Here is a 70,871-nt window from a genome sequence, read left to right as displayed (position 1 = left end):
GCGGCCCCGCCCCCCGCCTTTACCTGGACCATTTTCATACTGGCGCTCCATGACCCCCACCCACTTGGTTCTGAAACCTTGGCTGTGCCGTGGACCATTGCGTGGGGCACCTGACCCTGGGGAGAAACCTGCCATTGGAGAGTCTGGGTGCAGGTGGGCCCAGGGGACCACCTCCCCTCCCCCCCCCCCCCCCCGAAGAGCTGGGGGCAGTGCTATTTCTGAGAGTAAAGACGGATCCTTTCTTGGTACTGAGACATGGTGGTACATGCCCACCTGAGAGGAGGGAGGAGAGAGCATGGCAGCAAATTATCAGGGGTGGGTCCTGGGGTTCCTGTGAGCTCCGGGCGGTGGCACTGGTGGGTGGTGGCTAGGGGCTGCACTGCTGCTAGCAGGTGGACAGGAGCTGGGCTCTGCTTCTGCTGGGGAACCCTAGGGCTAGGTCAGCGCACTCTTGAAAAGCCGTGCTCCATCCCTCCCATCGGTGACGGTAACACTGGGCCCCCCGCCCCCCCCCCCCAAGGGGTGGCCTTATGTCTGGTTACCTGGTTATATTCTTGGCAGACCCTTTCCTATCAGGGTTCTTTCTGGGGAGAGCTTAGAGGGGTTGCTGAGACCCCCCTCTGGTCCCTGCAGTCCGTTTTTGCTGAGTCTGCCCCCGGACCAGGTGAGGGGGACCCTGGACCTCTGACTGCACCCATCAGTAACCATGTGTCTTTCCAGGAGAACAAGGGTTCTGTGGAGATCATGCGGAAAGACCTGAATGACGCCCGGGACCTGCACGGCCAGGCTGAGTCTGCTGCTGCCGTTTGGAAGGCAAGTGTCCTCCAGCCTGGGGTCTGCCCAGGGAGAGGGTGTGGGTGTGAGCCCTGACCCCATTTGGCAGGGATGCAGCGGAGTGATGCTGGCTGTGCAGCCAACCCTTCTCCCCAGGTGGGCAGAGGTGAGGCGGGAGGCCCCAGGGTCAGCCCTGGGACACAGGTGTCCCTCCGTGCCGTCCACCTGCCTGCCCTGCAGGGACACGTGATGGACCGCAGGAAGAAGGCCCTGACCGACTACAAGAAGCTTCGGGCCTTCTTTGCCGAGGAGGAGGAGCGTTTCCTGCAGGAGGCGGATAAAGAGGAGGGGTCCGCAGAGGACGAGGACACAGACCCTGCCGAGCGCTTTGGGTCACTGCTGCAGGCTGTCTCGGAGCTGGAGAGGAGGCACCGCAACCTGGGGCTCAGCATGCTGCTTCAGGTGGGCCCCCTGTTGTGTCCGGGCCCCAGAGGAGGGTGCCAAGGCCCTGCGGGGTTGGGGGCAGGCATCAGCAGGTGGCTGGGGCGCCTTTGGCCTGGGTGTTCTCACAGCAGCTTCCTCTCCCTCCACACCCTCCTGCAGTGATGTCCTGCCCTCTACTGGCTCCAGACGGTAACAGCTCCATCCACCCTGGCCTGTCGCCCAGCAGCTCCTCCATCACCTCCTCCTGGACCCGCAATGACCTTCACCCATGAGGGTCTGCACCGAGGTGCACACGCAGGACGCATACCACGGGTGGCCACCTTGGGTGGGCCAAGACTGCCCCTAGCAGTGTCCCTGTTCCCTTTCCCTGTGGGTATTCGTGGTCCCCAGGCTGTAACCGTTTTACCGTAGAGACCTGTAGCTACTGGTGGGTACTGTTGACCCCAATGTATCACGACTCTTCATAAAGTTCTTGTCGCTGTCACTGAGTCTCATTTGCCTGGGGTCTCCGTGGCCCACGGCGGTTGCCAGGCAGCCCAGATTGTGCAGGCCTGGCACCCACCCCATTTAAATTCCACCCACGATGGGGCCGCTCTGTTGGACATGCATACCAGACCCCTGCACATGTGTGGGGCATCCAGTTAGGGTGCAGGGAAGAGAAGGCTCACGGCACCTGGAGGGGAGGGTGGGCGGGCAGGCAGGTCGACTGTTTGTGGCTAGAGCTCCCTACAGCATGTGTCCTGGGGCAGAGGACCAGTGCGGGTGCAGGTCACCCCCAGGCCTGCACGTGGATGCCACGTTCCCTCTCGCTCTGCCTCTGGCTCCCTTTGCTTCAGGTTTTCTCCAACAGACGAATGTGGCAGAGTTGTGACTTAGTGGTAGCATCATCATGTACATTAGGGCAGGCAATAGTGCCGCAGCACAGAGATGGGGATGTGGGGTCCTAGAATGTTGACATGGGGCCATTAAGGATGGCTGAGGCTGGGAGTCTTCCCAGATGGTGCAGACTTAAGGCCTGTAGGTGCATTCGCACATTCCCAGATGAGGACTCAGCACTATTGCCCCTCTGTTTCTGAGAGTTTGGGTGTGGCTGGTGTTCATGGAGCCCAGTAGAGAGGGCTTGCTCCAGCCGGTTTGCCTGGCATGCCTCCTCCCATCTGCCTCCTCCCCTGCCCAGAGGGTCTCCAGGGACGTGCTGTATCCACACTGCTGCAGGAAGAGGACTCCCGCAGGGGTCCCGCAGAGATGGGACTTCTCTCTGATGGGCTCTCTGCCTCCGCTGAGTGACCCTGGCCAGCTGCCTGCCTGCCTTCTCTGTGGAGATGTGCTGGACAAACCGTGGGACAATGGCCAAGTAACAATAATCCTGACTCCTCAGACCCAGGGACGGTGCTAGAAGCGTCCCACTCTAGATGTGGGGTGGACATAGGGAGGGCACTGTAGGGAGCCTGTGTCCAGCAAGCCAGGAACATTCTAGTGTGGATGGCCTGCAGTTGCAGCCAGGCCCACTGCCCACTTGGTAGTTTCTCGAAGTGCCCCGCTGGCCTCCAGGGCCTCGTGACCCACCCCAACTGCCTGCTCCCTGCTGGCACCTCCCCCCCCACCCTCGTGCCCCTATTCAGCCCTGTGGAATAGTGTTGCTCCTCCAGATTTGTGCGGCCGGCCAGTCCCCTGCCTTCGAGTCCGCGCTCAAATGACATCTTACAGAAACTGTACAATATCTTCACAAGCTCCTGCGTGTGAGGACAAGCAAAGCAAGGTCTCGTGTGGGCTCTCAGCGGTCCTCGTGTGTGCCCCTCCGTGTGATCCAGGTCCGTGCAGGGGCAGGAGCCCGAGGAGAGCAGGCAGGGCTCTGCACAGAGGCCCTGAAGTGGAGGTTTGTCTGCTAGAAGACCGGGGGCACTTTGAGGAAACTGGTTCCTTTGTGCAGGGCCCAAATGCCTTTCCCTCCGATCCCCCTTATCTATCCCAGGCGGACCTGCTTGTTTCCAGTTTCAGGGATGTTGAGTCTGGCGATCCCCCTTATCTATCCCAGGCGGACCTGCTTGTTTCCAGTTTCAGGGATGTTGAATCTGACGGGCAGAGACACACTGGGGGGCCCTTTGCACTCTGCGGAGTGCTGATCAGGTGCAGGACAGCAGCACGGCAGGAGAGGCCCACACCATTGGTCAGACAGGCTCCGGGAAGGGCCGGGGAGGTGGCACCCCAGTTCTCTGTTAGGGCTGGAAACAAGGAACCCAGATGATGTGGGTCAGGACGCCCTGAGGGGGTGTGAGCCAGCACCGCTGCTTTGAACAGCCGCCTGAGAGAGTAAGCTCCATAAACAGGAGAGGCAGCTGGCTGGGAGGTCGGGGGGGGGGGGGGGGGGGGAGGGGGCATGCCCGGGACCCGCCCCCAGCCCCCCAGACTTGGTGATTTGCCAGAAAAGCTCCCAGAGCTCATTGAAGGCTGTGGTGCTCACAGTGACCGTTTGTCACAGGGTGAGGAGACAGGTAAAGGTCTGCTGAAGGGAGAAGTGGGGAGCAGCAGAGTCCAGTAAAAGTGCCCAACACAGGTGCCATGAAGTCCAGCTGCAGACCAGAGACCCTGCCCCGTGTCACGTGGTCAGGCCACCTGGAGTGGCCCAGGGCCCCTGGGCACACACACATTCCTAGCAGGGTGCCCTGGGGGTTAGGTTCAGAGATTGCCTCCCAGCCAACTACACCCTGGGCCGGGTACTACCCTGTACCCTGTCACCGCACTCCAGCGTGCCTTGGATGACAGCATCTTCTGGCCCCGGTGCACCTCGGACAGTCACGGAACCTTGTTTGTAGTGTTGAGAGGTTGGGCGTGATCTGGGTCCCCGTTACAGTGTGGGGGCTGTGTGGTGGAGCTGGTCCTGCAGAGATGTGCACACAGGGTGCCCTGACCGGATGTGCTTGCCTAAGACCAGCAGAGGTGTCCGGGGATAGGCTGGTCTGCCGATGGTGTCCTGGATGCAGGTGCAGCTCCTCCCAAGGGGCAGAGCTCTGTAGACCTGGGCACTGACACCCACCCTCTCACCGTGGGCGGTGGGGGTCCTGCGGTGGGGTGGGGTCACAGCAAGAGAATACTGTCAATCCTTGCCTGCCAGTGGGGCCACCCAGTGCTTGGAACTGTCCCCTCAGGTAAGATACAAAGGCTTGTACAAAATGCCTGTTTTGCTCAGCCGGGCGGCCTGCGGCCAGAGTTAACGCAGGCTGGCATGTCACAACTGACGTGGGTCATACTAAGACCATGCAGGAAACTCCTGCAGATCAGGAAGAGCCCAGAGCAATGGGGTTCAAGACCCACAGCCAAGGCTGGTGCAGAAGAGGAGCCAGAAGGCTCAGAAGCCCAGGGAGAAATGCTCAAAGTTAGTAGTGCCTGGAAGTCACAATGTCCGGATGGAGATGGGGCAGTGGACAGCAACCCCCCCTTCCCCTGCACCCTTACCCCAAGCCCCTGCTCTCCTGCTGCGTTCTGGAGTTCAAGCTGCCAGATGTCCTGGCATTTAGGGTGTAGTGACCCTGGACCCAGCAACCCTGCTTACAAATGTCCTATTGCAAAGACGTCCTCCCCAGGCCCACAGGGTGATGCACATGCCAGCATTCAAGGCTCTGTTGTCATGGGGGAGGGGGTGGGCAGGGCAGACTCCAGTGCCCCACAAGGGGGAGGTGGGAAGTCAAATGGGGGATGGAGGCCACAGAGTAGGCCGCAGCCCTGGGGACACAGGAACTAGACACAGGGGAACTTGGACTGTCTAAGGGCACCATGCTGAGTCACAAAAATAAAGAAGTATAAGATGGCACTATTTGGGGCACTTGGGTGGCTCAGTCCATTCCAACAATGGCTCAGGTCATGGTCTCACTGCTCAGGAGTTCGAGCACAGCATTGGGCTCTGTGCTGACAGCTTGGAGCCTGGAGCCTACTTCAGATTCTGCCTCTGTCTCTCTGCCCTTCCCCTGCTTGCACTCAGTCTCTCAAATATAAGATATTAAAAAAATTAAACTAAAAAAAAACACAAAACAACAGGACGGACTTTTTACTGAAACTTAAAATGTGTGCACGCCGAACAATTCAAGGTTGCAGGACACTCCAAAAACTGGTGAGTGGTACCTGTCTGAGTAGGTGCCTTTGGGGAGGGCAATGAAGATAAAGGAAGTGACAGCAAAGCAGAAGAAAAGGCACCAAGGTGACCCAGCAGACACTGGGGGTCCCTACCTAACACAGGACTTCACGCCTGGGAAGGAAGTCAGTTCCAGGGTGGCGTAAGTCACTCGGATTTCTGTAACTGGCTCTTCATCAAGTGTGTGGGTGCCTGTGCGTGTTTGGGGGGGAAAATCCTGAGAAGCTTTTGGGATATGACAGCAGTGCACATCCTGGAAGGTGTTGGGGGCTGCAATAAATGAACAGAGAACATCGACTCTAATGTGCATGTATACTGGTCCAGACCTACAGACTCCACGGGTCTCTGGCCCACCACACACCATGCAGATTTCTGGGGACCTTCCTCTGCCCATCCTCTTTGGAATGTCTTCTTTTTCCTTCTTTTCTGTCTTGAAGACTCCAAGCCAGGCAGGGGTCCCCAGCGGCAGCTGCTTCCAGAAGCCCCCTGCCCTGGGCCTCCCTGGGCTATCAGAGCCGCTGTCTCCAGAGCATCCAAAGACCTGGCACAGTGCGTGCCCAGCATCTTCTCAGGGAAGGCTAGTTCCTGGAAGGGCACAAAAGACCACAAACTGGGTAACAGCTGGAACTCGTCAGAAAATGACATTTGTTTGGGCAGAAGAAAGCAGTAAAGGGATGCCTGAGTGGCTTAGTCGGTTAAGCATCTGACTCCTGATTTCAGCTCAGGTCACCATCTTGAGGTTTGTGAGCTCGATCCCTGCCTCTGGCTCTTCCAGGACAGTAGTGAGCCTGCTTGGGATTCTCTCTGCTTTTCTCTCTGCCCCTCCCCGGCTCTGGAGCATGCTCTCAAAATAAATACGTTGAAATAAAAAAGCAGTAAAGTAGCTGCCAGGCGCTCGGGAGTCCCCTCAGTCAGATGGCTTATCAAAGTTGAGGTGTTTCATTCATTTCCTAACAGGAATCTTACTCTGGAGTCATGATTTATTAAATATTTTTTAAAAATTTATTTTGAGAGCGAGAGTGTGAGTGGGCAAGGTGCAGAGGTATGCATTGGGCTGTGCAGTAATAGCAGAGCCTGATGTGGGGCTCACACCCATGAACTGTGAGTTGGTGACCTGAGCTGAAGAGGACTGAGCCACCCGGGCGTCCCTGAAGACCTAATTTAAATGAGACAAATACACTGAAATCCACCCCGACCCCCCTTTTGAAGATAATCTTTTGGACTCTGAGCTTTTATTAAACATTCCTCCGCGAAGCGATGTGCTAGTGAGCCAAGTAAGTATGAAACCACTTAGAAAGGAAAAAATGTCAGTTAAAACATCATCAGCACAACAAATGGTCAAGTAGGTCAACCAGTCAGAATGAAACTTTCAAAGGACACGACAACCATCTCCACAGTCTTGTTTCTTCAGGTCGGTTTTGCGCCAACGAGTGGGCAAATTTACATAAAAAGCAACAGAAAACGCAACACGTGGGCCATGGATACAAACTCATGTCTCCTTCTGGGCAGAACAATCATCTTGTAAACGGTCTCAATCCCACAGCAAAACCACCACTGACCTCGTTCGGTGACCAAGGATGGGGTCTCCTTTTGCACAGGCAACCTCTCCCGGTCGCTCTTGCGCGCAGCCTCCTTTCTTTCCTTACCTTGAGGAATTTTATTCTGACTGCGAGGGTCCGAAGCGCCACCTCTTCGCCTCCTGTGACCGAGCGGGCCCTCGTACCCCGGTGGAGGGGAGCGCACAGCTGGGGCGCAGCGCCTGGCCGGTGCCATGGCGACCAGGATGTAGGCGACACTCTGGGAAGTCCAGCCCAGCCGCTCTAGTGCTCCTTGTTTCTGTGCTCGCTGCAGGCCTCCTCTTGCCGCGGGCTTGCGGGGTCACCGCGCACCCCGCCTGCCAGCCGGGGTCAGCAACTTCGGAGGAAACCGGAGCGTGAACGGGGGCCTGAGGAGTGTGCCCGAGCCCAAAGGCCCATTCCTATGCCAGACAAGCCCGCAGGGGAGACCGGGAGGCCGGAGAGCCGCAGGCGTCTCCAAAGCACGCGCCTTCAGAGCGCGCGAGCCCAGCCGGGAGCTCAGCTAGTACCGCACTCCCGGGCTGTATGCAAATGAAGCGACTTTCCAGATCTCGTCTGATTGGACAAAGCGCAGGACATGGCGTCGCACAGCAGCCAATGAGGATCCAGGGCCGCAAGTTTCCACACCCCATTGATGAATACAGCATCCAGTGGCGGCGCTCCCGGAATATAAAGCTCTCTGGCCGGCGACTGACTGGGAGGCATGTAACCAAGACTTGCAGGGCTGCAAGGTGCACGCAGGCAAGAGGGCGCGCATCATCCAGTCAGCCTGCAACTGGCCACCCGCTACGACCCCCAGCTGCACAAGCTGCTGGGCGGCGCGACCATTGTCCAGGCCGTGCTGCTGCAACACCGAATACAGCCAGAAGACCTACTGCTGTCTCTTCCCGTCTCGTCTGTCCTGGTCCTTCCTTGTCTTTGTGCGGCTGAAGTCCTACAGCCAAGGTTGGCACACAGGCTGGTAATGGCCCAGGCCCTTAACGCCTTATCTCCGAATACGGGGAACCCCAAGGCAGGCCTTGCTGAGCTCCTCGCCTGGGTGCAACGCTAACCCCAGGCTCTTAATCCTGTTCCTCCAGGGCTGCGCACTCTTCTTGAGCCTAGCCTTCAATACTCCGGCCTGTCTCCTAGGAAGGTTGTCTGTCTCCCTTAAAGCTTCTATTGAATGAGGTCGTAGGCTTTTCTCCTGTGACACTGCCTCTGTCGGTTTCATTTTCAGACGCGGCCAGGGACTCCTAAGAGGGTTGAGGAAAACTTCCCCCTTCCCCCACCCCTCCCCCGCCGCTCACCCCCTTTTTCCCATCTAGTGTTGTACTCTCGGCTTCTCCGCAGCTAAGACCCTACTTAGGTTCTTCCAAGTGCCCATGGCCTGAAACAGTCTGGCGCAGAGGACTCCAGAGGTGAGCCTTAATCTAGCCTCCCGGAGTCTGGCCCAGCTGGCCCTGGATGGGGGGAGGCAGAGAAAGGTAAGGACGTAAAATGTGTGAGCTTCCAAGATAGTGGTTTTTTTTTTTTTTTTAATTTTTTTAACTAACTTTTTTAATGTTTATTTTTGAGACAGAGAGAGAGAGAGAGAGAGAGAGAGAGAGAGAGAGAGAGAGAGAATGAGTGGGGGAAGGGCAGGGAGAGAGGGAGACAGAGTCTCAAGCAGGCTCCAGGCTCTGAGCTGTCATCACAGAGACCAATGCGGGGCTGGAAGCCACCATCCTCGAGATCATGACCTGAGCCCAAGTTGGAGGTCCAACTGAGGGGGCCACCCAGGCGCCCCTGCAGCATGGTTTTCAGTCCCCAAAGGCCACAACTGATTTTAGCAGGAAGCAGAAACTGCAGGTGCCTTCCTCTGTACTGCTGACTTCTGGTCCCCCCGCGCCCCCACCCCCCCCAGACAGGGTCTGAGCTCTTCCAGAATCTCCCAGTCACGTGGGTCCCGTATTGGCCCATTCTGAACCAGGACAAAAGTGGAGAAGTCTAGAGGTGCCTGTTAGCTGGGTTAGCAAAGAAACCTAGGTCAACAGGTCAACCTGGCAGCCTGCAAGAAAAGCAGGTTTGGAAAAAAAAAACAAACCCAAATAGTTCTGGGGCCTTGTTACACTGCCTCCTCCCTCTGGCCTCCTGGGCTTCTTATGTCCTGGCTGCTCTTACCCCTTCTGCACCCTGCAGGCAGGTACCTGGACCCCAAGCTTTCTGAAAAGTTTGTGCTGACCTGTGTGTGTTTCACTTGCAGGCAGTGGACTGCCCTGAGCAGATTGGTTTTGACTGACTTTTTTTTTTCCTTGTGAAAGTTGCTTAATTTTTTATCTGTGTGTTGTTTGTTTTGTTTTGTTTTGTTTTGTTTTTTTCACCTGGCTGCCACTGGTCCTGGTTTGGCAATCTGCTTATGTTCCTCCTGACAGTGTAATGATACTGCCTTCCCTGTGAATTGTAGTTCACTGCTCCCAGAACAGTTGCAAATAGTTATGCTTTCCAGTGGCACCGTGGAGTGACACTTCCAAGCATTTCAGAAGAGGCTATTGGAGCTTAGAGATGTTATATGACCCGTCAAAGCAGCAGAGCGTGGTGGGCGACATGTATCAACTGAACCTGCTTGTCCCTGGGAAGTGTATCACTGAGTTTTGGGCAGCACTGTGGATTTCTTATCATCAGTGATCCCACTGGATCCTCCAACCACCTTACACTCTAGGGTCATGGGACCACAGACTCTTGTCTACCAGAAATGGAGTTGAGTACCCATGGGAGATTTTGACAGAGACCAGAATCTCTGGGAAGGTACGTGGTCTGGATGCAGGATATCAGAAGCCCCTGCCACATATGTGCACAGAATCCCAGAGGATGGTGGCTTCTTACATGCCCTAGTGAGTCTGGGGAGGAATGCTCTGTAGACAGGCAGAGGCGGTGGGACCATTGGAGCATCTCCAGTCCCTCTACTTGGTGGGCAGGGATCCCAAGAGGAGGGGTTGGTTGGAAAGGCTCAGGGCAGCAGACACAGTCCAGAACATTGCTGAGTGTGAGAGGTCCTGCCAGTGCAAAATGAAGAAAAGTGCCACATGGGGGACACAGACACCCAGTCACAGCATGTGGAAAACCTGGATGTGTCTGAACTTGAAGCCTGGAGGCATCTACATGGATGGAAGGACTTATGGCCAATTGGCCATCCTGTAAATGTTCCCAAGTTGAACTCTGGAGTAAGGGATTGCCATAGTGTGTGTGTGTGTGTGTGTGTGTGTGTGTGTGTGCAAGTGTGCACGTGTGCATGTGTGCGTATGTGTGTGTTTTAATTGGAGTGAAATTCACATAACAAAGTTCATCACTTCACTACTGAACTCTTATGTGGCTACTGAGAAACTTAACAGAAGACCATAGGGGAGGGGAAGGAAAAAAAAATTAGGGATGGAGCCAAACCATAAGAGACTCTTAAAAAACTGAGAATACACTGAAAGTTGATGGGGGGTGTGAGGGAGGGGAAGGTTGGTGATGGCATTGAGGAGGCCACCTGTTGGGATGAGCACTGGGTGTTGTATGGAAACCAATTTGACACTAAATTTCATATAAAAAAAAAGAATAGAAGGAGAGATAAAGGTTTTCCCAAATAAAAACTGAAGGAATTCATCATCACTAAAGCATCCCTACAAAGGATTTTAAGGGGGACTCTGTAAGTGAAATGTTGCAAGGAACATAAAGTACCAGAGACACCACTACAAGCATGAAACCTACAGATATCACAATGACTCTAAACCCATATCTTTCAATAATAACACTGAATGTAAATGGACTAAATGCTCCAACCAAAAGACACAGGGTATCACAATGGATAAAATACAAGACCCATCTATTTGCTGTCTACAAGAGACTCATTTTAGACATGAGGACACCTTCAGATCGAAAGTGAGGGCATGGAGAACTATGTATCATGCCACTAGAAGTCAAAAGAAACCTGGAGTAGCCATACTTATATCAGACAAACTAGACTTTAATTAAAGGCTGTAACAAGAGATGAAGAAGGGCATTACATAACAATTACAGGGTCTATCCATCAGGAAGAGCTAACATAAATGTCTATGTACCAAATACGGTAGCTCCCCAAAATATAAAACAATCACAAACATAAGAAACCTTATTGATAAGAATGTGGTAATTGCAGGGGACTTTAATACTCCACTTACAACAATGGACAGATCATCTAGACACAGGATCAATAAAGAAACAAAGGCCCTGCATGATACATTGGACCAGATGGACTTGACAGATATATTTAGAACTCTGCATCCCAAAGCGACAGAATATACTTTCTTCTCAAGTACACGTGGAACATTCATCAAGATAGATCACATACTGGGTCACAAAACAGCCCTTCATAAGTAAAAAAGAGTTGAGATCATACCATGCACACTTTCAGACAACAATGCTATGAAACTTGAAATCAACCACAGGAAAAAGTCTGGAAAACCTCCAAAAGCATGGAGGTTAAAGAACACCCTACTAAAGAATTAATGGGTCAACCAGGCAATTAGAGAAGAAATTAAAAACTATATGGAAACAAATGAAAATGAAAATACAACAATCCAAATGCTTTGGGAAGCAGCGAAGGCAGTCCTGAGAGGAGAATACATTGCAATGCAGGCCTATCTCAAGAAAGAAGAAAAATCCCAAATACAAAATCTAACAGACACCTAAAGGAAATAGAAGCAGAGCAGCAAAGACACACCAAACCCAGTAGGAGTAGAGAAATAAAGATCAGAGCAAAAATAAACAATATAGAATCTAAAAAAAAAACTGTAGAGGAGATCAATGAAACCAAGAGTTGGTTTTTTGAAAAAATAAACAAAATTGATAAACCTCTAGCCAGGCTTCTCAAAAAGAAAAGGAGATGACCCAAATAGATAAAATCACGAATGAAAATGGAATTATTACAACCAATCCCTCAGAGATACAAGCAATTATCAGGGAATACTATGAAGAATTATATGGCAACAAACTGGACAACCTGGAAGAAATGGACAAATTCCTAAGCACCCACACACTTCCAAAACTCAAACAGGAAGAAATAGAAAATTTGAACAGACCCATAATCAGCAAAAAAATTGAATCAGTTATCAAAAATCTCCCAACAAATAAGAGTCTGGGACTAGAGGGCTTCCATGGGGGAATTCTACCAGACATTTAAAGCAGAGATAATACCTATCCTTCTCAAGCTATTCCAAAAAATAGAAAGGGAAGGAAATCTTCCAGACTCATTCTATGAAGCCAGCATTACTTTGATTCCCAAACCAGACAGAGATCCAGCAAAAAAACAGAACTACAGGCCAATATCCCTGATGAATATGGATGCAAAAATTCTCAACAAGATACTAGCAAATCGAGTTTAACAGTATGTAAAAAGAATTATTCATCATGATTAAGTTGGATTCATTCCTGGGCTGCAGGGCTGGTTCAACATTCGCAAATCAATCAATGTGATACATCATATTAATAAAACAAAAGAAAAGAACCATATAATCCTGTCAATCAATGCAGAAAAAGCATTTGACAAAATTCAGCATCATTTCTTAATAAAAACCCTCAAGAAAGTTGGGATAGAAGGAACATACTTAAACATCATAAAAGCCATTTATGAAAAGCCCACAGCTAATATCATCCTCAATGGGGAAAAACTGAGAGGTTTCTCCCTGAGATCAGGAACATGACAGGGATATCCACTCTCACTGCTGTTGTTTAACATAGTGTTGGAAGTTCAAGCATCAGCAATCAGACAACAAAAGGAAATCAAAGGCATCCACATTGGCAAAGATGAAGTTAAGCTTTCACTTTTTGCAGATGACATGATATTATACATGGAAAATCCGATAGACTCCACCAAAAGTCTGCTAGAACTGATACATGAATTCAGCAAAGTCGCAGGATACAAAATGAATGTACAGAAATCAGCTGCATGTTTATACACCAATAATGAAGCAACAGAAAGACAAACAAAGAAACTGATCCCGTTCACAATTGCTCCAAGAATCATAAAATATGGGCAGAAATGGGCAGAAAACATGAATAGACACTTCTCCCTTCTATTCTGAATGACAGACTTGCTGGGTAAAGGATTCTTGGCTGCATATTTTTCCTGTTCATCACATTGAAGATTTCCTGCCATTCCTTTCTGGCCTGCCAAGTAGATAGGTCTGCTACCACCCTTATGTGTCTACCTTTGTATGTTAAGGCCCGTTTATCCCTAGCTGCTTTCAGAATTTTCTCTTTATCCTTGTATTTTTCCAGTTTCCCTATGATATATCATGCAGAGGATTGATTCAAGTTACATCTGAAGGGAGTTCTCTATGCCTCTTGGATTTCAATGCCTGTTTCCTTCCCCAGATCTGGGAAGTACTCAGCTATGATATGTTCAAGTACACCTTCAGCCCCTTTCTCTCTCTTTTCTTCTGGAATTCCTATGATAGGGATATTGTTCTGCTTGATTGCATCACTTAGTTCTCTAATTCTCCCCCTCATAATCCTGGATTTTTTTTATCTCTCTTTTTCTCAGCTTCCTCTTTTTCCATAATTTTATATTCTACTTCACCTATTCTCTCCTCTGCCTCATCCATCCATGCTGTGGCTACCTCTGTTTTATTTTGCACCTCATTTATAGCATTTTTTAATTTATCATGACTATTTTTTAGTCCCTTAATCTCTGTAGCAATTGATTCTCTGCTGTCCTCTATGCTTTTTTCAAGCCAAGCAATTAATTTTATGACTATTACTCTGATTTCTTGTTCGGTTATATTGCTTAAAAGGTTTTGATCAATATATTAGCTGTCACTACTTCCTGGAATTTCTTTTGAGGAACATTCTTCCATTTCATCATTTTGTCTCGTTTTCTGTCCCTTATACATTTTAAAAGCTTTTTGTCTGCTCTGCACCTGCAAGCACTTCTATATTAAAGGAGGGTCATACACTGTCCAGGTCCTGGCCCTTCAGGAGGTGTTTTTTTGGAGATTGTTACATGCTGTCTATTGTTGTGACTTTGATTATTTTATTACCCTACTCATAGTGATATTTTGGACCCTCCACCAGGTGTGCTTTGATTTGTTCCTTGGAGTAGTCATATCTTTTTTCCAGCTTTCCCATTTTCTTCCTAGTAGATTCTGTCTTTTTTCCTCCCAGGCTCTGGTTTTCAAAGTCCTTTGGCTTCTGAACTTCTCTGTTTGACAGATGTGGGAAGTATGGATCCCCCTACTTCTCCACCACGTTGACCCCTTGCTAACAGATGCACAATATAAATCAAGATAAAGCACAGATGCTCATAGATAGTTCAAATTTCTGGCGACTGGATGCTGAGATGCTAAGTGTGGTTCCTGGGGAAGGAGCTGGGTGGCGCCACTCTCACTGGTCTGCTGTGTGCTGCCTCTGGACAGATTGCTGCAATCAAATGCTGAATCCTATCTTTGCTTTTCACCTTTTTAGTAAAAGCAAAAGTCCTCTTCAGATTTCTTTCAGTTAGTAAAAGCCTCTGTATATCTTATAGACACTGTTACATTCACTCTTTCAGGACAAAATTGCTAATTTTCTCTATTACTGGAGGTGTGGTTTTGAGTCATATCACAGCTGGAATAAGACTTGTATGCTTCTTGGAGATGAGATGGGGCATGCCACCCTAAAATATGGGACTGCGGCATAATTATTTTCAGTTTAAGGCCTTTGAGATCCTGAAATCCTACATCAGCCTAAGGCAGGGCCGCCTGAAAAAAGGAAACTTCAGGGGTCCTAAATATGCCCCAAGAACAATCCTAATCTCTTCTTGAAGGGGGGAAGCCAGCCTCAATCCCAGATGAACTTGGTCCCAAATGGGCACATCTCTGGTCTATTTCCTGAGGGCTCATTCATCTTTCCAAAAAGACATTTGCTTTTCCATAAGCTCCCTACCTACTCCCACTTTCTTGTCTTAAGTGAGTTTTTAGACCCAAGTTCCAAGCAGTCCTGCAAGTCCCCCACATGTATGCATCATGCACATGCTAATCAGTTTCTGTTTGTTTTTCTCCTGTTGTGTCTCTGGTTAGTCAAATTTACAGGGAAAACAGTCTTCCTCCTCTCCCAGTGTTACCTTCCTTGCTGCATTTCTGGGGTCATCCTTGAAACAAACATTTTCAGGCTCTGGGCCTGGCTTTGACCTTATGATGCAAATCTGTGTCAAGCCTAAAAAACACTCTTTCCATAAGTAGGAGAATAAACGTGGCCCAAGGAACTGACTGCCTCACCTTGCTTCCTGTTGACAGGTAAAATGTGGCATGGGAAGGTGTGTCTTCCCGGGAAGCAGTGTGGGACAAGGAGGCAGGGTACACATCTTGGCTCTAACTGCATGTGTATGCAGAGCTCACATCCAACCCTTCCACATGCAGGGCCTCCTCTATCCCACATGGAGGTGGACCCGACCTTCCAGGAGGAACCCACTGTGCTGGGGAGGTGGACCCGACCTTCCAGGAGGAGCCCACTGGGTCGGGAAGTGGACACGACCTTCCAGGAGGAGCCCACTGGGTTGGAGAATGGACACTACCTTCCAGGAGGAGCCCACTGGGTTGGAGAGGTGGACACGATCTTCCAGGAGGAGCCCACTGGGTCGGGAAGTGGACACGAACTTCTAGGAGGAGCCCACTGGGTTATGGAAGTGGACATGACCTTCCACGAGGAGCCCACTGGGCTGGGCAGGGGCTGGCTGCATGGAGCACTGGGCCTTCCTCCCTCTGACAAATGCTCTCTCCTGGACCAGACTCTGGTCAGGCTTCTCTGAACCCCCTTCTCGACTTGGCCTCGACTTTTTATTTATTATTTATTATTATTTGTATTTATATGTTTATAGAAATATACACATTTTATACCATTTCTTATTTACTTATATTTTTTATAGCTACAAAATATTTATAAATAGTCCATTTTATTCATATATATAAATATAAGCATTTCAGTAATTGTTTTGCATTTATATATTTACAGAAGTATGCATATCTTGTAGCATTTCTTATTATACTTACATAGATATAAAACTTTTATAAATACTGTATATATATTCCATATTTATATTTATAAAATTAACATTTAAAAAATAATGTAAATATTTATTTATATTTATATATATATAGAAATATACACATTGTATAACATCTTATTTATTTATATAGATACAAAATATTTTAAAATACTTCATGAATATTCCATATTTATATTTATAAATCTAAACATTTTAATAAATTTTAACATAAATATTTATATATGTGTAGAAATATACACATTTTATAACACTTCTTATTTAGATAGATGAAACATTTTATAAATATTTGTAAAAATTCCTTAAGCATTTTGTTTTTTTAAAAGCAGGCTCCATTCCCCGTGGAGAGCCCAACACAAAGCTCTAACTCACATCCCTGAGATCAAAAGTTGGATGCTAACAGACTGAGCCACCCAGGCGCTCCCAAAATTCCTTATACATTTTTAAAGAATGGTGCACATGATTATGGAAGCTGGAAAATCCCAAGGTTTACAGGGTGTCTGCTGGCTGGAGACCCAGAAGAGTGGATCTGTCGTGTGTCTGTTCATATCCAAGGGGAGGAAGGAAGCTGATGTCCTCTTCAGAACGCCCTCTTTGGGTGGTCAGCCTGATTGGATCAGGCCCACCCACATTAGGGAGTGCCATCTTCTTCCCTCAGTCTGCAGATTTGCTGTGAATGTCAGGCAGAACCACCTCATGGACACACCCAGAATCATGCTCACTCCAGGGCCCTATCTAGTGGACATAGGAGAAACCACCACAATGACTTTATTTGGAAAGGGAGCAGCTTCAAAAAACCTTCTCAGGCTAGCAGGAACCTGGGTTCCACTCTGTGTGTCCTGTGGTCAAAGGACAGTCCCTGCTGTGGACAGGTCCCATTCCTCCTGCATAATTTGGGCTCAAAGATATAAGTATTAGCCTCTCTGGCTGCCCTGAGACTACCTTAAACCAGTGGTTTACAATGACAGAGATGCGTTTTCTCAGGGCTGTGGAGGCCAGGAGTCTGAAGTCAAGATGTCACAGGGCTGTGCTCCCTCTGAAGGCTCAGGAGGGTCCCTTCTGCCTCTCCCAGCTGCCGAACTCCCAGGCGTTGTGGGTTTGTGGCCTCCATCACCACATGGCTGTCTCAAACCCCCTCCCTTGTCTCATAAAGATCCTCCCTGATCCAGGATGCTCTCACCTCAAGATCCACCCCCGACCTTATCACCTTTGCAAAGACCCCATTTTCACATGAGGCCACATTCTGAGGTCCTGGGTGGGCAAATCCTCTGGGGGCTACAACTGAACTCACTGCAGTTTCTCAGGAGCTGCAAGTGTTTGCCTGGACATCTGCTCTGCAGACATCTGCTCCAAGTTTCCCCAAGTTTTCTTCCTTCCTTCTTCTTTTCCAACACAAGTGCATCCTTCATCATGACCCATGTTGTCCCTACCTTATGATGTTGACCTGTGACTGCCTGATGCCCTTTGAACCCAGGAGGAGCTGGAGGCCCACGTGGACCCCCACAGCTGCCTCTCCACTTTGTGACCCCTCTGTAGGGCACCCTTCTGCCCCCATGAGCCCTGCAGTTGGGCACTGGGAGGCCTGTGCCCCATGGCAGAAGGGCATCCTGGGACCACGGGTAGGCTTGGGAGAAATCGGAGGGCATTCCCAGTACAGCAGTGGATGCAGGTGCATCATGGCCACCGTGGGGCCCTTACTGTGCACATCCTGGGTCCCCATCTCTAGGGAGCAGCAACACAGCCCTCTGGGGTGGAGGGCATTGGGATGAAATGAGACATTCCCATGTTATGTGCAAATGCACACAACTTGCTTAAGGTAGAATCTCTCTTTCATGTCTGGGTGTGAGCACACACACTAACCAACAGAATGTGCACAGAGTGAGTGTTGAGTTACCCTCAAGGTCACATGGGGTCACAGCCCAGGGACCCTCCTTGGGAGAAAGACCCCTTCCATGTCTGGGGGGCAAGCCTTCACTCTACATCAGATCTGGCAGCTGCAGCCAGGGGAGGCACATGATGGACCATCCCAATCCTGCTCATGCCCCTATTGGCCTCTCCTAGCACTCAGGGGACCAGCCTCACTGGGGAGCCCTGAGCACTCTCCCCAGGAGCTCCCGGGCTCCTTCCAGCTTCCCTCCATCATCATACCCGTAAGTAGGGTGGAAGCAGCTTCTGGCAGTGGTTTGAGTCTCATCTTCCCTCCATGCTCATGCCTTGTTTGATTCCACATCCACACTTGTGTCTAGGCTACTCTCTCTGCCCACATGCCCTGATTCAACCCTGACCAACCTCAGGGAGCCCTGGAATCTTTGGCTTGGCCTCAACGTAGCTCTGTCTGCACCAACCTGCCATGGTGAGGTGGGAAGACAGAGGCATCCAAGGTAGACCAGATGACTAGGACTTTGTGAGTGTCAGAGAGTGGAGGAGAAGGGGAAGTGGGTAGGTAGGAGAGGGGTGTGAACAGGAAGAAGGTGGGAGAGGAGGGAATGAGCAAGGCTAGCATTTACGGAGCAACTGCTTCATGTCTGGCACTAGGCTCAACATTAAACATATGCCCCAAATTCATTTCAGAAAATCACCCCACAGCATGTAATGATATGGTGTAACAGTCAGCTTGGTCTCTGTAAAAAATACCACAGACTGGGAGGTTTAAACAACACATTTATTTTTTCCCAGTCCTGGGAACTGGAAGCATGAGATCCAGGTGTGGCAGGGCTGGTTCCTCCTGAGGCCTCTCTCCCTGGCGTCCACACACCATCTCTTCCCCGTGTCCTTACACGGTTGTCCCCTATGTATGTCTATGCCCTGATCCCCTCTTCTATTAAGGACCCCAGTCACATGGGATCAGATGGGATCAGGGCCTACCCTAGTGACTTCCTTTTACCTGAACCACCTCTGTAAAGACCCCATCTCCAAATATAGCCCCATTCTGAGGCCCTGGGGGTTGGAGCTTCAACATGTGAACTGGAGGGGACATGATTCAGCCCATAATGTTTTGTCAGTATTTTAGAGGGAAGGAAAGTGGAGATAACACAGGATCATCCAGAAAGGTTCACCCTTGTATGTGATCTAGCTGGGACTTAGAATGGATACATCTCCCCCAAATTGGTGACAGGCTGGAGCAGAGAGATCATGGGTCTTGCTGGAGGAGGGTTCCCACCTGTCCTGTCCCTCACCCTGAGGAGGCCCCAAGGCCTCTGGGGGCTGCCGTTCTGAGCAGATGGTCAGGGGGCTGGGGTCATGTGTCCAGAGGCAGAAGAATGGCCTCAGGGGTGCCGAGAAGGACAGTCCAGAGAACGCGTAGATGAGGGATCCATTGCTCACGCTGTAGAAGGAGATTCTGCCTGCATCACAGTCCAGGAAAACGCCCACACGATGCAGGGGCTCCGAAGGGTGCAGGCGAACTCTTGGGAAGGCAAGTGCCCAGAACCCCTTCTTGTACAGCTCCAGGGCCCAGAGTCCGTGCTGAGGGGACTTGGGGATCCTTCCCTTCCGATCCAAGCTCTCCAGACACACGCCCAGGTTCCAGGCCTTCCTGTGCCCCACCTGGACCTCCCAGTAATACCTCCCAGCTGAGAACTGCTCCAGGCCCAGCACACAGGGGTCCCGGTCGAATCTGCTGGGGGCGTTGGGCAGCTCTTGTTCAAAGAACAGCCGCCTCACAGTCTTCCTGTCCTCAGAGAGAGCGAGCTTGGGGCTTGCAGTGTCAGGGTCCAGGGATGGGCTCACTGCGGGAAGAGGAGAGGATCAGGTTTAGGGGTTGGGGTCCCCAACCTGTGCTCCTGCATGGAGGTGGAACCATGCCTCCCTGGGAATCCCTGTGCGTCACCGTTCTCTGTCCAGGACCCTGTGCACACAGGCCATTCCAGAGCAGCGGAGGCGGCTCCCTGTGAGTCCCTTTCTCTGTCCAGGATCCTGTGCAAACAGGCCATCCCAGGGCAGCAGAGGCGGCTCCAGGGGGAGCCAGGGAGAGCCAGGGGGGATTCCTATGAGGGGACAGGGGGGCACACTGTGAGATAGGCATTGCTCCCAGGGCCCCGTGTGTCAGGATGGATGTGGATGTGCATGTGTGTGTACATATGCACTTGTGTGTGTGGGGGGCTATGTGGGTGTGCACGTGAGAGACAGAGACAGGGACAGACAGACACAGGTAGACATAGAGAGAGATAGAGAGACAGAGACAGAGAGAGGCAAGGAAAGAGAGAGACAGAGACAGAGACAAGGAGAACAAGGAGAGATACACATAGGGAGACACAGGAAGAGAGATAAAGGGAGACTGAGAAAGGTATGGGCACAGACAGAGACAGAGGAAGAGAGACACAGAGAAAGACACAGGGAGACAGAGATAGAGAGAAAGACATAGGAGGACACGTGAAGAGACAGGGTGACATGAGATGAGGTCACAGGTGCATTGATGCCATTGGACAGCTCTGGGGTCAACCACTGAAGGGGAGATCCCATCTGGAAAACCCTGAGAGACACCTTAGCAGCCTCACAAACTGAGATGAACACCTTCCAAAACAGATCCCTTCTCTCCTGTCCCACCATCCTTCTCAGAGCCCTCAGGCCCTCATCATGTCACCTGGGGGAGGGTCTGTCTACACCTGAGAGGCAGGGAGGGTGGGGATCAGCTGGGAGCCCCAGCTGCCTGTGCAGGCACCTTCACGACAACAGAAACCTCATGGCCGGTGTCCACCCTTGCCCATTCAGTAGGCATGCTGCTGGTTGCTGGGGTCTGCATACGATGCCCCAGACACTCATATTTCCTGACCATCCATCCCTGTCAGCTGGACAGCACACACGCTCTCCTCCTAACAGAACCACAACTTTCTCCCCGGTCTCTACTTCCTTCTGGAAGGAACCCTGCTCCCTTTCGCTTTCTAGCAAAGACTAAATGTTCTCCCCGATTTCTCATTGCTGCTTCCTGAAGTCTTCACCCTCTGCTCCATACAAACCCTTTCCCTGTAGAGTCTGGGCCATGCAGATTGAGCCCACCCATGTTCATATCTATGATGGCCAAACATGGACTCACTAGCTGAACAATGGACCCAGCTCCTTCTATTCCAAATTCCCTCATCATTAAAAAATATTCATGTCAAAAAACAGTTTGAGACTTACAAAGAGGTTGCAAAATACCATACACAATATGCCCATGATAACATCTCATATAACCCACAGTAATAGGATCAAAACCATACAATTGACATTGATACAAAAATATTCTATAGTGACTTCTTGCACACCATAGCACACCTGACTGTGGAGAACCACCTGTGCCCTTGTGCACTGATTCCTCTTGCACACCGGTCACCCACACCTGTCACTGGAGCTCATCCTGTGTCCTTGTGTGCTGACTCTTCTTGCACACCACCCACACCTGTCCCTGGAGCTCATCCTGTGTCCTTGTGTGCTGACTCCTCTTGTACACCACCCACACCTGTCCCTGGGGCTCATCCTGTGTCCTTCTGAGCTGATTCCTTTGGCACACCACCCACACCTGTCCCTGGAACTCATCCTGTGTTCTGTGTGCTGACTCCTCTTGCACACCACCCACACCTGTCCCTGGAGCACTGCCTGTGTCCTTGTGTGTTAACTCCTCTTGTACACACTCACACCTGTCCCTGGAGCTCACCCTGTGTCCTTGTCCACTGATTCCTCTTGTACACCACCCACACCTGTCCCTGGAGCACTGCCTGTGTCCTTGTGTGCTAACTCCTCTTGTACACACCCATACCTGTCCCTAGAGTTCATCCTGTGTCCTTGTCCACTGATTCCTCTTGCACACCACCCATACCTGTATCTGGGGCTCATCCTGTGTCCTTGTGCGCTGACTCCTCTTGCACACCACCCACACCTGTCCCTGGAGCTCATCCTGTGTCCTGGTGCACTGGCTTCCCTTGAACACCACCCACACCTGTCCCTGGATCTCAGTCTGTGTCCTGTGTACACTGATTCCTCTTGCACACCACCCACACCTGGCTGTGAATCTTCTCCTGTGCTGTCCATCACGTATGTGCTGGACCCTTGCACACCACCCCCGACCTGGCCACAGTGTAGACCTGTGCTCCATCCCATCCACAGCTATCTTCTCTGCATTGTCATTCTCTTACTGGTTTTCTTCCTCCCTTCAGGCTTCAGGCATCTTCACGCCACATGGTTCCTTTTAGGCAACAGGCATGCTCTCCTGCCACGGACCTCAAAGTAAAACCACAGCAAACACAAACAGAACCTTCCCATTCCCCACTCACCAAGTCTTAGCTCAACTACACAGGCAATAAATTTGAGACCTCCCTCCCAGTTCTCTCCACAGGAGACGCCTCTCTTTGTACCATGCTTGCCAGGTTTTCTGGGCCATTTTCCCGGGTTGACCTGACTCTACTTCTCAGGTGCACGAAAGTTGATGCTCCTTCAACACATTGCACCTGCACATTTCCACGGTGAAGTCTCCCTTGGCCCTCCCACAACCACTGCTCTAACCTTCAAATACCAGGGTTCTCCAACGCTAGATCTTGGATCTTTCTTGTTTCCCTGTATTTCCCTTTTTAAAAAATCTTCTTTTCCAAAGAGAAATTTTTAAAGAATAATTTTAGGTGTAGCAAAAAATGTAGCACTCACATGTTCAGTTATACCAGATATTTGCCATGGACCCCAATTCCTGTCTCCAGTCCCGATTTCTCCTGAGAGTTCCAGACTCGCATATCCAATGATTCATCTGACGTCCTTAGCAGGATGTCTGAGAACAGCTCAGTCTTAGGAGGTCCATGGTGATTTTCACTTATTTGGCCCAAATCTGCCCCAAACCTTCTGTTAGATGGAGCCAGAAGGGCCAGAGACTTATGCGGCTGGGGGTCACCTTGGGCTGCTCCCTCTGCCTTGCCCCTTCTGGACTGTGCTACTTGTGGCCCCAGGACCCATCTCGGGGCTGTATCCTCTCCTCCATCAGTGCTGCTCCCCTGCTTACAGGTTATCACTCATATTGCACGGTGCTTCATGTAAAGTCCAGGCCTCTACCTCAGCCTCCCAGGCTCTGCAGGGGCACACACAAGCCTTCCTGCCCTGTTGGTACCTCTTCCACATGCCCAGCTGTCACACACCACAAACCCCACTCTCCCTGCCACAGGGGCGAGTTCCCCCCTCCTCGTATAGCTGTGGTCTTGCCATCACCCACTCCTTCATTTAGATGTTGGCACCCCACCATTCCCAGGGGTCTGGACATCCCACTTGAACATGCTCCTGGCCATCCTCCTAGTATTCTGGCTCTTTCCTATCACAGTTATTCCAGATTTAATAATTAAAAAAAAAACAAATGCTGACTTGTGGCTCACATCCCCACATAGACTCTATGCTCCATGAGGACAGGAGGAAGCTGTACATTCATTAATGGAGGCCAGTTGCTTGCACAGAAGATATCTGGTCATGGTTGTAACTGAATGAATGAATGAATGGAGACTGGCTTCTCTCTGTCTCTTCCTGGGCCCTCACCATGTGGCTGTGGTGGGACAGGTGTTCCCAGATCCCCTTCCTGCTTTCATCTGCCCAGCTCGTGGCTCGCAGTACTGCCCCTCCTGTCCTTGGGGGTCCCTCTCCACAGCCAGACTCTCCCCCCATGCTTCCCACCTATATGGTGCCCTGGGGCAGAAAGGCACTGGCTCCGCACTCTCTGTGCTAACAGTGTCCCCCACAGTGGCTGTTCCTTGGAAGAGCTAGCTCTCTCGCTGCCCGGGGTCTGCAGCCTGTCTGTCCCTCAGGCAGTAAACAGGAGCTAAGGTCTCTCAGAGCAGCAAAACTTGGTGTTTACAGCCATAGAACCAGCATTTAGCACAGCATTTCTGCACCCTGGAATAGAAAGGAGAACACACGCATACATGCACATGCATACACACACACATGAGTACATGTGCACACACAAATACACATGTGCACATGGGTGCACACACAAGTACATATGTGCAATGCGTGCACACACAAGTACATGTGCACACATGTGTGCAATACGTGTCCACAAGTGCACGTGCACATACAAACACATGTGTGCACACACATGCACATATATGCACAGACACAAGTGCATGTGCATACACATGCACACATAAATACACATGCATACACTGCACACACGAGAACACACGTGTACTTATGTGCACAAAGCACCACACATGTGCATGTGCACACACTAACAAATGTGCATATGGCACACAGGCACACAGGTGAACACATAAATGTATACCATGCACACACAGCACTCACACATACACACATACATGCACACTGCACACACACGTGTGCACACATAAACAAACATTCAGGGAGCAGAGGCTTCCAGCCCCTACATAGTCCTCACCATAGATGACGTCCTCTGGCCAGCCTGAAATGAAACAGAAAGATGTGAAACTGTAGGGTTTGCACTGACCAGATGGGGCGAAAGCTCATTTTCTGTGAAGCTAAGTCAAAACAGGATGTAATGAGCTCTCGCAGGGACCCTGTAAAGGAAGAGCAAATATCCCTTCTTCAGTGCCCAAAAAACAATCCAGGTCACTGTATTCCTAGGGAAAGGTTTTGTGGGGCGTAGCCTGATGGCCCAGCCTTCCCATGTCTGTCATAAAGACACATCTCTGACCTGTTCCCCAGATCGGGGCCTGACAGCTATGAGCAAGGACACAGGAGGCAGGGAGGAGAGCAGACAGGCGAGTGGAATGATCCACACTGATGATGATCCCCGCGCTCACAACAAGATCCTCTCAGGTGACAGGCTTGCTGCTGTATTTGTTGCTTGAGCATTTTCAGGATGTTGTCATCACCCTCGACTGATAGACTTTCCCAGGTTCAAGCTCACATCTGTCTCCACAGCAGAGACCCGCCAGTCTTCCCCAAGTCACCCAGTGAAGAGCAGCCAAGCACCTCTTAGTGATGGAGGATCTCACTGGGCATATGGTAGGTGGGAAGTCCCTGAGCTGGGGCCTGGGCAGGTCTCTCCCATTCCTCCTGTGCTTGAGGGTACACAAAGGAGGGACTTCATGCTGGGCTCTGCACGAGTGCCCTGGCTGGAAGGGGCACGTCTGTCCCACTGGGGCCTGCTTACCTTGGGACAGCTGCTCCTCTTCTCTGTACAGTTTCTCTTCTTCCAGCTGTACCCTATCCCTGTCCCTCTGACGTTTCCAGAAAAGACAGGTGGCTCCAGTTGCTACAAGTCCCACTACAATGAGGATCACAGGCACCACTGCCCTCCACGCCATTGATGGGAAACTTCTGGACAACTGAGCTAAAAGAGGGTCTGGGGAGGCGAGAAAGCCAAGGTAAGAGAGCGCCTGTGTTCTTAGGACACACATGCCATAGGGTTAATGAGTCAGGGGGCAGGTGCTTGTGAACTAACCTGACATGACCTGAAAACATGTGTGTGCCTTTGTACAGACAGACATGGACAGACACACAGGAGAGAGATGGTAGACAAATGGCAAAAGGTTAAATACTGAGTGGGTCTGCATTCTGTGTATCATTCCTGCAAATTTTCTGAAACTTGAGGTTGTTTAGAAGGAAAATTTTATACAGAGTGAAACTTGGAAGCCCCCAGGTGTCCTTCAGAATGTGAATGCATAAACAGGCTGCGGTTCATCCAGACAAGGGAATACTGTTTACTGCTAATACGAAAGGAGCTATCCGTGCAGCCACTGTGGAGAAGATGATGGACGTTCCCTCCCAAAATAAAAATAGAACTACCATATCAATCCACTTCTGGGTATTAATCCAAAGAAAACAAAAATATTAACTGAGAAAGATAATGCACCCCTACATTTATTGCAGTGTTATTTACAACAGTCAAGATACGGAAACAGCACAAGTGTCCACCTATGGATGAAAGGATAAAGAAAAATATATATATTTGTACAAAGGGATGCTATTCAGCTATAAACAAGAAGGAAATACAGGCATTTTCAATAATATGGATGCACCTGAGGGCACTTTGCTAAGTGAGGTTCGACAGGGAAAAATGTGTAGGATCTCACGGATAAGTGAAATCTAAAATGAAACAAAACACCATCCAAACCTCCAGAAAACCAGAAAGCCTAGTTTATAGATGCAGAGAACAGATTGGTGGTTTCCAGAGGTGAAAGATCGGGAAGCTAATGGGTGAAGAGGGTCAAAGGTGCAAACTTCCAGTTATAAAATAAGACCCAGGGAGGTGATATACAGCATGGAAACTATAGTTAACTACTGTGTTGTGTAGTTGGAAGCTGACAGACTAGATCTCACAAGGTCTCATCACAAGGAACTATGCGGAGTATTGGATATTAACTACTGACTGTCTGGGATGCTCAGAGCTCTTGAGGCCTGGATGGAGCAGAACACTCACCAGGTAGGCAGATCTTGGCCTCCATCCTCTCCTGGAGGAGGGGGTTGGAGATAGAGCAAGAGAGGTTCCCCACGTCCCTGTCCCAGACAGTCACATTGGACACCACCGCAAAGAGACCCGTTGTTGGCGACACTGTGAGGTTGGTCGTGGAAGGTAGGGTCTGTCCCCTGAAGTCTCTCCACTCCACCTGGGGCTCTGGGTACCAGCCCTCCGAGGTGCACTCTGCCCTGATACCTTCATCCCGGCCAGCTCGCACTTGGATTCTGGGCTCAGAGCCCAGCCCTGTGGGAAGAGACAGGCTTTGCAGCCTCTGCAACCATTACCATTTCTGACAGAAAAGCACAGATCCTGAAAATTTCCAGCAGGTATCAGGGTTTTTCAGACTACTTGCTCTGTGTAATATTTATATGCCATATATGCTACCCTCTTCTGAGAAACCACAGAACAAAACAGAAAAGGCCCAGGAAGATCAAATACCTTTCCTGTATTGCAAAATCGGTGTCTTTTCCTGTTTCTCTCTGTATCTCTTTCTGCCTCTTTCCTTCTCTCCATACCTCCGTTCCTTTCTTTCTGGGGTCAGTGTGGGTAACAGAAGCCAACTTAGAAAATGAGCCAGGCGTCCAGAACCTGCCTGTTCTAGTGCATTATCGCATTTTGTGGGACACGTGTAGACCGACACAAACACATTAGAGCATGCTGTGGGATGCACTCAGGCCAGGCCCAAACGTGTTAGCACAAGCTGTGGGACAGGCCCAGGCCACTGCATATATGTTAGTGCATGCCGTGGGATGCATTCAGGCTTGGGCCATGATCAGAGGATCTGCAGCTGGAGGATAAGTGCTAGGGGAGACCAGAGGCCCTAGTGGCGACCCTTACCTGCCACCCTTAGCCACAGGGTGGTCTCTGCAGACGCCATGCCATCTTTGAACTTGCAGTGGAAGGTCCCGTTATCGAACACCATGACATTGTGTATGGTCAGAACAGCTTGGTCTTGGGCCAGCCCGGACATCAGGAAGGTCGTCCTGCCCTCGTACTGCCACATCTGCTCTTCAGGCACATCTTTGCCTTTCTTGCGCAGGTGCACAGCTGGGGACAGCTCCTCCCTGTACCACCTCACCTCCATGTCCTTCACACTGATATTGAGGGACAGATGGCATCGCAGCTTCACACTTTCCCCCACCATAGCCAGGACCGGTTGGCCGGGACCAGAGACAGAGAAATCGGCTTTCCCTTATGAGGTCATAGCAGAAAGCATGGGTTAGGCCAGGTGAGAGGAGACCATGGGCCATCCCCCCCACCGGGCACAGGGTCCCTGCCCCGCCCCCCCCAGCCTGTGCCCAGTGTCTTCCCCTGCCCACACCCAGGGGACACCCACCCACACGCAGGTTCTTCAACAACACCCCATGCCCTTGTCCAGGGTCCCCAGGGAAGGACTGCTTGGATCCAGTTTAGCCCCCTACTGTGTTCCTGTCCATGCACAGGCTCCCTCCTAACATGGCTCATGGGAGGGTGGGGAGAGTTCTCCTACCGTTTGCAGAGAGGCTGCAGGACAGAAGCTGCAGGAGGAGGAAGATGATGGAGCAGCTGGGTGGAAAGATGTCTCGACCTTGTGTGTTTGCCATGGCTGCTGGAGACAGGCCTGAGCCCCAGATATTGGAGACAGGGCAGGACTGAGTTAATTTCTGTCTCTCTCGGTTTCTGTCTCTGTCTCCCTCTGTTTCTGTCTTTCTGTCTCTGTCTCTCTCTATCTCTGCCTGTCTCTGTCTCGGTTTCTCTGCCTGTTTCTCTGTCTCTGTATGTTGCCTCTGTCTCTCTCTGTTTATGTCTCTGTCTTTGTCTCTCTCTGTCTGTGTCTGTCCTGTCTCTCTCTGTTTCTGTCTCTGTCTCTGTCTCTATCTTTTTCTCTCTATCTCTCTGTTTCTGTCTCTCTCTCTGTCTCTCTGTTTCTGTACCTGGCTATCTATGTCTCTATGTGTATCTCTCTGTCTCTGTCTCTCTCTGTGTCTTTTTGTTTCTGTCTCTGTCTCTCTCTGTCTGTCTCTGTTCCTGTCTCTGTCTCTCTCTATCCCTCTCTGTCTCTGTCTCTCTTGGTTTCTATCTGTCTCACTCTGTTTGTGTCTCATGTCTCTCTGTCTCTGTGTGTGTCTCTCTCTGTTTTTGTCTCTGTGTGTCTCTGTTCTTGTCTCTGTCTCTGTCTATCTCTGTCTGTCTCTGTCTCTCTAGGTTTCTATCTCTGTCTCTATTTGTGTCCCATCTCTCTCTGTCTCTGTCTGTGTGTCTCTCTGTTTCTGTCTCTCTGTCTATGTATGTCTCTCTCTGTTTCTCTCTCTGTCTCTCTCTGTCTCTTTCTCTCTGTACCTGTCTGTCAGTTTTTTTGTCTTTCTGTTGCTGTCTGTCTCTGTCTCTGTCTGTCTCTGTATCTCTCTGTCTCTCTCTGCCTCTGTCTGTCTCTGTCTCAGTTTCTGTCTCTTTCTCAGTTTCTCTCTGTCTGTCTGTCTCTGTTTATATCTCTGTCTCTGCCTCTGTCTGTCTCTCAGTTTCTGTCTCTTTCTTTCTTCGTCCCTGTCTGTCTCTGTCTCTTTCCCTCTCCTACTCTATCTCTCTCTGTCTCTCTTTCTTGTTCTCTCTCTCTCTCTCTCTCTGTCTTGGTGGGGATGAGTCAACACTGGGAGGCTAACGGAAGTGAAGGAAACATGGCTAGGGGAGAGAAAGGTCCCTTTTCACTATCTTGGCCCCTCTTACTCCTGCACAAGTTGCTTACCCTAGAGACAGAGACACAACAGTGGCCACCTGCTCTTGTGTCCACCTACTTGTGGATGACCTTTCTCTTGTGGCCATGTGTCTGCAAAACACCATGGACACATCCTCCTGTGAACAGGCTCTGTCTCCTCACCTGTTTGTGTAGGAGCCTTGCCCGACCTCTGGCTGTGCTCTGTCATGGAACATGAGCATGCTGGGAGAGAAAAGCCACCCCCTGGTCAGGCGACTCCAAGGCCAGAGTCAATCCCCTTACAGCCCAAGAAAACTCGCAGTTGGAGGAGGGAGCACTCGAGCCAGAGGGCTCCTAGACAGACATGGCCTGAGGCCAGCATACTCCGAAGATTTATTATTTATGAACTCAGCTTTGAGAACAAGTGTTCTGAACCACATGTGCTGGTCTGGGCGATTCGGCCCAGCACCTCCTCATGCAGGACTGGCATGAGGAGGTATGTTGGCACTTGCCCTCATTCTCTTCCATGCTTGTCTTCCTTTGGTGAAAGCCTCTGGGGTCTCCCTGTCACTCAAGAATAGGGGAGGGGTGGAGAACACAGACATGTGGATGAGTGCCCTTAAAATAGAAAGTACTCACCTTTCCAAGTAGTAGGGCTGTAGGGCTTCCCAGGGAGATTCTGTGGCCTTGAGGGGATCGCTTGACTTCTCCACAAGTTCCAGGAAGGTGTAGAACAAGTCTTCCAGACGTGATAGGAGAGAGCAGCGGCTGAGCTCCCCAGCTTCTGTAGAATCCTAGGACTTTCTGGAAAAATGACCAACTGTGCCTTTCTGGAAGGTGCAATAGAAAAAATAAATAAACCAAGGGCTTCTTAAAGGGTGTGTTTGACAGAACTGAACACACTGAGTGTTGGGGAGCAAGGCCCTGGTAGCAGGAGATAAGGGGAGAGAGAAAGACCCAGCAAGGAACCCGCGGGGTGGGGATGGCTGTCTGGGCTGGTGCCAGGAGCCCCTAGGTGGAGACCTGGCTCTTGAGTGCGAGGATCCAGGCCAAGGGCAGAGGCTGGGGGACTCAGATAAAGTTTCTGCATTATCAAAACACCTCCAGTCCTGGACAGGCTGGGCCTGGTCCCTTTGGGAAAGTTTCTCATGTTCAGGTTGAAGTTGGTCAAATTCTAGCATTCACCCCCCACCCCAGACTCCTGTGCAGGAAATCAGGCCACCTCCTCCTCCATGTCTGGGGCCATGACAGTCTTTCCTCACTGGGGACCTGACTTGGGCTGGGCTCAGAACACTCAGCCCCATTACCCCTTGTGTGAGTAAGACACTGGCCTGAACCCTACCTGTTCTTCCCTCCTGTTGACCCAAAAGTCTGCACATTTTCTGGGAGAGTTTTGGAGGGAAAAAAAACAGGGAAAGTTTCCGTCCCTCCTGGAGGTGGGATATTTGGTTGAATTCAGCAGAATGTTATGGACTGAAGATTTGTGTCCCCTTTCCAAATCCGTGCTCACACAGGGACTGATGCTGCCAACCCACACCGTCCTCTGTGTTCCTATCAGGAGAGCGAACTATTTGGTAATCAAGTTGCTCCCCTGTTCTATATAAATACGAAGAGTTATGCTGCCACTCATTTTCATCTCCCGTGCATTGCTTTAAGCGGATAATGACATCATCTAAAACCCAGGTTGGGTATACTTCTGAGTCAGGATGGAGGACTGGGGATGTGACATTAGAGGAAGCACCTAAGGGGTTTGGCAGCCGTGATGGAATGGATCCTGAAGGTGGGCGCACCTGGACAAGTGGTCCTTGGTGAGCATGCACATGGTCCGCAGCCTTTTACCTGAGTGGGAAGAGCTCCTGGAGAGAGCAACCAAGGCCCTCAGGGGCAGGGATAAACCCCAGATGGGGACAGGCTCCCTGAGTGCAGGTGGAAGGAAGGACACAGGGGGCCCCAGACTTCTACAGTCCCATTGCCATGGCATGTCCAGGACAGGTACATGCGGACAGACAGAGAGCAGATTGATGGTTGTCAGGCAGTGGGGATGAGGGGGGAAATATAACCACAAAGCAGTTCGGGGGTTTGTTCTGGCACGAGATCCAGGTGGTGGCCGTACAAGCTTGTGTCAGTGTGCTGCATGTCACTGGATCGTTCACTTCAATGTGGTTGACTTTGTGTTATGGGAATGTCACCGCAGCTGGAAAAAAAGAAAAAAACAAATGGAAAACACATAAGGTAGAAGGGAAATCTCCAAGTTGCAGGCTCCTGGGCGCCCCCTGCAGGGATGCGTGTGCAGTCCAGCACCCTGCTCCAGGGATGCGCCAGGACCCAGTGAGCTTGTGTGGTCCAACCGCACCTGCACCTGCCTTGGGCCAGGCTCCCTGCAGGGTCTGTCTTACAGAGGGCAGAGGCCCTAGGAGAGCTGAGAGGCCCCTCCCCGTCCCCCCCCCCACCCCACGCCCATCTGCCCCTGCCACATGCCAGCCTCTTGCTTCCTGCCCTGGGCTGTGCTCACAGAGTCTTTTTGGGTCCTCCCAGCATTTAAGCTGGTGTGTGCCCTCCCCCAACCCCATCACGGGTACTTGGCTCAGCTCTCCAAGTCCACTGGGACTTTATGGCTTGGCCGCAGGCACCGCCTGGGCCACCCCCTTGCAGGACGTACCCCCTCCTCTGGCTCCCTGGCCTCCAGTCCTACAATGGGAGGGCTCCTTCTGCACAGTAGGTCCCCTGTCACGTGACTCTGAGAGGCCCTTGGTGTCCTGCACTGGCCTCAGTGAACAAGAGGGCAGTGCCTCCACCAAAAGATCCTCAGGGGCTCCTCCAGGGGAAGGAGCAGCTGGGGGGGGGGCGCGTCCCTTAGACAGATGGCACAGGTGCCATGTGGTTGGAGTGGGTAGGAAAGGTGAGATGTCCCCAGAGAAACACCGTGGTGTCAATGCAATGACGCGCTTGGGTCATCCAATTCCTGGTGGTTGTTCTTATACACATATCTCTGCATGGGGCCTTTGTGTCCCCGGGAAAGCAAGCGCTTGGCTCACCCAGTGCCTGGTGGTAGTTCTTACCCACCAACCTCTGTGTGGGCCTTTGTGGCCCTGGGAAGGGAAGGGCTTGGGTCATCCAGTGTCTGATGGTATTTCGTACCCCCAAACCTTTGCGTGGGGACTTTGTGGCCCTGGGAAGGCTCTAGTGAAATAGGGAGGAAACTCTTTTCCCTCCTCCAGGGGAGTTTATGTTCTGGCTCCTCCCCCTATTCCCCTCCCCATCAGTTTCCCTACCCTTCCTCCTCCCCCCACGTAGTCTTCTCCCCTCCTACCCTGACCTCCACATGCTCATCTCTCCTCCCCACCTTCTTCCCTTCCATGGTCTCCTCCCACTCCTCACCTTTGCCTTCCCCTCAATCCCATTTCCCACTTCTCTTCCCCTCTCACTACTCCCCTCCCCTCCCCCGCCTCCTCCTCCCCTCCTCCCCTTCCCCTTTTCCCCACTTCCTCTCCTCCCCTCCCTCTCCTCCTCCCTCATTCTCTCCCCTTTCCTCCGCCTCCTGCTGGTGCTCACCTCTCCTTCCTCCCCTCCCCCTCCTCCTCTTCATATCCAATCCTCCTCCCCTTATTACTCCTCCTGCCCACCCCTCCTCCCCCCATCCTCATCCCTAATTGTCTCTCCTCACCTCTCCTCCTCTTCTCCCCTCTCCCACTTCTCCTCCTCCCCTCTGATTCCCCCATTTCTCCTCCCCATACTCCCTCTCTTCCCTTCCCCTCCTCTACCTCTTCTTCCTACTTCTCCTCTTTCTCCCCATCCTCCCCTTCCTCTCTTCCCTCACTTCCCCCTCTTACCTTTCCTGCCCTCATCTGCTTCTTCTCCATCCTCCCTTTCCCTTCTCTCCTTTCCACTCCTCCTCCCCTCCCCCTCCTCCCTTCCTTGTCCTCCTCCCTCATTCTCCAGCTCCCCTCTACATCCTCCCCTCCCCTCCTCCACCTGCTCCCCAATACACTCTGTGGCTCCCTGGCGACTTGGCAGACTTAGAATTCTGATTCCTTTACAGCCTAGTTGCTCTGCTGATCCTTCTCTGGCCTCCAGGACATCTGGGCCTGGTGTGGGCTAGGACTCAGCGCTACTGAGTTGCAGGAGAAACAGGACCCAGGGACAGTTCCAGGAAGCCCCCCAATATCTGGTGAAGGGTGAGCTCCTTTACCTTCTAGTTGTCATTTTAAACTGTGGCTTTGTTTCTGTGTCCTGCAAAGGTGGATCTACACACAGCCCCTCCCTGCTGTCCCTCCCCATGGAGTTCCCAGAACCAGGAGTGGGGTCCCCGCACTGCCAGAGTCTGTCTGTCCTGATGCTCAGTTCCTCCGGAGACATTGCTGTATGAGTAGGGGTGGATTCTGCGTGTCCCTGGAAGAGCTGAGTTCAGGGTCCTTCTCATCTCTGTCCTAGACTGGGCCCTCCTGAGCCGCTTTCTTTCTCATCTCCTGACACTGTGTTGATTGCCTCTAATCTGCAGTTTTAATGGTTTATGGCACATTGACCTTTCTGGCTTTATCCAGCGTCAGTTCCTTTTCCTAGCAGCCTGGGGCCTTCTCTGCTTTCCCTGCACCAGCAAGGCAGTATGTCAGTGTTCCCTGACCAGCTGACACTGCCTTCCTACAGCTTCCCACATGTCAGATATGAAATCAGCAAGGACTGGAAAATAAAAACCAAGAAACAAAAATCATCTCAGCTGATAATCAAAGTAAGAGGATAAATACAGATAAATCCAGCTGCAAAGTTAATAGGAAACCTCATGTAGCCCATGGTCATGCAGCAGGTGTGAAAGGGCCAGAAACAACCCTCATTTTAATAACTCCTGTTTCATACAAGTGAGGCCTCGTATCCCCTTTCCTGCAGTCCATTACCTGGGATGATCTACTACTCATTTACCCTTGCCTCGTGACCACAGGCCATGTTTATTTAGTCACTGCTGTTCCCAGTCTTGCCTCAGACACAGCGTCTGCCCCCAAGTGGCCTTCACATCCCTGGACCCTCCTCAGAATCCTTCAGTGGGAACCTACACCTGACCAGGAAGATTCACCGCCCCCTTTTGCCAAGTGCACACCCACAACACTCAAGACACCCTCCCTCACTGTACAGGTTGGGAAATCTGGCTTTGGTCCTGGCAGTCCTTCCTGCTTTGGCTTACACAGACCATCCTTAGAATGCCCCTGTGGGGTTTGTCTCATCTTGTTCGCCCATACTGTATATGGATCTAAGTCTTGGGCATATTTTCAGAGATGATGTACATGTTTCCTACTCTACTATCTCATAAAAATCTCAGGTCTCTATCTAGTATTTATCTTGTAAATAAGCTGCTTGATACATTTTGTTTTGGGTTTCAGAACTGCTTGGTTGAAACATATATCATATGTGTGACACACACACACACACACACACGTGTTCTGTGAAAGTGTCAACAGAATGAGCATCCATCTCTCCCAAATTTTGCATGTCTCCCTTTGTGATCTATCCCTCCGGTCCCTGCTGCTGATTTCCAGGGCCCACTGACCTGCTTTTTGTCACGATAGATTAGGAAATACAACCTGCCCTATAACGACAGGAAACAGCCCATGGTTAGTGACTGACTAACCACACTAACTGATGAGGAAGTCAAGGTTCACACAGAGGCCATCTAACACTCTGGAGAAAGTCACAGCAACAATACTTTTTTTGTCTATCCCTCATCTGTTTCCCAGCTTTATTCATACATTTCTAAGATCCTGAAATCCCTCTAAGATTGGCTTCTGGCAAAAATAATACAGGCCTAAGTTTTGATCTTTTCTAAAATTTTAGGAGGTTTTTTTTTTTAATTTTAGGAGGTTTAAAGCTAAGTGTTGTGACATTTAAAATTTTCCCAACCTTCCTGTGAAACGTGGACAAATGATACATACCCCATCACTCATTAGAATAAGGGAGTTCAGAGCAGGAGGTCATGAAAAAAGAAAAAGCCGACACCAGGCATAGCAATAAGTAAGGAGAACATCGCTGCTGAGGAAGGAAGCTGGACTCCAGCCAACAGTCCAGGTGAAATCTGAGGGGCTGAAAGAGAATCCAGAGATGGGAGTGAGAGATGTAGCTTTTTGAATCATTCATAAGCTGCATCAAAGAAAGTGGAGATTTCTTTTTGGAACCCTAATTTTCCTGTCAAATAAAATGGGGTGTTGTCAGTAATGTGCTGACATTGCTATATTTTGATGAAGGTAGCAAGCACAGCTTCTTTATTTCCAGCACCGTGTAACTTGGAGACCATGGCAACCAAATACAGTTCAAAACGACAAAGGGTATAGGAAGTATATGTTGTGCCTGCTGTGTTGGAGGACCCTCAAAACCAACGTACATAAATAGGCTCAGAATGGGAGAAGAATCCGGGGTCAGTAAAAACGCTGTGAATGGGAACTTCCTGTCTGGACAAGATGGTGTAGACACACTTTCTCTGGTCTCTCCAGTAAGCACCAATATAAACCCTGGAAGTAACATGGGGATCACCCAAAGTAGAACTCTGGAAAGCAGTGAGAAGGAACAATGGAATGGCAGGGTGTCTTATTCTTCGCACCCATCCTACGAAGGGACTCATCTGGCGTTTCTCTCAATCAAGAAGCACAAGACAGCCATGTAGCCTCATTCTTCTCTGGATTGACTGGAGAACCGCTGACACCGAAGGGGACCCCCAGCCCAGTTCAGTCTGGATGGGATAGACCTGGATCCTGGAAATGATGAGCACCACTGGAGCTGCCTCCTTCCCTGTGGGAACTCAGGTGTCCCTTCCTGTTGGGAGATGCTGAGGCACCAGACAGCACCTGGAGAAAGCACCAGCACACCTAGGAAGCATCTGCAGGAGGGACCACTGGAGCCAGCAGTACCTGCAGGAAGGACCTACCAGAACCAGGCAGTATCTGCAGGGGGCCTCCCACAGCAACAGCCATTCCAGGGAGACACACACTCACATACACACACACACATACACACACGCACGCACACGCACACACACACACACACACGCACGCACACGCACACACACACACACACACACACACACCACATCATGTCATAATGTATTCTTCCTGCCTTCTGCCCTCCAGGGGATCCTGTCCAGGCTTTGTGCTCACAGATGCTGACAAAGGGGCTCTGGGAGTTGAGGGTTCAGGGCACTTAGAAGCACGTGGACCCAGGAAAGTTCTCCATGTAAGGGAAACTGCTCCTGTACCTCATGCACTTTCAGGGCTGCCCTTCCTGCTGCCTCTCCGTGCTCCTCACCTTGCTCTCCTCAGGATTAGGGCAGAAGCTCTGAGCACCCGCCAGAAGTAGCAGATCGCAGTACTCAGAGCAAACCAGCCAGGCACTGGAGAAAACAAAGCCTCTGGTCCAGGCAAGAGCAGCCCAGTAATATTCATTGTAGTCAAATGAGAACTCCTGGAAGCCTCTTCTGATTCGATAAGAAGGATTATGCATGCTAATTGGATAATCCTATTGGGCATCAACCAACCAGTGAGAAAATAGAACATTGAGTCAGCTCTACCTACAGGACTTTCCAAAGATGCCTGTGTTATAGCACCTGCATGCTTACAATTCATTTTAATGATTTTTAAAACCTTAAAAACATAATGAATGAGGCCAATGCATAGACACACACACATGCAGAAAAAAACAGCATCCTTAGCCTTATGAGGAGCTTTGAACTTTAACATTATTATCTCAGGCTGTTCCATTTTATTGCATTTTCCTCCTTTTTTCCTATGCCATTGGAAATCCTTGGGGGCCCTCCCAACTCTCACCTCTATATCTGTGTTTCTTTACCAGACTGCCCCTAGGCACAAGTACATCATCACCTGATGTTTGGACAAAACACTGAGATGCTGGGAGGCACTAGTCATAACTGTGGCCTCCACACTGTCCACAGGCTCAGGCACTAAAGGAAATTCTCCACCTGCTGATACAGAAGACCATGGGGGAGGGGAAGGAAAAAAGAAAGATTAGAGAGGGAGGGAGCCAAAACATAAGACACACTTAAAAACTGAGAACAAACTCAAAGTTGATGGGGGGTGGGAGGGAAGGGAAGGTGGGTGATCGGTATTGAGGAGGACACCTGTTGGGACGAGCACTGGGTGTTGTATGGAAACCAATTTGACAATAAATTTCACATTTAAAAAAACAAAACAAAACAAAGCTGAACTTTTGAAGTGAAATAAAGGGTTAGATTCCCCCCCCCCAAAAAAAAAGTAATTTAGATTTATGCTGACATACTGATTTTATTACTGGTAGCGAAAGAAAATGTTAGTGTACAATGAACAGAAAAAAATTGGGGAAGAAATTGTTTTCATACAGATGTTTAATAACTGATTATTGCTTGGATATATTTCTACAGTTATTTTCTCCCTACTTCTAGCATTTCCACTTTCTAAATTTAATAAATAAAATAAATTTCATAAAAATAAAAATGAAAGTCAATTACCCACATAGTCACAATCCAGAAATAATTTTACAAGTAGTATCATAACATAGATTCTTTTCAGTTTTAATAAGAAATGCATCTATAGGTAGAAATTAGAGTCCTCTTTATCTGTCATCCTAGGTCATCCTCATTATCTCCATGGGGGAAATTTGTAATCATTTCAAGGTGTCCTTACAATCCCTATTATTTTTTAAACTATAATTTAAAATTATACATTTTATTATATGTATAGTTTTATAAACCTTCTTGTTCTTCACTATTTCTGATATTCAGAGTAATTTCCTAGGAACACACATTAATTTAGTTGCATTTAACGTTGAGACAGTGCTTTATCAATGAACATATTTTGCAATTATCCTATTTCATTTTGTGACACTTGGACATTAATGCTATTTCTACTTTCCTGTCATCACACATCCTTCCTAGTGAAGGCAGTGGTGCAGAGCTTCATGTATTCTGTAGAGTCTTTCTGAGGATATTCTCATAGGAAAAATTTCTGGTTCATTTGTTGTCTGTGGTAATTTTTTTTCTTATTTTCATCCATTTGCATATATATTTTCTACTGGTTTCAGCATTTTGCCTTTGTGCATTCTGAAAATATAGATGCGGTGAGCATATAATTGTATTATATAAACTTTTCATTCATGATGGCTCTGTTGAAAAACACTGGTGCCCCTACAACACAACAGTAGAAACATAACTTACCACAGTATGTAAATAACATGAGCATCACTCTCCCTGACGTATCGTGTTGCTTCTTTCAAAGTCTGTTGGGGATTGGTCACTGTGCATCTGTTATTAAATTCACACATAGCCAGAAAAGCTTGTAGTTGTGTTGTCCCCTTTGATGCTTAGTGATGAGTCCACAAAATTTTTGCAAAATGGATTTTCCAAAGAGGAAATTGGTCAACGGAGATTCAAGTGCAGTGAAGACATGCAAAGAGAGTTTAGATTAAAATCCAATGTAAGTGGACTCATACAAACACAGTTGTTCATGGGAATGTGGACATAACCTAGGTTCAGTTGTCTCCAGACATCCATCCAGAAGAACTCAGTGTAAATAGCACGTTCAAAATAATGAAGGAAAGCAGTTTTGACAAAAAGGTGGAGATATCCCGAAGTAATTGATGCGACCAAAAGTATTCACATTAAAGTAATTTTCAGAGATATGTCACAACATTTAAAATGCAAAAGATAAAAGGTTGGATGCTGATTCAAAACTAGGAGGAAAATGACAATTTTCCAAGGCATAGAAAAGATGCTCACTCCGTTTTATGTAACATGCCAAAAAGTAGAAAGGTGCAGGAGTTTTGACCTTCCCAAACTATGTTACAAAGAAAGGCTGCCTGTGACTGTGTGTATGGACATCTATGGAGTAGGGCAGTGGTTCTCTACTGGGGTAAATTTGTCCTCCCAGGACTGTTTTCAGTGTCTGGAAATGTATGGGATTGCCCCAGTTGGTGGCTTCTACTGTCAGTTTTCTTGAGTGTGGAGGGACCTGTGACTTGTTCTAGACAATTTAATACGACAAAGGCCATAAGAAGACACCCCTGTGATTACAATTCATCATATAAGGAAGGACTTAGTACCCTGGAGAGATAGACCCTTTGCTGGACTAGGAAACATGCCATGTCAGGAGACTTCAGGTGCCCTCTCAGATCTACAGTGGACCCATATGAAATTCAGTAAGAAGCTGGGGCTCTCAGTCATGCAGCCATAAGGAAACGAATTCTGCTAAGAAGCCAAGTGACAGTGGAAGCAGAGTCGTCCTAGGTTGATCCTTCAGATGATAACACAATGAACTGTTACATAGCTGAGAAAAGAATACCACCTGTAACCCCTGAGCTTCTCTGGAAACTTGTAAATGGGGGTTTATTTCTGTTGCCTTAAGGCAAGGCTTGGGGAAAGAACTAGGGAATTGCTTCAGGAGAGGATAGAGTTTAGGGAAAGAGAAATCTTTCCAAAAGAGAGGTCTTACAGCCAAGTGAATCTCTCCCAAATGGAATGTCAGAGGTTGGGGATTTCTGGCATGGGGTTTTGGGGAGAAGATCAGTGGAAGCATCAGTGTTCAGATCCTGATGGAACAGGGCCTCCCAGGTCCCCACTCCCCCTTCAGGAAGGATCCAGAAAGATCCCAAATTTGGCCTTATAGACACTAGATGCTGGACAGATGGTCCCACATCTCTGGGTCAAGTGACTGTGAGTTGGGGGCTGCTGAGGAGCAGTGGCTCCTCAGTGCTGCTGAGAGCACTGGTTCCTGGGGATCAGTGGCTCTTCTGACATAAAGGAAGGGTGAGGTGGCGGGGTACAAGGAATGGATGTGCTGTGGGCATGGCTGGAAACACTTCCCACTGGTGATATTCCTAGTTCTTGGAGATGTAAGTGCCCCCCCTCATTCAGGGCTGGGGGAAGTGGTCTCAGAACCAATACTAGGAAACCCAAAATTTCTGTGTTCTCTGGGCTTTCGTTGGCTATTTTTTAAAAAATGCTTATTTAATTATTTTATTTGAGAGATTGAGAGAAAGCTTGAGCAGGGGAGTGGCCGAGAGAGGGAGACAGAGAATCCCAAGCAGGCTCTGCACCATCAGCATGAAGCCCGATGCAGGCTTCAACCCACCAGCTGTGAGATCATGACCTGAACCAAAACCAAGAGTTGGATGCTTAACCGACTGAGCCACCCAGGCGCCCCGCCTTGGCTCTTTTTGTGTGTGTTTCATTTACAATAATGGTGATGTTTGCCCTCTTCAAAATACCTTCAAAATACCTGTAAAGAACAAGAGTACTTATTCACGCTCTGTTGGCCAGAGCATACAGTAGGAAACATGCTTGGTATTGTGACTTTTCATTAATACATCTAACTTCATGAAACCAGGGTCACCAGGATTATATGAGATGCATTTAGTCTATTCTTATTTTTTAATCTATTCTATTTGTGTAAAATGCTGCTTTTCATTTCCCAAGTATATTTCACTTCTCACTCATTGCTGTCATTACCCTAATAGGAGACGACATTGAAATTCATGTTCTAAGTCTTTACTGGGGTAGGCTTTCTGTCAGAACAGTGAGGGACAAAGGCAAAGATCTTGGCTCTCGTATTCATGAGAAAGATGCAAACTTACATGTTTCACTGATGGCCAGTTTGCATTTAGTGACCGCTGTGCCCTAATTCAACCCCAGTGCTTTGGAGGTCGGAGGTGACACTATAAGTCACCGTTTCCTGAAATCTCAGCACCACATGACAGGGTTGGGTGTTAAAATTTTCATTCACATTGTGTTCTGATTTATGATAAGTTAAATGAAAAAGTCACCTTCTTTCTACAACTTACTGTTCCTTTCTGTTTCTCCACTTACTTGTGTCTTCTTATTAACCCAGGGATTCTAAATTATATGAAAAGTGGATATTGATCATCATCTGAGAACACCATTTTTATTATTCTTAAAAAGGTCTTATCTAAGTTTTTTTCTTGAAGGACCCTAACTCCTGATGTTGCTCTTTTCCCCCCTCCTTCAGTTCTTTCCTATAATGCCATGTCCAATGGAGCTAAAACCTGATTAGAAGCTGAATGCTCTCTGAGAGCTGAAAACGGTTTTCATCTGGGATTTTCATCAGTTTCCCTTAACATTGAACACACATTTCTTCTTCTCATGTTTATTTTTACACTCATTGGGTTGGGGATATCTGGCCACTAATTTGACACTTTTCCTACCAAACAGTGCATGGCCCTTCATCCATCATCAAATATGTTCACTTCTTGATCCTTTAGGGGGTTCACTTTGGACCCTCTAGGTAAATATTAGACTTAAAATGTTATTTCATGCAAAGTATGTGCTGGTTGGAGAACCCTAGAGTTTCAACCATTAAAAACTACCTGAATCTTACATGGTGTTCAAAAGTCTTTGTGTTTGAGGTCCAGTCCAAGATGGCAATGTAGGAAGACTTTGAATTCACGTCCTGCATGGAGACACCAAATCTCCACCTACTTATAGAGCAATTCCTCCTGAAGAAGACCTGAGGGCTAACTGAACAGCTTCGCCACAACAAAACATACAGAGACCACACAGAGTATGAGAGAGAGACATGGTAATGAAGAGAACCCCCACCCCTGACGCTGTGTACTGCAGTGAGGAGTGATAGCACATGAGCAGACTTGTTTGTCTTGGGGCACAGAAAAGAAATCCATGGTTTAAGGAGCCCTTAGAATGTAGAAGGGCAAGCCTTTGAGTCCTGCCAAACAGCAGGGACCTACTGGAACTCTCTCTGTGTGGAGCGGCTGGTGAGCACCATGGTTTACATTCTCCCTCCACCTTCATGGCATGGATGGAAGCAGGATCCAGGGGCTGTCAGTGGCCTGAGCCTCTAGCCCACGCTAGTCCCAGCCATCCCACCAAGGTGGTGCCCGCACGGCACCAATGGAGACAATCCTGATCAGTGCTCAGTACACCTCCAACTGTCATGCCAAGGTGACACGTGCACAAAGCACCCAGAACACTCCAAGCCCACACCACTTAGGCTGCAGAAGGCTTGCTACAACATGCCAGGGGGAAGAGTGATCGAGATCCACTTGGGTCATGTCTGTGTCAGCTCCAGCCGCCCTGTCAGGGGACTGACTGAATGAAGCACCTCAGCAACCTCCAGCCCACACCCTGCTTCAGCTCCAACCACCATACCAGGAGCACCCTAGGACATTCTGGCCCATGCTGGCCTCGGCTCCAGTTTTCTCCAGCATTGAGCACTGCAGGACTACCCAGCTTACACCCACTTCACCTTCAGCTGTCCTACCAGGTTACCCTCTGCATAGAGAGGCCTAGAGCACCCTGGCTTGCACATAGTTCATCTGCTGCTACCTTACCAGCACCCTCCATTCACACAGAAGCCCAGGAAGTCTGTCCCTGCCCCTCCTCAGCTTCAGCCAAGCCCCAGAGTATCCGCTGTGCAGAGCACCTGGGAATACCCTTGCCCTGTCTCAGGTCCAGCCGCCCCACCAGGGTTCCGTCTGCACAGAAAGATGTGAGACACCCTGCTTTGTGAACTCTTTAACTTCAGCTATCCTGCCAGGGTGCCCTCTGAAGAGATTGCCCCAAGATCACCCTCACACATACCCACTTCAGTTTTAGCTGTCCTGTCAGAGTACCCTCTGTATGAAGAGTATTAGGGATGCCCTGACCCACATCCACTTCAGCTCCAGCCATCCTACCAGGGCAGGCCCATCACAGACTTCCAGTAATCCCAACCCATGTTACACACTGGTACAGCCAGCCAGCTGAAGTCACCAAGTACCCAATTTACACAGAGGACAGAAGACAATTCTTTCCATTTTAGGACGGTAACTGATGCACCTAATTCACAGAACAAAAGAGAAAGTCAAGCAAAGTTGGGAGACAGACGAATGTGCTCCAAACAAAAGAACAAAACAAATCTCAGAGAAAGAAGTAAATACGATGTGGATAAGCAATATGCCTGAAAATAGTTTAAAGTTATGATTATACAGTTCTTCGCCATTGTTCGAATATGTAGATATTTAACCAGATGGAATGTACATTCCCCACACATGTCCATACATACACATGTGCACCCAGGGAACAGAGCAAGGGGTTGGAGACATTCCATTGAATGGTGACATCACCTTATTCTATGAGAATATACACATCATTTCTCCTCAATGGGGCCATCAATCTGTCTGTCATCTTAGGACCAAATGAGTACAAAACACTTCTAGGTTTGTTTTGAAATACAGTGTTGAAATGGTGATAAAGGCTTGTTTAACCTTACACCACAAAATTTCAAAAGTAAAGTCCCACTTGCCAAGAGAAAATTATTTTTATACAGCACACCATTTCTTTTGAATGTTAAATACCCAGTTATACTTCCAAAAAAAGTTATGATTATAAAGATACTCACTGGACTGCCAAGAACAGTGCAATAACTCAGAAAGGATGTCAACTGAGATAGAAAAGATAAAAAACAACCAATCAGAGTTGAAGAATACAATAATTGGAATAAAAAATACACTCCAGGAAATCAACAGTAGATCAATAGATGCAAAAACATGGATCAGCAACCTAGAAGACACAATAATGGAAAGCACACAAAATGAACAGCAAAAAGAAAAAAAAGAATTAGGTTAAGGTAACTCTTGGACAACATTAAGTGAACAAACATTTATATTATGGAATATCAGATGGAAAAGAGAGAGAGAAAGGAGCAGAAAAATTATTTGAAGAAATAATGGCTGAAAAATCCCCTAATCTAGGTAAGGAAAGAGTTAATCCAGGTTCAGGAAGTACAAAGAGTTGCAAACAAGATGAACTGTAGAGGTTAGTTTCACACCAAAATGTAATAATTACAATGTCAATAGTTAAAAAGAGATTATTAAAAGTAGGAAGAGAGAAGCAACCAGTTACATACAAAGGAGACCTCATAAGACCATCAACTGATTTTTACTAGGAACTTTGTAGACCAGAAGGAAGTGGCATAATATAGCCAGAGGTGAAAGGAAAAAAAAAACCCTACAATGTGGAATATTTTACCTGGCAATGTTATCATTCAGAATTGAAAGAGAGATGAAAATTTCCTGAGACAAACACAAATTTAAGGAGTTCATCACCACAAAACCAGCCTTCCAAGAAAAGATAAATGGAATACCTTTTTTTTTTAATTTTTTTTTTCAATGTTTATTTTTGGGACAGAGAGAGACAGAGCATGAACGGGGGAGGGGCAGAGAGAGAGGGAGACACAGAATCAGAAACAGGCTCCAGGCTCTGAGCCATCAGCCCAGAGCCTGACGCGGGGCTCGAACTCACAGACCGTGAGATCGTGACCTGGCTGAAGTCGGACGCTTAACCGACTGCGCCACCCAGGCGCCCCTGGAATACCTTTTTAAAAAAAGTTTTTATGTTAATTACAGTTAGTTAATACACAGTGTAATAGCAGTTTCAGGTGTACAATATACTGAGTCAACACTTGCATACAGTACCCAGTGTTCATCACAAGTGCACTCCTTAATCTCCATCACCTATTTAACCCATCCTGTCACCCACCTTCCCTCTTGGAATCATCAGTTTGTTCTCTATAGTTGACAGTCTGTTTCCTGGTTTACAACTTTTTCTCTATTTTTCCCCCTTTGCTTGTTTTTTTTTTTCCATAAATTACACATATAAGTGAAATCGTATGGTGTTTGTCTTTTTCTGACTTATTTCCCTTAGCATAAAACTCTCTAGTCCATCCAGGTCATTACAAACAGCAAGATACCATTCTTTTTTATGGGTGGATAATATTCCACTGTGTGTGTGTGCTTGTGTGTGTGTGTGTGTGTGTGTCTGTGTGTATCATATTTTTATTGATTCATCAGTCAATGGACACTTGGGCTGTTCCCATAGTTTGGCTATGGTAGATAGTGCTGCTATAAACATTGAGGTGCATTTATGCCTTTGATTTAGTATTTTTGTATTCTCTGGGTAAATAACTAGTAGTGCAATTGCTGGATTGTATGGTAGTTCCATTTTTATTTTATTTTTTAATTTTTTATTTAAATTCCAGTTTGTTACCATACAGTATATTAGTTTCAGATGTAGAATTTAGTGATTCAAAACTTTCATATGACATCTAGTGCTCATCACAAGTGCCCTCCTTAATCCCCATCACCTATTTAATCTATATCCCCACCCACCAGTTCTATTTTTAATTTTTAGAGGAACTTCCATACTATTTCCACAGCCTAAAGGGACTTCTTTGAGTGGAAAATAAAGTATCATAATTTGAGAAAATGATGAGCAAAAATTGTAAAATATGACAACACACATAAAACGTGGAGGGAGGTGTAAGAAAAAGTTCTTTTAGAAAGTGTTTAAGTGACCATCAATTTAATATAGACTGCTATATAGTGAAGGTACTCTATATGAAGTTCATGGTAACTCCAAACCCCAACCCATAATAGAGACATTAAAGAATAAAGAGGGGTGACAATAAAGAATAAGGAGGTTAATTATCCCACTTTAGCTCAGGTCATGATCTCATGGTTTGTGAGTTCGAGCCCCACATCGGACTCTGTGCTGACAACTCAGAGCCTGGAGCCTACTTTAGATTCTCTGTCTCCCCTTCTCTGTGCCCTCCCCTGCTCATGCTCTGTGTCTCTCTGTCTCTCAATAGTAAATAAATGTTAAAAATTTATAAAAAATAAAGAGAAAGAAAGTGAAACATAACACTACCGAAAATCATCAATCACAAGGGGAAAAAAGGAAGAGAAGACAAGAACAAAGAAGAACCACAAAAAATTCTAGAAAACAATTAACAAAATGGCAATAAGTACCTACTTATCCATAATTACTTTAACCAGAAATGGTCTGAATGCTCCAATCAAAATACAGAGGGCAGTGTAATGGATAAAAAATAAACTGTGGACAAAGTAGATTTTAAAACACTGACTATAACAAGAGATGAGGAAGGGCATTATATCATAATAAAGGGGTCTATCCAACAACCAGATCTAACAACTGTGAATATTTATGTCCCCAACGTGAAAGAACACAAATATATGAATCAATTACTAACAAACAGAAAGACACTCATTGACAATAATATAATAGTAGGTAACTTTAACACCCCACTTACAACAAACATCTAAGAACAGATCATCTAAGCAGAAAATCAAGCCAAGCAGGAAACCATGGCTCTAAATGACACATTGGACCAGATGGACTTAACAGATATGTTCAGAACACTTCATGCCAAAGCAGGAGAATACCCATGCTCCTTGAGTTCACCTGGAACATTCTCCAGAATAGATCATATTTTGGGTTACAAATCAGCCCTCAACAGGTTCAAACAGATAAAGATCATACCATGGATATTTTCAGATCACAACACTATGAAACGTGAAATCAAGCACAAGAAAAATAATTGGAAAGCTCTTCAAATACATGGAGGTTAAGAATATACTGCTAAAAAATGAATGGGTTAACCAGGAAATTGAAGAAGCTTAAAAAGTTCTACATATATGCACACAAAGTGACCACACACAATTAGAACCAATAAATGAATTTAGTAAAGTTTCTGGATTCGAGATCAACACCTCAAATCTTATGAAATATCTGAAAAGTAGACCACAAAACAATCCCATTTTCAACAGCATCAAAAAGAATAAAATACTAGTGAATAAACTTAGTCAAGGAGGAAAATAACTACAGACTAAAACTTATAAAACATTGAAGAAATTGAAAGGGACACAAGTAATTGGAAATATATCTTGTGTTTATAAACTGGAAGCATTAATATTGTCAAAATATCCATACTAATAGGGTAAATTACATATTCAGTGCAATTCCTATCAACATCCCAATGACTCTTTTTAATGTTTATTTTTGAGAGAGAGAGAGAGAGAGCATGAGCAGTGGAGGGGCAGAGAGAGAAGGAGACACAAAATCTGGAGCAGACTCCAGGCTGGGAGCTGTTAGCACAGAGCCCAGCATGGGGCTTGACCTCATGAACTTGAGATCACGACCTGAGCTAAAGTTGGGTGTTGAACCTACTGAGCCACCCAGGTGCTCCCCCACCCCATGATTTTTGTTTTTACAGACATAAATAAATACACTTAAAAGTTATTTGCAACCATCACATATAATGAATATGCAAATAAGCCTCGACAAAAACGAACAAAGTTGGAGGAATCACACTTCCTCTTTTCAACATATATTACAAGGCTAAAGTGTAGCACTGGCATTTAGACATACAGAACAGACCAAAGAGAATCCTGAAATTAATGCACACATATAGAGTCAACTGATCTTTGACAGGAGGGGTAAGAGTATACAATGGGGAAAGGATAATCTCCTCAACAAATACTGTTTTGGAAATTTAATATCAACATGTAAATGAATTAAATTGCACTATATTCTGATACCACAATCAACTGTAAACTAAAACTGACACAAAACACCTAAAATTGTAAATCCTTTAGAACCAAACAAAGGGGAAAATCTTCTTGACTTTGGTCATGGAAATTATTTCATAGATATGACCCCAAAAGCATATTAGCACAAGACTTCAGTCAATCAAGATGAATAAGCTCTAGAAAGCTGCTGTACAGGGGCCCCTGGGTGGCTCAGTTAGTTAAGCATCTGACTTTGGCTCAGGTCATGATCTCACAGTTTGTGATTTCAAGCCCCGTGTCAGGATCTGTGCTGAAAGCTTGGAGCCTGGAGACTGCTTTGGATTCTGTGTCTCCCTCTCTCTCTGCTCCTCCCCTGCTCATGCTTTCTCTCTCTCTCTTTCTTCTAAAAAATAAATAAACATTAAAAGAAAGAAATCTTCTGTTCAACATATTACTTATATTCAACAATAATTCACTGTACTCTTAAAATTCTGTTAAGAGGGTTGGTTTCATGTTAGGTATTCTTTTCACAAAAAACTAAAATCTAAAAAAAGCATAAAATAATCAGTTCAATGCCATAAATATACATATGGATTTATTTTAATAGACATATTACTATATAATTTAAGTACAAATCACAGATGTTAAATACACAATTCAATGCTTTTGAAATTTGTAGTGACTATTACAATCATAACAACACGATAAGCTTAGAATATTTTCACTTTCATCCCTAAACAGTCTACTTTCTTTTTTGAAACCGTGATTTTTTAACGGATCACTTTATTCGGTGAAAATGATATAGGATATCTGTATTATTTCAGTTCATATAATGCATTTTTGAGGTTCATACATGACACATGAAGTATTATCTCTGTATCTCTTTTCATTGTGGAACACTATTCAATTGTATGGATGTACTACCTAGTTTTTTTTTTTTTTGCCTATATATGTCTATTATTATCTGAGTAAACAAAAATCAGTTGCTTTCTGGAGGTGAGCTCAGATGATGGCATAGCAGGAGGACCCTGGGCTGGCCTCATCCCTCAAACACAGCTGGATAACTATCAAATCATTCTGCATATCCAAGAAATTGACCTGAGGACTGACAGATCAAACTGCACAACTAGAGGTCACATCAAGGAAGGTAGGAAGTGTGGAGATATGGTTTGGGGGAGAAACAGATCACAGATGCGGTGGAAGGGAGGGAGCTCTGGTCAGGAGAAAGATAAGAGAGAGTAGAGTGCACAGGGATGTGCACAAAGAGAACACTTCCTCAAAGCCAAGTCCCATGATACAAAATCAGCATAGAGATCTATTGCATTTCTACATACCATAATGAATCCACAGAAGGGAAACTAGGAATCAATCCCATTTACAATTGCATCAAACACAATAAGATGTCTAGAAATAAACCTAATGAAAGGGGTGAAAGACTTGTACTCTGAAAAGTATACAACACTAATGAAAGACATAAAAGATGATACAAAGATATGGAAAGGCATTCTGTGATAATGAATCAGGATAACAAATATTATTACAATGTCTAGACAACCCAAAACAATCTACACATTTAATTCAGTTCCTATCAAAACCACCAGCATTCTTCACAGGGTAGAACAAACACTTCTAAAATCTTGGAACAGCAAAAGACCCCAAATGGCCCAAGCAACCTTGAAAAAGAAATGCAGTGTTGGAGGCATCACAATTCTGGACTTCGAGTCACACTACAAAGCTGTAGTGATCAAAACAGTATGGCACTGGCACAAAAATAGACACACAGAACAATGCAACAAAATACAAAACCCAGAAATAAACCCACAGCTATATGGACAATTAATCTTTGATAAAGCAAGACAGAATATCAAATGGGAAAATGACTGTTTCTTCATAAATGGTGTTGGGAAAAAATGGACAGTTACATGCAAAAGAATGAAACCGGACACTTTCTTACACCATATACAAAAATAAATTCAAAATGGATTAAAGACCTAAATGTGAGGGGCGCTTGGGTGGCTCAGTCATGTAAGCAACTGAGACTTCGGCTCAGGTCATGACCTCACAGCTCATGGGTTCCAGCCTCTTGTCGGGCTCTGTGCTGACAGCTTAGAGCCTGGAGCCTGCTTCAGATTCTGTGTCTCCCTCTCTCTCTGCCCCTCCCCTGCTCATTCTCTGTCTCTCTCTGTCTCTCAAAAATAAATAAACGTTAAAAAAAATAAGACCTAAATGTGAGACATGATATCATTAAAATCCTAGAGGAGAACACAAGCAGCAACATCTTTGACACCAGCCATAGCAATTTCTGATTAGATATGTCTCCCAAGACAAGGGAAACAAAAGCAAAAATGAACTATTAGTACTTCATCAAGATAAAATGCTTCTGCTTCTGCACAGTGAAGGAAGCTATCAACAGAACTAAAAGGTAACCTACAGAACGGGAGAAGATACGTGCGAATGATATATCTGATAAAGGTTAGTATCTGAAATATATAAAGAACTTATAGATCAGAGTTAAGGTGGCAGAGGAGCTGGGAGACTCTAAGCTTGCCTCATTACTTGAACACAGCTAGATAAATCATTTTGAAACCCCAAATATCAAATCATTTGAACACCCAAGAAATCAATCTGAGGACTGAGAAAGCAAAAATACACAACTATAGGTGAAAAAAGCCACCACATTGTGGAAGGTAGAAGGTGTGCATAGTTTATTGGGGGAGAGATGACTGAGGGCGCTGTGATGGGAAGGGAGCCTTGATTGTGGAGAGAGGAGCAAGAGAGAAAGAAAGAAAGAGTGAAAGGGAACTGCACAAGAAAAAACATCTTCCCCAAACCCACCGGGAAAAGGAGAGGGGCTGAACATCACAAGTTTTTACAAACAGCAGAGCACAGAGTCTTAGGTTTCAGGGATCCACACCATTGGAAGGGTCGTGCCTGGTGGGCTTATGGTGCTCTGGTAGAAAAGGAGGACAGGACCAGGAGCAAGCAGTGTGGTCTGAGGATCCCCTGGGTCACATGGGAAGAAGCAGTTTCCCTGCTTGGAGTTCATTTGGCAGAGGTGGCACTGCCTGTCAGGTGACAAAGGATCTAGCAGGTGCCATTGGGCTTCCCTGTTCACTAACATAGAACAGGGATGCTCGCTGAGGGCAGTGAGCCTTGGTGTCAGATTTCTGCTCTCTTTACCATAAACTCCAAGCCACTGTGTAGTTATGCAACCAATTTGTGGGACAAGCCAGCAATGGCCACAGTGCAGTGAGAATCTCCCCCAGAAGATCAGAACACCATGAGATCTCTACAATTTGGAGGTTTGAAACCCAGCCATGTGCCTGAGATAAAACACAGGAGTGCTATGCTGAGACAGGTAGATAGATCAGAAGCAGGCAGGGTGAAAGCAGGGATCTGGCTAAAGTCAGAGATACAAGATAGGTGATTATTTGCTCTTCTGTGAGGGCTTCCTGAAGAGTGGTGGGCACAGACTCTCTGCTCTTGGGGACAAGAGAGCAGGGCGATGCCATGTTCACCCCACCCATCTGTAATAACCAACTTCAGTGAGAATAATAGCCCCACAAAGTTGAGGCTGGAGTAGCTTACAACAAGGCCCACCACCCTGGGCCCTGCAGGTGCATCTGCACTATGGCAAGTCTGGCTGAGAATCAGCACACAGCCCCTTCACCAGAGGACCAACACAAAACCTTCGCACAGCTCAAGTCTACTGATCATAGAGTGCCTCAAAGCTTCAGCTCTAGAGAAAATAGAATTCCGCTGCATTTATGTTTTCTTCCCCATGGGATATTAAAAAAAAGCAAATTTCCCATGGATACAGAAAGCAATTGTGTAAATTATTTTACTTTATTTTATTTTATATTTATTTTTTCATCTATCAGACCAAATGATCCTAGGTTCTGGATCCCTGTTTTTTATATTACCTTGACAATTGGAGAAAACAGAGGAATTCACCTCAAAAGAAGGAACAGGAAGAAATTATGCAGAGAGATTAAATAAATACAGATATAAGTAAGATGTCTGAACTAAAATTTAAAACAATTATAAGGACATTTAGGCTCTTTCCATAATTTGGCTATTGTTGAAAGTGCTACTATAAACATCAGAATACAAGTGCCCCTATGCATCAGCACTCCTGTATCACTTGGGTAAATTCCTAGTAGTGCTATTGCTGGGTCCTAGGGTAGATCTATTTTAATTTTTTTGAGGAACCTCCACACTGTTTTCCAGAGTGGCTGCACCAGTTTGCATTCCCACCAACAGTGCAAGAGGGTTCCCATTTCTCCACATCCTCTCCAGTGTCTATAGTCTCCTGATTTGTTCATTTTAGCTACTCTGACTGGCGTGAGGTGGTATCTGAGTGTGGTATTTCCCTGATCAAGAGTGACGTTGAGCATCTTTTCATGTGCCTGTTGGCCATCTGGAAGTCTTCTTTAGAGAAGTGTCTATTCATGTTTTCTGCCCATTTCTTCACTGGATTATTTGTTTTACAGGTGTGGAGTTTGGTGAGTTCTTTATAGATTTTGGACACTAGCCCTTTATCCAGTATGCCATTTGTAAATATCACAGGCAGGATGGAAGTGGCTTCTGGTGGTGGTTTGAGTATTACCTTGCCTCCATGTACATGCCTTGTTTGATTCCATGTCCCACTTGTGTCTAGGCTACTCTCTCTGCCTACATGCCCTGATTTGATTTTGACCAAACTTAGGGAGCCCTGGAATCTTTGGCTTCACCTCAATGTAGTTCTGTCTGCACCGACCTGCCATGGGGTGGGAAGACAATGGCATCCAGGGTAGACCAGATGACTAGGACTTTGTGAGTGTTGGAGAGTAGAGGAGAAGGGGAAGTGGGTAGGTAGGAGAGGGGGGTGTACAGGAAGAAGGTGGGAGAGGAGGAAATGAGCAAGGCTAGTATTCACAGAGCAACTACTTCATGTCTGGCACTAGGCTCAACATTAAACATATGCCCCAAATTCATTTCAGAAAATCACCCCACAGCATGTAATGATATGGTGTAACAGTCAGCTTGGTCTCTGTAACAAATACCACAGACTGGGAGGTTTAAACAACGCATTTATTTTTTTCCCAGTCCTGGGAACTGGAAGCATGAGATCCAGGTGTGGCAGGGCTGGTTCCTCCTGAGGCCTCTCTCCCTGGCGTCCACACACCATCTCTTCCCCGTGTCCTTACACGGTTGTCCCCTATGTGTGTCTATGCCCTGATCCCCTCTTCTATTAAGGACCCCAGTCACATGGGATCAGATGGGATCAGGGCCTACCCTAGTGACTTCCTTTTACCTGAACCACCTCTGTAAAGACCCCATCTCCAAATATAGCCCCATTCTGAGGCCCTGGGGGTTGGAGCTTCAACATGTGAACTGGAGGGGACATGATTCAGCCCATAATATTTTGTCAGTATTTTACAGGGAAGGAAAGTGGAGATAACACAGGATCATCCAGAAAGGTTCACCCTTGTATGTGATCTAGCTGGGACTTAGAATGGATACATCTCCCCCAAATTGGTGACAGGCTGGAGCAGAGAGATCATGGGTCTTGCTGGAGGAGGGTTCCCACCTGTCCTGTCCCTCAGCCTGAGGAGGCCCCAAGGCCTCTGGGGGCTGCCATTCTGAACAGATGGTTAGGGGGCTGGGGTCGTGTGTCCAGAGGCAGAAGAATGGCCTCAGGGGTGCCGAGAAGGACAGTCCAGAGAACGCGTAGACGAAGGATCCATTGCCCATGCTGTAGAAGGAGATTCTGCCTGCATCACAGTCCAGGAAAACGCCCACACGATGCAGGGGCTCCGAAGGGTGCAGGCGAACTCTTGGGAAGGCAAGTGCCAAGAACCCCTCCTTGTACAGCTCCAGGGCCCAGAGTCCGTGCTGGGGGGCCTTGAGGATCCTTCCCGTCCAATCCAAGCTCTTCAGACACATGCCCAGGTTCTGGGTCTTCCTGTGCCCCACCTGGACCTCCCAGTAATACCTCCCAGCTGAGAACTGCTCCCGACCCAGCACACAGGGGTCCCGGTTGAATCTGCTGGGTTGTCGGGCAGCTCTTGTTCAAAGAACAGCTGCCTCACAGTCTTCCTGTCCTCAGAGAGAGCGAGCTTGGGGCTTGCAGTGTCAGGGTCCAGGGATGGGCTCACTGCGGGAAGAGGAGAGGATCAGATTTAGGGGTTAGGGTCCCCACCTATGCTCCTGCATGGAGGTGGAACCATGCCTCCTTGGGAGTCCCTGTGTGTCCCCATTCTACCCAGGACCCTGTGCACACAGGCCATCCCAGAGCAGCGGAGGTGGCTCCCTGTGTGTCACCATTCTCTGTCCAGGACCCTGTGCACACACCCCACACTTCCCACTGAGACGGTGTCCTGGCTCTGCACTCTCTGTGTTAACAGTGTCCCCCACAGTGACTGTGCCTCAGAAGATCTGGCTCTCTTGCTGCCCAGGCTCTGCAGCCTGTCTGTCCCTCAGGTAGTAAACAGGAGCTAAGGTCTCTCAGGGCAGCTAAACTTGGTGTTTACAGCCATGGAACCAGCATTTAGCACAGCATTTCTGCACTCTGCAATAGAATGGATCACACATGTGTGCACACACGTGCACATACACATGAGCCCATGTGCATACACATGATGTACGTGCACACATACACACAAACACACACATGCACATAGATGTACAACATGCAAACACAGCACACATATGCACACGCACATACACACAGAAACACGAGTGCATGTGCATACAAGGCACACATGAACACACATGCACAAATGCACATACTTGTACACACTGCACACACACATGAAAATACATGCACATATGTTCATAACATGCACACACACATGAGCACATAAATGTACAACATGCACACGTAACACCCACACATACATGCACTCACACATGCACCCATAAACACACATGCAGGGAGCAGGCCCTTCCAGCCCCCAGCATGGTCCTCACCATAGATGATGTCCTCTGGCCAGCCTGAAATGAAACAGAAAGATGTGAAACTGTAGGGTTTGCACTGACCAGATGGGGCGAAAGCTCATTTTCTGTGAAGCTAAGTCAAAACAGGATGTAATGAGCTCTCGCAGGGACCCTGTAAAGGAAGAGCAAATATCCCTTCTTCAGTGCCCAAAAAACAATCCAGGTCACTGTATTCCTAGGGAAAGGTTTTGTGGGGCGTAGCCTGATGGCCCAGCCTTCCCATGTCTGTCATAAAGACACATCTCTGACCTGTTCCCCAGATCGGGGCCTGACAGCTATGAGCAAGGACACAGGAGGCAGGGAGGAGAGCAGACAGGCGAGTGGAATGATCCACACTGATGATGATCCCCGCGCTCACAACAAGATCCTCTCAGGTGACAGGCTTGCTGCTGTATTTGTTGCTTGAGCATTTTCAGGATGTTGTCATCACCCTCGACTGATAGACTTTCCCAGGTTCAAGCTCACATCTGTCTCCACAGCAGAGACCCGCCAGTCTTCCCCAAGTCACCCAGTGAAGAGCAGCCAAGCACCTCTTAGTGATGGAGGATCTCACTGGGCATATGGTAGGTGGGAAGTCCCTGAGCTGGGGCCTGGGCAGGTCTCTCCCATTCCTCCTGTGCTTGAGGGTGCACGAAGGAGAGCCTTCATGCAGGGCTCCACACGAGTGCCCTGGCTGGAAGGGGCACGTCTGTCCCACTGGGGCCTGCTTACCTTGGGACAGCTGTTCCTCTTCTCTGTTCAGTCTCTCTTCTTCCAGCTGCACCCTATTCCTGTCCCTCTGATGTTTCCAGAAAAGACAAGTGGCTCCTGCCACAAGACAGCTGCTACAAGCCCCACCACAATGAGGATCACAGGCACCACTGCCCTCCACGCCATTGATGGGAAACTTTTGGGCACCTGACCTAAAAGAGAGTTTGGGGAGGCAAGAATACCAGGGTAAGAGAGCACCTGTGTTCTTAGGGCACACAAGCCACAGGGTTCATAGGTCAGGGGGCAGGTGCTTGTGAACTAACCTGACATGACCTGAAAACATGTGTGTGCCTTTGTACAGACAGACATGGACAGACACACAGGAGAGAGATGGTAGACAAATGGCAAAAGGTTAAATACTGAGTGGGTCTGCATTCTGTGTATCATTCCTGCAAATTTTCTGAAACTTGAGGTTGTTTAGAAGGAAAATTTTATACAGAGTGAAACTTGGAAGCCCCCAGGTGTCCCTCAGAATGTGAATGCATAAACAGGCTGCGGTTCATCCAGACAAGGGAATACTGTTTACTGCTAATACGAAAGGAGCTATCCGTGCAGCCACTGTGGAGAAGATGATGGACGTTCCCCCCCAAAATAAAAATAGAACTACCACATCAATCCACTTCTGGGTATTAATCCAAAGAAAACAAAAATATTAACTGAGAAAGATAATGCACCCCTACATTTATTGCAGTGTTATTTACAACAGTCAAGATACGGAAACAGCACAAGTGTCCACCTATGGATGAAAGGATAAAGAAAAATATATATATTTGTACAAAGGGATGCTATTCAGCTATAAACAAGAAGGAAATACAGGCATTTTCAATAATATGGATGCACCTGAGGGCACTTTGCTAAGTGAGGTTCGACAGGGAAAAATGTGTAGGATCTCACGGATAAGTGAAATCTAAAATGAAACAAAACACCATCCAAACCTGAGGGCACTTTGCTAAGTGAGGTTCGACAGGGAAAAATGTGTAGGATCTCACGGATAAGTGAAATCTAAAATGAAACAAAACACCATCCAAACCTCCAGAAAACCAGAAAGCCTAGTCATAGACGGAGAGAACAGATTGGTGGTTTCCAGAGGTGAGAGATCGGGAAGCTAATGGGTGAAAAGGGTCAAAGGTGCAAACTTCCAGTTATAAAATAAGTCCCAGAGAGGTGACATACAGCATGGAAACTATAGTTAACTACTGTGTTGTGTAGTTGGAAGCTGACAGACTAGATCTCACAAGGTCTCATCACAAGGAACTATGCGGAGTATTGGATATTAACTACTGATTGTCTGGGGTGCTCAGAGATCTTGAGGTCGAATGGAGCAGAACACTCACCAGGTAGGTGGCTCTTGGCCTCCATCCTCTCCTGGAGGAGGGGGTTGGAGATAGAGCAAGAGAGGTTCCCCACGTCCCTGTCCCAGACAATCACATTGGACACCACCGCAAAGAGGCCCGTTGTGGGCGACACTGTGAGGTTGGTCGTGGAAGGTAGGGTCTGTCCCCTGAAGTCTCTCCACTCCACCTGGGGCTCTGGGTACCAGCCCTCCGAGGTGCACTCTGCCCTGATACCTTCATCCCGGCCAGCTCGCACTTGGATTCTGGGCTCAGAGCCCAGCCCTGTGGGAAGAGACAGGCTTTGCAGCCTCTGCAACCATTACCATTTCTGACAGAAAAGCACAGATCCTGAAAATTTCCAGCATATCAGGGTTTTTCAGACTACTTGCTCTGTGTAATATTTACATGCCATATATGCTACTCTCTTCTGAGAAACCACAGAACAAAACAGAAAAGGCCCAGGAAGATCAAATACCTTTCCTGTATTGCAAAATCAGTGTCTTTTCCTCTCTGTATCTCTTTCTGCCTCTGTCCTCCCATCCCTACCTCTGCTACCCCTCTCTCCGGGACAGTGGGGGTAACTTTGAAAAGGAACCAGGTGTCCTGAATGTACCTGTCCTTGTGAAACACATAAGTGCATTTTGTGGAATGCGCCCAGGCTGCCACAAACACGTTAGCGCCCGCTGTGGGAAGCGCCCAGGCCAGGGTCATAATGGGACGATCTGCAGCTGGGGGAAAAGGTCTCAGGCAGACCAGGAGAAGGTCAGGAGCCCCAGCAGCAACCCTCACCTGCCACTCTCAGCCACAGGGTGGCCTCTGCAGACCCTGTGCTCTCTTTAAACTTGCAGTGGAAGGTCCCATTATCGAACACGGTGACGTTGTGTATGGTCAGCACAGCTTGGTCGTGGGCCAGGCCAGCTGTCCAGAAGGTCGTCCTGCCCTTATACTGCCACATCTGCTCTTCAGGCATGTCCCTGCCTTTCTTGCGCAGGTGCACGGCTGGGGACGGCTCCTTCCTGTACCACCTCACCTCCATGTCCTCCGCACTGATATTGAGGGACAGATGGCATTGCAGCTTCACACTTTCCCCCACCATAGCCAGGACCGGTTGGCCGGGACCAGAGACAGAGAAATCGGCTTTCCCTTATGTGGTCATAGCAGAAAGCATGGGTTAGGCCAGGTGAGAGGAAACCACGGGCCATCCACCCCACCGGGCACAAGGTCCCCCCCCCCAACCTGTGCCCAGTGTCTTCCCCTGCCCACGCCCAGGGGACACCCACCCACACCCAGGTTCCCTACCACCACCCCATGCTGGTGCCCAGGGTCCCTAGGGAAAGACTGCTTGGATCAAGTTCAGCCCTCTACTGTGTTCCTGTCCATGCATGGGGTTCCCTCCTAACATGGGGAAGGGACATGGGGAGCTCTCCTACCCTTTGCAGAGAGGCTGTAGGACAGAAGCTGCAGGAGGAGGAAGATGATGGAGCAGCTGGGTGGAAAGATGTCTCGACCTTGTGTGTTTGCCATGGCTGCTGGAGACAGAGAGGCCTGAGCCCCAGACACTGGAGACAGGGCAGGACTGAGTTAATTTCTGTCTCTCTTGGTTTCTGTCTCTGTCTCTCTCTATTTCTCTGTTTCTCTCTGTACCTGTCTGTCTCTGTCTCTGTCTCTGACTCTCTTTCTGTCTCTGTCTCTCTCAGTTTCTGTCTCTGTCTTTCTCCCTCTGTTTCTATCTTTGTCTCTCTCTCTCTCTCTCTGTCTCTATCTCTGTCTCTCTGTTTCTATCTCTCTCTGTCTCTGTCTCTATTTCTGTCTTTGCCTCTGTCTGTCTCTGTCTGTGTGTCTCTTTCTCTGTCCATCTCTGTCTTTCCCTGTCTCTGTCTCTGTCTCTCCGTTTCTGTGTCTGTCTCTCTCTGTATCTCAGCCTCTCTTGGTTTCTATGTCTCTCTCCAACTATGTCTGTCTCTCTCTTTCCTTTTTTTCTGTCTCTGTCACTCTCTGTCTCTGTCTCCCTTTGTTTCTCTCTGTTTCTGTTTCTGTCTGTCTCTGTCTCTCTCTGTTCCTGTCTCTGTCTCTGTCTATCTCTGTCTGTCACCGTCTCTCTTGGTTTCTGTCTCTGTCTCTCTCTGTTTCTGTTTCTGTCTCTGTCTCTGTTTCTGCCTCTGTCTCTCTCTGTTCCAGTCTGTCTGTCTGCTTCTGTTAGTCTCAGTTTCTGTCTTTGTGTTTCCCAGCTTCTCTCCCTGTCTCTCCCTGTTTCTCTCTCTGTCCCTGTCTGTCTCTGTCTCTGTCTCTTTCCCTCTCCTACTCTATCTCTCTCTGTCTTTCTTTCTTGTTTTCTCTCTCTCTCTCTCTCTCTCTGTCTTGGTGGGGGATGAGTCAACACTGGGAGGCTAATGGAAGTGAAGGAAACATGGCTAGGGGAGAGAAAGGTCCCTTTTCACTATCTTGGCCCCACTTACTCCTGCACAAGTTGCTTACCCTAGAGACAGAGACACAACAGTGGCCACCTGCTCTTGTGTCCACCTACTTGTGGATGACCTTTCTCTTGTGGCCATGTGTCTGCAAAACACCATGGACACATCCTCCTGTGAACGGGCTCTGTCTCCTCACCTGTTTGTGTAGGAGCCTTGCCCGACCTCTGGCTGTGCTCTGTCATGGAACATGAGCACACTGGGAGAAAAAAGCCACCCCCTAGTTGGGTGACTCCAAGGCCATAAGTACCTCTGTTGACCCCCTTACAGCCCAAGAAAACTCGCAGTTGGAGGAGGGAGCACTCGAGCCAGAGGGCTCCTAGACAGACATGGCCTGAGGCCAGCATGCTCCAAAGATTTATATTTATGAACTCAGCTTTGAGAACAAGTGTTCTGAACCACATGTGCTGGTCTGGGCGATTCGGCCCAGCACCTCCTCATGCAGGACTGGCATGAGGAGGTATGTTGGCACTTGCCCTCATTCTCTTCCATGCTTGTCTTCCTTTGGTGAAAGCCTCTGGGGTCTCCCTGTCACTCAAGAATAGGGGAGGGGTGGAGAACACAGACATGTGGATGAGTGCCCTTAAAATAGAAAGTACTCACCTTTCCAAGTAGTAGGGCTGTAGGGCTTCCCAGGGAGATTCTGTGGCCTTGAGGGGATCGCTTGACTTCTCCACAAGTTCCAGGAAGGTGTAGAACAAGTCTTCCAGACGTGATAGGAGAGAGCAGCGGCTGAGCTCCCCAGCTTCTGTAGAATCCTAGGACTTTCTGGAAAAATGACCAACTGTGCCTTTCTGGAAGGTGCAATAGAAAAAATAAATAAACCAAGGGCTTCTTAAAGGGTGTGTTTGACAGAACTGAACACACTGAGTGTTGGGGAGCAAGGCCCTGGTAGCAGGAGATAAGGGGAGAGAGAAAGACCCAGCAAGGAACCCGCGGGGTGGGGATGGCTGTCTGGGCTGGTGCCAGGAGCCCCTAGGTGGAGACCTGGCTCTTGAGTGCGAGGATCCAGGCCAAGGGCAGAGGCTGGGGGACTCAGATAAAGTTTCTGCATTATCAAAACACCTCCAGTCCTGGACAGGCTGGGCCTGGTCCCTTTGGGAAAGTTTCTCATGTTCAGGTTGAAGTTGGTCAAATTCTAGCATTCACCCCCCACCCCAGACTCCTGTGCAGGAAATCAGGCCACCTCCTCCTCCATGTCTGGGGCCATGACAGTCTTTCCTCACTGGGGACCTGACTTGGGCTGGGCTCAGAACACTCAGCCCCATTACCCCTTGTGTGAGTAAGACACTGGCCTGAACCCTACCTGTTCTTCCCTCCTGTTGACCCAAAAGTCTGCACATTTTCTGGGAGAGTTTTGGAGGGAAAAAAAACAGGGAAAGTTTCCGTCCCTCCTGGAGGTGGGATATTTGGTTGAATTCAGCAGAATGTTATGGACTGAAGATTTGTGTCCCCTTTCCAAATCCGTGCTCACACAGGGACTGATGCTGCCAACCCACACCGTCCTCTGTGTTCCTATCAGGAGAGCGAACTATTTGGTAATCAAGTTGCTCCCCTGTTCTATATAAATACGAAGAGTTATGCTGCCACTCATTTTCATCTCCCGTGCATTGCTTTAAGCGGATAATGACATCATCTAAAACCCAGGTTGGGTATACTTCTGAGTCAGGATGGAGGACTGGGGATGTGACATTAGAGGAAGCACCTAAGGGGTTTGGCAGCCGTGATGGAATGGATCCTGAAGGTGGGCGCACCTGGACAAGTGGTCCTTGGTGAGCATGCACATGGTCCGCAGCCTTTTACCTGAGTGGGAAGAGCTCCTGGAGAGAGCAACCAAGGCCCTCAGGGGCAGGGATAAACCCCAGATGGGGACAGGCTCCCTGAGTGCAGGTGGAAGGAAGGACACAGGGGGCCCCAGACTTCTACAGTCCCATTGCCATGGCATGTCCAGGACAGGTACATGCGGACAGACAGAGAGCAGATTGATGGTTGTCAGGCAGTGGGGATGAGGGGGAAAATATAACCACAAAGCAGTTCGGGGGTTTGTTCTGGCACGAGATCCAGGTGGTGGCCGTACAAGCTTGTGTCAGTGTGCTGCATGTCACTGGATCGTTCACTTCAATGTGGTTGACTTTGTGTTATGGGAATGTCACCGCAGCTGGAAAAAAAGAAAAAAACAAATGGAAAACACATAAGGTAGAAGGGAAATCTCCAAGTTGCAGGCTCCTGGGCGCCCCCTGCAGGGATGCGTGTGCAGTCCAGCACCCTGCTCCAGGGATGCGCCAGGACCCAGTGAGCTTGTGTGGTCCAACCGCACCTGCACCTGCCTTGAGCCTGGCTCCCTGAGGGGTCTGTCCTACAGAGGGCAGAGGCCCTAGGAGAGCTGAAGGGCCCCTCCCCGTCCCCCCCCCCACCCCGTGCCCACCTGCCCCTGCCACACGCCAGCCTCTTGCTTCCTGCCCTGGGCTGTGTTCACAGAGTCTTTTTGGGTCCTCCCAGCATTTAAGCTGGTGTGTGCCCTCCCCCAACCCCATCACGGGTACTTGGCTCAGCTCTCCAAGTCCACTGGGACTTTATGGCTTGGCCGCAGGCACCGCCTGGGCCACCCCCTTGCAGGACGTACCCCCTCCTCTGGCTCCCTGGCTTCCAGTCCTACAATGGGAGGGTTCCTTCTGCACATTAGGTCCCTTGTCATGTGATCTCCGAGAGGTCCTTGCGTCTCCTGCACTGACCTCAGTGAACAAGAGGGCAGTGCCTCCACCAGGAAGATCCTCGGGGACTCCTCCAGGGAAAGAAGCAGCGGGGGGGGGGGGGGGCGTCCCTTAGGCGGACGGTGCAGGTGCCATGTGGTTGGAGCGGGGAGGAAAGGTGAGATGTCCTCAGAGAAATACCACGGTGTCAATGCAATGAAGCGCTTGGGTCATCCAGTTCCTGGTGGTAGTTCTTATCGACATACCTCTGCATGGGGCCTTTGTGTTCCCGGGAAGGCAAGTGCTTGGGTCATGCAGTGCCCGGTGGTAGTTCTTTCCCACAACCCTCAGCCTGGGGCCTTTGTGGTCCTGGGTAGGCAAAGGCTTGGGTCATCCAGTGCCTGGTGGTTGTCCTTACCCACACACCTCTGTGTGGGGTCTTTGTGGCCTGGGGAAGGCAAGGGCTTGGGTCATCCAGTGCCTGGTGGTGGTTCTTACCCACAACCCTCTGTGTGGGCCTTTCTGGTCCCGAGAAGGCTCTCATGAGTATAGGGAGGAAACTCTCCCTTACCTCCTATGGAGCCAGGGTGGGGTGGGGGGTGGTGGGGTGGAGAGGGGCGGTTAATGTCTGGCTTCCCTCCCCTTCCCTCGCCCTCCTCCTCCTCCTGGTGTTCACCTCTCCAACCTCCCCTCCCCCTCCTCCTCTTCATTTCCCAATCCTCCTCTCCTTACTCCTCCACCTCCCCACCCCTACTCCCCTCCCTGTCCTCCTCCCTCATTCTCTGCCCTCCCCTCCTCCTCCTCTTCTCCCCTCCCTCATGTCTCCTCCCCTCTCATTCCTCCCCTCCCCTCCTACTCTCCATACTCCTTCTCCTCCCTTCCCTTCCTCCACCTCTTCATTCTACTCCCCATCTTTCTCCCTATTCTCCCCTCCCCCTCTTCCCTCACTTCCCCCTCCTACCTTCCCGGTCCTCATCTGCTTCTCTCTCCTCCCTTCACCTCCTCTCTTTCCTTTTTTTTTTTTTTGATATGAAATTTATTGTCGTATTGGTTTCCATACAACACCCAGTGCTCATCCCAACAGGTGCCCTCCTCAATATCCATCACCCACCCTCCCCTCACTCCCACCCCCCATCAACCCTCATTTTTTCTCAGTATTTAAGAGTCTCTTATGTTTTGGCTCCCTTCCTATCTAATTTTTTTCCTTCCCCTCCCCCATGGTCTTCTGTTAAGTTTCTCAGGATCCACATAACAGTGAAAACATATGGTATCTTTTTCTCTGTATGACCTCTTTCACTTAGCATAACATTCTCCAGTTCGATCCACGTTGCTACAAAAGGCCATATTTCATCCTTTCTCATTGCCATGTAGTATTCCATTGTGTATATAAACCACAATTTCTTTATCCACTCATCAGTTGATGGACATTGAGGCTCTATCCATAATTTGGCTATTGTTGAAGATGCGGCTATAAACATTGGGGTACAAGTGCCCCTATGTATCAGCACTCCTGTATCCCTTGGGTGAATTCCTAGCAGTGCTACTGCTGGGTCATAGGGTAGATCTGTTTTTAATTTTTTGGACGAACATCCACACCGTTTTCCAGAGCAGATGCACCAGTTTGCATTCCCACCAAAAATACAGGAGGGTTCCCATTTCTCCACATCTTTGTCAGGATGTATAGTCTCCTGATTTTGTTCATTTTAGCCACTCTGACTGGCGTGAGGTGATACCTCGGTGTGGTTTTGATTTGTATTTCCCTGATGAGGAGCAATGTTGAGCATCTTTTCATGAGCCTGTTGGCCATCTGAATGTCTTTTTTAGAGAAATGTCTATTCGTGTGTTCTACCCATTTCTTCACTGGATTATTTGTTTTTCGGGTGTGGAGTTTGGTGAGTTCTTTATAGATTTTGGATGCTAGCCCTTTGTCCGATATGCAAATATCTTTTGCAAATATCTTTTGCCATTCTATCGGTTGCCTTTTAGTTTTGTTGATTGTTTCCTTTGCAGTGCAGAACCTTTTAATCTTCATGAGGTCCCAATCATTCATTTTTGCTTTTAATTCCCTCGCCTTTGGGGATGTGTCAATAAGAAAGTGCTGCAGCTGAAGTCAGAGAGGTTTTTTCCTGCTTTCTCCTCTAGGGTTTTGATGGTTTCCTGTCTCACATTCAGATCCTTTATCCATTTTGAGTTTGTTTTTATGAATGGTGTAAGAAAGTCGTCTAGTTTCATTCTTCTGCATGTTGCTGTCCAGTTCTCCCAGCACCATTTGTTAAAGAGATTGTCTTTTTCCATTGGATCTTCTTTCCTGCTTTGTCAAAGATTAGTTGGCCATACTTTTGTGGATCCAATTCTGGGGTCTCTATTCTATTCCATTGGTCTATGTGTCTGTTTTTGTGCCAAAACCATGCTGTCTTGATGGTTACAGCTTTGTAGTAGAGGCTCAAGTCTGGCATTGTGATGCCTCCTGCTTTGGTCTTCTTCTTCAAAATTACTTGGCTATTCGGGCTTTTTGTGGTTCCATACAAATTTTAGGATTGCTTGTTCCAGCTTAGAGAAGAATGCTGGTGCAATTTTGATTGGGATTGCATTGAATGTGTAGATAGCTTTGGGTAGTATTGACATTTTAACAATATTTATTCTTCCAATCTGTGAGCATGGGATGTTTTTCCATTTCTTTGTATCTTCTTTAATTTCCTTCCTAAGCTTTCTATAGTTTTCAGCATACAGAACTTCTACAACTTTGGTTAGGTTTATTCCTAGGTATTTTATGCTTCCTGGTGCAATTGTAAATGGGATCAGTTTCTTGATTTGTCTTTCTCTTGCTTCATTATTAGTGTATAAGAATGAAACTGATTTCTGTACATTGATTTTGTATCCTGCGACTTTGCTGAATTCACATATCAGTTCTAGCAGACTTTTGGTGGAGTCTATCGGGTTTTCCATGTATAATATCATGTCATCTGCAAAAAGTGAAAGCTTAACTTCATCGTTGTCAATTTTCATGCATTTGATTTCCTTTTGTTGTCTGATTGTTGGTGCTAGAACTTCCAACACTATGTTCAACAACAGCGGTGAGAGTAAACATCCCTGTCGTGTTCCTGATCTCAGGGAGAAAGCTCTCAGTTTTTCCCCATGGAGGATGATATTAGCTGTGGGCTTTTCATAAATGACTTTTATGATGTTTAAGTATGTTCCTTCTATCCCGACTTTCTTGAGGGTTTTTATTAAGAAAGGATGCTGAATTTTGTCAAATGCTTTTTCTGCATCGATTGACAGGATCATATGGTTCTCATCTTTTCTTTTATTAATGTGATGTATCACATTGATTGATTTGCAAATGTTGAACCAGCCCTGCAGCCCAGGAATGAATCCCACTTGATCATGGTGAATAATTCTTTTTATATGCTGTTGAATTCGATTTGCTAGTATCTTATGGAGAATTTTTGCATCCATATTCATCAGGGATATTGGCCTGTAGTTCTCTTTTTTGCTGGGTCTCTGTCTGGTTTAGGAACCAAAGTAATGCTGGCTTTATAGAATGAGTCTGGATGTTTTCCCTCCCTTTCTATTTTTTGGAATAGCTTGAGAAGGGTAGGTATTATTTCTGCTTTAAATGTCTGGTAGAATTCCTCTGGGAAGCCATCTGGTCTTGGACTCTTCTTTGTTGGGAGATTTTTGATAACTGATTCAATTTCTTCATTGTTTATGGGTCTGTTCCAGCTTTCTTTTCTTCCTGTTTGAGTTTGGAAGTGTGTGGGTGTTTAGGAATTTGTCCATTTCTTCCAGGTTGTCCAGTTTGTTGGCATATAATTTTTCATAATATTCCCTGATAATTGCTTGTATTTCTGAGGGATTGGTTGTGATAATTCCATTTTCATTCAATGATTTTATCTATTTGGGTCCTCTCACTTTTCTTTTTGAGAAGCCTGGCTAGAGGTTTATCAATTTTTTTTACTTTTTTCAAAAAACCAATTCTTTGTTTCATTGATATGCTCTACAGTTTTTTTTTAGATTCTATATTGTTTATTCATGCTCTGATCTTTATTATTTCTCTTCTTCTGCTGGGTTTGGTGTGTTTTTGTTGTTCTGCTTCTATTTCCTTTAGGTGTGCTGTTAGATTTTGTATTTGGGATTTTTCTTCTTTCTTGAGATAGGCCTGGATTGCAATGTATTTTCCTCTCAGGACTGCTTTTGCTGCATCCCAAAGCATTTGGATTGTTGTATTTTCATTTTCATTTGTTTCCATATATTTTTTAAATTTCTTCTCTAATTGCCTGGTTGACCCATTCATTCTTTAGTAGGGTATTCTTTAACCTCCATGGTTTTGAAGGTTTTCCAGACTTTTTCTTGTGGTTGATTTCGAGCTTCATAGCATTGTTGTCTGAAAGTGTGCATGGGTGCATTGTATGATCTCAATTCTTGTATACTTATGAAGGGCTGTTTTGTGACCCAGTATGTGATCTCTCTTGAGGAATGTTCCATGTGTACTTGAGAAGAAAGTATATTCTGTTGCTTTGGGATGCAGAATTCTAAATATATCTGTCAAGTCCATCTGATCCAATGTATCATTCAGGGCCCTTGTTTCTTTATTGACCATGTGTCTAGATGATCTATCCATTACTAAGTGGGGTATTAGAGTCCCCTGCAATTACCACATTCTTATCAATAAGGTTGCTTATGTTTGTGAGTAATTGTTTTATATATTTGGGGGCTCCTGTATTTGGCACATAGACATTTATAATTGTTGGCTCTTCCTGATGGATAGATCATGTAATTATTATATAATGCCCTTCTTCATCTCTTGTTACAGCCTTTAATTTAAAGTCCAGTTTGTCTGATATAAGTATGGTACTCCAGCTTTCTTTTGGCTTCTAGTAGCATGATAGATAGTTCTCCATCCCCTCACTTTCAATCTGAAGGTGTCCTCAGGTGTAAAAGAGTCTCTTGTAGACAGCAAATAGATGGGTCTTGTTTTTTTTTTTTTTTATCCATTGTGATACCTTATGTCTTTTGGTTGGAGCATTTAGTCCATTTACATTCAGTGTTATTATTGAAAGATATGGTTTTAGAGTTATTGTGATGTCTGTAGGTTTCATGCTTGTAGTGGTGTCTGGTAGTTTGTAGTCCTTGCCACATTTCACTCACAGAATCCCCCTTAGGATCTCTTGCAGGGCTGGTTTAATGCTGATGAATTCCTTTAGTTTTTGTTTGTTTGGGAAAACCTTTATCTCTCCTTCTATTCTGAATGACAGACTTGCTGGATAAAAGATTCTTGGCTGCATATTTTTTCTGTTCATCACATTGAAGGTTTTCTGCCATTCCTTTCTGGCCTGCCAAGTTTCAGTGGATATGTCTGTCACTAGTCTTATGGGTCTTCCTTTGTAAGTTAGAGCCTGTTTATCACTGGCTGCTTTCAAAATTCTCTCTTTATCCTTGTATTTTGCTAGTTTCAATACGATATGTCATGCAGAAGATCGATTCAAGTTACGTCTGAAGGGAGTTTCTGTGCCTCTTGGATTTCAATGTCTTTTTTCTTCCCCAGATCAGGTAAGTTCTCAGGTATGATTTGTTCAAGTACACCTTCATCCCCTTTCTCTCTCTCTTCCTCCCCTGGAATTCCTATGATACGGGTATTGTTCCATTTAATTGCATCACTTAGTTCTCTAATTCTCCCCTCATACTCCTGAATTTTTTTATTTCTTTTTCTCAGTTTCCTTTTTTTCCCATAATTTTATCTACTAATTCACCTATTCTCTCCTCTGCCTCTTCAATCCATACTGTGGTCTCCCCCATTTTATTTTGCAGCTCATTTATAGCATTTTTTAGCTCTTCATGACTATTTCTTGGTCCCTTGATCTCTGTAGCAATAGATCCTTTGTTGTCCTCTATGCTTTTTTCAAGCCCAACATTAATTTTATGACTATTACTGTAAATTCTTGTTCAGTTATATTGCTGAAATAGGTTTTGATCAATTCGTTAGCTATGTTTTTCTCAATAGAGGATGATATTAGCCTTAGGTCTTTCATATATGGCCATATTATGTTGAGGTATGTTCCCTCTAGCCCTACTTTGTTGACTGTTTTTATCAAGAATAGATGCTATATTTTGTCAAATGCTTTTTCTGGATCTACTGAGAGGACTGTATGGCTTTTACTCTTTCTTTTATTAATGTCATGTTTCACATGGAATGACTTCCAAATATTGAATCACCTTTGCAGCCCAGGAATAAATCCCACTCTATAGTGATGAATACTTCTTTTAATGTACTGTTGGATTCTATCTACTAGTATCTTGTTGAGATGGTTTGCATCCAGGTTCATCAGGGATTTTAGTGGGGTCTTTGGTTTTGGAATCAAGGTAATCCTGGCCTCATAGAATGAATTTGGAACTTTTCCTTCCATTTCTACTTGTTTGGAACTGTTTGCGAATAGTATTAACTCTTCTCTAAATGTCTGGTGTAATTCCACTAGGAAGTGAAATTGTAGACAGCAAATAGATGGGTCTTGTTTTTTTTTTTATCCATTGTGATACCCTATGTCTTTTGGTTGGAGCATTTAGTCCATTTACATTCAGTGTTATTGAATCTGGCCCTGGATTTTTGTGTCTTGGGAGATTTTTTATTACTGATTCAATTCCTTTGAGAATTATGCATGCATTGCTTTGAGATGAATATGGATGCAAAAATTCTCCATAAGATACTAGCAAATCGAATTCAACAGCATATAAAAAGAATTATTCACCATGATCAAGTGGGATTCATTCCTGGGCTGCAGGGCTGGTTCAACATTTGCAAATCAATCAATGTGATACATCACATTAATAAAAGAAAAGATGAGAACCATATGATCCTGTCAATCGATGCAGAAAAAGCATTTGACAAAATTCAGCATCCTTTCTTAATAAAAACCCTCAAGAAAGTCGGGATAGAAGGAACATACTTAAACATCATAAAAGTCATTTATGAAAAGCCCACAGCTAATATCATCCTCCATGGGGAAAAACTGAGAGCTTTCTCCCTGAGATCAGGAACACGACAGGGATGTTTACTCTCACCGCTGTTGTTGAACATAGTGTTGGAAGTTCTAGCACCAACAATCAGACAACAAAAGGAAATCAAATGCATGAAAATTGACAACGATGAAGTTAAGCTTTCACTTTTTGCAGATGACATGATATTATACATGGAAAACCCGATAGACTCCACCAAAAGTCTGCTAGAACTGATATGTGAATTCAGCAAAGTCGCAGGATACAAAATCAATGTACAGAAATCAGTTTCATTCTTATACACTAATAATGAAGCAAGAGAAAGACAAATCAAGAAACTGATCCCATTTACAATTGCACCAGGAAGCATAAAATACCTAGGAATAAACCTAACCAAAGTTGTAGAAGTTCTGTATGCTGAAAACTATAGAAAGCTTAGGAAGGAAATTAAAGAAGATACAAAGAAATGGAAAAACATCCCATGCTCACAGATTGGAAGAATAAATATTGTTAAAATGTCAATACTACCCAAAGCTATCTACACATTCAATGCAATCCCAATCAAAATTGCACCAGCATTCTTCTCTAAGCTGGAACAAGCAATCCTAAAATTTGTATGGAACCACAAAAAGCCCGAATAGCCAAGTAATTTTGAAGAAGAAGACCAAAGCAGGAGGCATCACAATGCCAGACTTGAGCCTCTACTACAAAGCTGTAACCATCAAGACAGCATGGTTTTGGCACAAAAACAGACACATAGACCAATGGAATAGAATAGAGACCCCAGAATTGGATCCACAAAAGTATGGCCAACTAATCTTTGACAAAGCAGGAAAGAAGATCCAATGGAAAAAGACAATCTCTTTAACAAATGGTGCTGGGAGAACTGGACAGCAACATGCAGAAGAATGAAACTAGACGACTTTCTTACACCATTCATAAAAACAAACTCAAAATGGATAAAGGATCTGAATGTGAGACAGGAAACCATCAAAACCCTAGAGGAGAAAGCAGGAAAAAACCTCTCTGACTTCAGCTGCAGCACTTTCTTATTGACACATCCCCAAAGGCGAGGGAATTAAAAGCAAAAATGAATGATTGGGACCTCATGAAGATTAAAAGGTTCTGCACTGCAAAGGAAACAATCAACAAAACTAAAAGGCAACCGATAGAATGGCAAAAGATATTTGCAAAAGATATTTGCATATCGGACAAAGGGCTAGCATCCAAAATCTATAAAGAACTCACCAAACTCCACACCCGAAAAACAAATAATCCAGTGAAGAAATGGGCAGAAAACATGAATAGACACTTCTTTAAAGAAGACATCCAGATGGCCAACAGGCACATGAAAAGATGCTCAACATTGCTCCTCATCAGGGAAATACAAATCAAAACCACACCGAGGTATCACCTCACGCCAGTCAGAGTGGCTAAAATGAACAAAACAGAAGACTATAGATGCTGGCGAGGATGCAGAGAAACGGGAACCCTCTTGCACTGTTGGTGGGAATGCAAACTGGTGCAGCAGCTCTGGAAAACAGTGTGGGTGTTCGTCCAAAAATTAAAAAAAGATCTACCCTAAGACCCAGCAGTAGCACTGCTAGGAATTTACCCAAGGGATTCAGGAGTGCTGAGGCATAAGGCACCTGTACCCCAATGTTTATAGCAGCACTGTCAACAATAGCTAAATTATGGAAAGAGCCTCAATGTCCATCAACTGATGAATGGATAAAGAAATTGTGGTTTATATACACAATGAAATACTACGTGGCAATGAGAAAGAATGAAATATGGTCTTTTGTAGCAACGAGGATGGAACTGGAGAGTGTTATGTTGAGTTAAATAAGTCATACAGAGAAGGACAGATTCCATATGTTTTCACTGTTATGTGGATCCTGAGAAACTTAACAGAAGACCATGGGGGAGGTGAAGGAAAGAAAAAATGGTTAGAGAGGGAGGGAGCCAAAACATAAGAGACTCCTACAAACTGAGAACAAACTGAGGGCTTGTGGGGGGTAGGAGGGAGGGGTGGGTGGGTGATGAGCATTGAGGAGGGCACCTGTTCGGATGAGCACTGGGTGTTGTATGGAAATCAATTTGACATTAAATTTCATTAAAAAAAAGATGGGGCGCCTGGGTGGCGCAGTCGGTTAAGCGTCCGACTTCAGCCAGGTCACGATCTCGCGGTCTGTGAGTTCGAGCCCCGCGTCAGGCTCGGAGCTGATGGCTCGGAGCCTGGAGCCTGTTTCCGATTCTGTGTCTCCCTCTCTCTCTGCACCTCCCCCGTTCATGCTCTGTCTCTCTCTGTCCCAAAA

General features: G+C 47.3%; 3 protein-coding genes and 1 long non-coding RNA gene across 6 annotated transcripts in view; 1 reads left to right on the top strand and 3 right to left on the bottom strand.

The window, feature by feature from the left end:
- RNF187 (ring finger protein 187) overlaps window positions 1–1,702 on the top strand; it is a 3,284-nt gene extending 1,582 nt beyond the window's left edge. Inside the window, exons 3-5 of the mRNA XM_047075796.1 lie at window positions 721–813; window positions 1,015–1,236; window positions 1,378–1,702. Of these exons, the coding sequence (XP_046931752.1) occupies window positions 721–813; window positions 1,015–1,236; window positions 1,378–1,380 (318 nt within the window). The 3' untranslated portion in view covers window positions 1,381–1,702. The remainder of the gene's footprint in view (window positions 1–720; window positions 814–1,014; window positions 1,237–1,377) is intronic.
- A 3,543-nt stretch (window positions 1,703–5,245) lies between these two features.
- On the bottom strand, window positions 5,246–7,358 carry LOC124519813 (uncharacterized). The gene is made up of 2 exons (XR_006964196.1): window positions 6,991–7,358; window positions 5,246–5,929 (listed from the first exon to the last, which is right to left on the bottom strand). It is a non-coding gene; the product is annotated as an uncharacterized LOC124519813 (long non-coding RNA).
- Window positions 7,359–18,581: 11,223 nt separating this feature from the next.
- Window positions 18,582–29,954, bottom strand: LOC124514264 (butyrophilin-like protein 10). Of its 3 annotated transcripts, XM_047082294.1 has the most exons (7): window positions 29,638–29,953; window positions 27,817–27,927; window positions 27,165–27,518; window positions 26,289–26,570; window positions 25,020–25,211; window positions 24,282–24,305; window positions 18,582–19,668 (listed from the first exon to the last, which is right to left on the bottom strand). In XM_047082294.1, the coding sequence occupies exons 2-7, from the start codon at window positions 27,908–27,910 to the stop codon at window positions 19,010–19,012; spliced, it is 1,605 nt and encodes a 534-aa protein (XP_046938250.1). In that variant the 5' UTR covers window positions 27,911–27,927; window positions 29,638–29,953; the 3' UTR covers window positions 18,582–19,009. The 3 variants fall into 3 exon arrangements, with proteins under 3 accessions (XP_046938250.1, XP_046938255.1, XP_046938260.1); XM_047082299.1 differs by lacking the exon at window positions 27,817–27,927 and having other exon boundaries at window positions 29,638–29,954; XM_047082304.1 differs by lacking the exons at window positions 26,289–26,570; window positions 29,638–29,953 and having other exon boundaries at window positions 27,817–28,038.
- Window positions 29,955–52,392: 22,438 nt separating this feature from the next.
- Window positions 52,393–59,560, bottom strand: LOC124514289 (butyrophilin-like protein 10). The gene is given in 9 exon segments (XM_047082309.1): window positions 52,393–53,378; window positions 53,381–53,479; window positions 54,295–54,318; window positions 55,033–55,141; window positions 55,144–55,223; window positions 56,406–56,687; window positions 57,195–57,548; window positions 57,836–57,931; window positions 59,477–59,560. Coding segments are annotated over 8 exon segments (1,599 nt in total). The 5' UTR covers window positions 57,930–57,931; window positions 59,477–59,560; the 3' UTR covers window positions 52,393–52,821.
- Window positions 59,561–70,871: the final 11,311 nt, after the last annotated feature.

The sequence above is a fragment of the Lynx rufus genome, unplaced genomic scaffold, assembly GCF_022079265.1.
Source record: "Lynx rufus isolate CCGP_SWC_20201006 ecotype Redwood Valley unplaced genomic scaffold, mLynRuf1.p SCAF_1, whole genome shotgun sequence".
NCBI classification, from domain to species: domain Eukaryota; kingdom Metazoa; phylum Chordata; class Mammalia; order Carnivora; family Felidae; genus Lynx; species Lynx rufus.
The sequence above is the reverse complement of the archived record's forward strand: the minus strand, read 5'-3'. Positions and strand labels throughout refer to the sequence as shown.

What these genes read in the sequence shown, in the direction of transcription:
- LOC124514264 (XM_047082294.1), bottom strand. Translation starts at nt 27,910, where the DNA reads ATGGCAAACACACAAGGTCGAGACATCTTTCCACCCAGCTGCTCCATC. An exon ending in CCTGTGGCTAAGGGTGGCAG is followed by an intron (nt 26,571 to 27,164) that starts GTAAGGGTCGCC and finishes CTCTTCCCACAG; the next exon opens with GGCTGGGCTCTGAGCCCAGA. An exon ending in GCCAGAGGACGTCATCTATG is followed by an intron (nt 19,669 to 24,281) that starts GTGAGGACTATG and finishes CTCTTCCCGCAG; the next exon opens with TGAGCCCATCCCTGGACCCT.